The 72,089-nt window shown below is 43.9% G+C and overlaps 1 protein-coding gene across 1 annotated transcript; it reads right to left on the reverse strand.

Annotated features, from left to right (window-relative positions):
• Positions 1 to 7,609: 7,609 nt before the first annotated feature.
• LOC118502427 lies at positions 7,610 to 35,121 on the reverse strand. The gene is made up of 5 exons (XM_036034655.1): positions 34,627 to 35,121; positions 33,845 to 34,401; positions 32,664 to 33,757; positions 31,598 to 32,396; positions 7,610 to 7,655 (listed from the first exon to the last, which is right to left on the reverse strand). Exons 1-5 carry the CDS (start codon positions 35,119 to 35,121, stop codon positions 7,610 to 7,612), a joined length of 2,991 nt encoding a protein of 996 aa, XP_035890548.1.
• Positions 35,122 to 72,089: the final 36,968 nt, after the last annotated feature.

The raw sequence follows: 72,089 nt of genomic DNA on the forward strand, positions 1-72,089 counted from the left end.
CACTCACAGCTCGTGCAGCCACCAACCGGAGCGCGGATATTGATGGGCCGAAAATCAGAGCTGGCAGCTTTACTTCTCGCACTTCACAAGCACCTCTCGATTCTACCGCGCGTATTCGAGAGTTGCATCCGGCTGCATACCAACAGCTGCAGCGTTGAATTTCATTCGGCAAATATTCCGGTGGTAAAGCCGAACCGGGAAGCCCTGCCACTGCTTCAGTGCCGGAAGCTGGCTGGCTGGGTGCGTAATGCATTCCCGTAGTTAAGCTTCTGGCAGGTCTATCCCCATCTGGAAGGACCCCACAGGAATGGTGTGTGGCTTTCCACGGGCGCGCGCCGGGCTAAAGCGTGAACATTATAATAAGGTTAACAACACAACCAATTAGCGTTGGATTTTATTTACGGCGTGTGTGTTTTATTTGACCACTTCTTCCACCATTTCAGCAGTTGTCGTTTTTTTTTCTTCTCTCTGTGTGTCGTATCACACCCATACATTGGAGGGTAGTGTTTTTTTGTTGCATTTTTCCCACCCCCAGACCCGTATCGGTATGGTTTCGTTGCTAAACGAGTGTACACACTTCAACAATTCTGCCCGAAACAGTGATTTTATGCAGAAAAAACGGGCGGACACTCACACACACACACGTGCACGCGGTGCTACAACCGCACAAAATGGTAGCCCACGTTTTCAACATGGACAGGGCGCGCGCAAACAACACCATTGTGCAGATCCATTGAACCAGACCGGGCAGGGTGCTGTTCGCTTTGAAATAAAAGTGACACATACACAGACGGCGAAGAAGCAAAAAAAACCGCTTCAAGCACCACACATACCGAGCGAAAACTGCGTTTGTTTGTTACGGGGTGCCGGTTGTTAGCGAAATCGGGGGAAGAAGAGGCGCAGCACAGAAACCACAGTCCTGTCGACGGTGATGCTACTGTGCTATTTACCTGTGTGGAGCAAACCATCCGGAATGCCGGGCGTATACCATTTCCATCGCTAACGAAAACCTCAATTTAAAGGGTGCAAATGGTTTCCAGCTGCATCGGCAAGCATCGGGTTGATGGTGATGGGGTGCTCGGTAGATATCGTGCTTGCGAATGAATTGATTTATGGAAAGAAGTTAATACACTTTTGCATTAAGCTACGTACGGCCAATATGGAAGGTTTCTCGCATTCGTTTATATTTGAGACAAGCTAATGTGATATCAATTTAAAAAAGAGAATCGAAGTAGAATATTTGCGTTTTGTAAATATTTGAAAAGTTTAAATTATTAAATTAATTAACGAATTAATCAAGAGGAGGAATTAGAAAACGGTAGAAAGTAACAAGCAAGGAAATACGGACAAGAGTAACAATAAACACTAAATGATTATAACATCAGTCACCCATTTTATATATTTTGATTGTGTACGATGGAAAACAACAAAAAATTATTTTTTAATTTATTAATTAACCGAAAAAACATGTTCTAAAAAAATCATGAAAAGCTTGAGGCAAAATACGAATAAAATTGAAACCTTAAAATGTAGCTCTTGTTTGCTATCATATTACTTCAATACATTCCACTTTTCGGTTTCCAATCATTAACAGCATTGCACATTGGGCAATTAGCACGATAAAAACCAGACAGAATCTTCGAAACTGAAGAAAGAAAACAATAAAATTTATTTATTACACGATATTCCAATTATATTTTTGACCTTTGATTCACGGCTGTTCGTCTCAAGCTTTTTTAACGTTCCACAAATAGTTTTCATTTCGTATTAATATTTGTCGAAACAAGTTTGTTATGTTTGAATATAAAAAACAAAATTTAAGGAGTTGGCCAACACTGATGATCAGGCAAATGGACAGTAATATAATTTCCAATAATGTTATTAGTTTTGCATACTTTTAAACATACAGACTTTATTTTTCAATCAAGCCGAAAATTCATGCATCTGAGTTAAAGTCAAATGAACATTCGGGATTAAACTGCTTTGGTTTGGCAAAGATAATTGTTTAAAATTGTTACAGAAAATTCAAGGGAATGCTTCAATAAGGCAATAAAGATTTCCGACGCTATCACGCAACCATGAGATCGCGTAAAAATGTACCATTGAAGATCGATAAAGAAAAGGTCAGCTTCATCAAAACAATTGGATTGTTGGAATCATAGGCATTGGAAGAATGCTTGGATTGTACAAACACAATTTACAACGACAAAATCCATTCGATATCTCCAACATATCCCCTCCTTCATCATCGTTTTGCATCAAGAAATTTTCAGCTTCTAAATGCCTTATTGAAATTCACACAATGTTTAATTTGTCCAGACCAGACCATATAACTCCCGTACTCAGGATTGATTATGAAGCCAGGGGTAAAAGCAAGTCACATTAAGCCAGGTAGTTCAAGAACTCTCCAGGTTGTTGTGCAAAATGAGCAAGGGAAAAGCTAATGTGTATCAGGAACACATTCATTTTGGTAAAAGATAGTTCAATTTTCCCATTCGTAGGACAGACTAGGCATCCATGGGAAAAATTAAGTCAGAAAAATCCAGTTATTGCAATTTGAGACCGTACGAGAAAGTAGTAAAAATAAAATAAAAATTTATCAACAATGTATGTTATAAAGGTAAATAAACTCATAAAAGCAGTTTGCATTGGTGTTACGCACTGTAATATCCACTATGGCAACTATTCAACACATCTATTGATATTGATTCAGTTTCGTAAAAATGATTCAAAATGCATCATTTGATGAACCCTGAGATAAGTAGTTTTATCCCGCAATTTGTTCCGATAAAGCCCACGTTGCATTGTTGCAAACACCCATAACCTGCGCTAACCTTGCGCTAGTTGAGCGATTCTAGTCCACTCCATTGTGTAAATAGTATGCTCACAAAGCCTCCCTTCCTTAACCCCCTCTTCACCCCCTTTGTAAAACACGAAACGAACGATTTCGCTTTGAAGCAACCCAATCACTGGTCATTCGCAAAATTGCCATGGACATTTGGGTTCGCCAGGAATCCATTTTCAAACAACAGCCGCACGGACGCAATCTGCACTTTCGGTATTATTTGCCACCCGTGCCTGGGTTTTTTTATTTGGCGTTTTTGGGACGTGGGCCATCCCACGTTTACGGTACACCTTTTTTCGTACCACCGCTCAGCCTAATTATATGCGGGGATTAGCAAGAATTATATGATTATACGGCCAGGTTTTGTGGGTCGGATTCGCGTGATCCGGAGCTTTTTCGAGTGCTGTGTTTTTTTGTTTTGTTCTGTTTGCGGTCAGTAAGCCGTACGTCGGAAACGAACACACACAAAACACCGTGCGGAATCTGTGCCGTGCGGGTTAATTTTAAGCGGGTTTTGCGAATAAAGGAAGTGCAATGTTCACGGGTGACAGTTTACAGCGCCATAGCATAGGGGACGGCAGCCGACCAAGTGGGCAACGGTGGGTAGGTAGATACAAAGGTAGGTCGAAAACCACGCAAAACCCGCACCCGTGATGGGCTGCTGATAATGAACTTCGTTGCGAACGGTTCGGTTGGCTGCCAGGCCGGAGAATAAGGGGGGCACCCAGTCGGTGTTGTTTACTTTTTTTCCTGGTGCAGCATTGTGGTGTAAAACACCGGTGATGATTATCTGCGATTTGTGAAGTGAACAACACGGATGCACCGAGTTTATCATGGATGATGCATTTGTAGTCAAGTGCATTGTTTAGCTTTCGCCCCCCGGTGATGGTGTGTGGTGTGAGTGTCGAAAATGGTTCAGTATTCGTATGTACAGAACGATGTGTATATCGATTTAATAGCTGACACGATCCATATCAGGGTCCATAATTAACTCATTAGTTTGAGTTATTTGCTCATCTCCTCGTATGGGTTACAGCTGCTGTTTCCTAGCGACCATTTACCCTTATTCTTTACTTGATCCTCCTGCAAAAAAACAACCCCCGGAAATCTTTCTTCCTAGTGCGAAATCTACGTCAACATGTCGGATGTATTTCCATCTCTGTTCCAGTGCCAAGGATTAGAGTCATCGTTTGACATGCATGTGACTTTCCCGACCCGAGCTGTCGTCAGCATTCATTCGCTCTCCCGATCATCTCATGCGCATCAAATGCCACCAAACATACCGGTCAACTGTGTGTTTGTATGCCGTCAAAATTAGGACCGCTTTCACCCTACGCACAACGCATATGCCGATAACCATGCCCGATGTACAACAGGGCTACACCAAGCTCGGCACCATCTATCCGGGACTTAAACGGGAAGATTTAAAGGAATTATTTCAACCGACCTTCGACACGACAACACGCGTGAAGGCCTCACTCACCATTTTGCCGTGAGACACGAGCATCCCTACGGGGGATCTATCCCTCGTGTGGATCCAGATTAGTGCAGTCGGGTGTGCAGTTCCAGAGTTCACAGTTCGCCGGCCGTTATAGCCAAAAAACCTCCGGCAAGACCAAGCACCCGCATCAAAAGTGTCCCCACGTCCTCGGAACGGTCACCGATGATGGCACATAAATTCATCTTTATCGAGCCGCTATGTGCCGCACCGTCATCGATTGGCCACGTTGATGCGCCATACACACACACACACACACACACACACACACGTGGACACAAACATTGACGTGTGAAGGTGCGTTACCTGCAAACGCATAAATATTTAGCGCGCACCAAATCCATAAATAATTTATGGCGTCTGAGAGCAATTTTCATTGATGCCGCTCCGAGCGTTCCGGATGCTTCGCACCGGGCCCGATTAATACCGGCCAGTGAGTTCCGAGAACTGGACGCGATTGGTTCTCAAAAAACTGGACGTTGTCAAGCTACAGCAGGCTAATCGTCAGGTTCGGGGGTTATGAAGACAAATCACGCAGTCGGCGTGACGGGTACGGCACGTAGCAGCGATAAACGGTCGATCGAACGATGGACGACTGTTCGAGGGAAATTTGGTCCCAAACTGTGATATGCTGTATCGTTAGCTGTTGTTCAGGGATACAATCACGATCGAAAAACGATCACCATGATGACCGAAAATACGAATATGTTTTTATTTGTTTGGAATGCATATTTTGGGCGGGGATTAATTAATAGTCATCGAATATTCTAGTAAATATTGTACTGACTTCAACACGTATTTTTCTCTTTGCTTTTACATCGAAATATTGAATCCGGCATTCAAGATGCAATCCGATTCGAATCCTCCTAGGAATTGGACCTTCGATTCTTCCATGTCCCGAATCTCCCAACATTACTGGACATACGACAGACACACAAAGCGTTACAAAACATTTCAAATTATCCCAATTCACCCCACTAAATCCCCCTTTGTCTCATTGAATTTGAATGCTCTTTGTTTTACGAACTGAAGTAATCCACCCCCGCCAGTGTCGCATTGTCCGAACCCTAACCCCTAGCTAATACACCCGGTTACCAAACTTACTAAAAGCTCTTATCGCAAATAACCAATAAATCATTGGAATGTTGTGTATATCCGCTTGCTAACGACAACGACGTCGACGATGGTTGCATACCAGTAGTGACACCAATTGGCCACCAAAAGTTTCCCCCCCTGCTCCAGTACTTCAAACCGCTCCAAGTATTCCAATGACTAAGCGAACCTGGGAACCCATCGGATACTGAGGAGCGAGGTGATGACTCTACACACTTCATCATACAACTGCGAGTGCGACGGCATTTTTGTGTTGTGGTCTGCCAGTACCTGCGTCTGAAGTAAAGCGTACCAGAACCTTTACCATACCGTGTGCTGGCTTGAAGGTGTCCTTCGGGTCATCTCCCTTTTTTTAGCTGCCACTCCCTTCTCTATTAACGTACTAGTAGAAGGCTTGCTTTCTTCTCCTTTTTTGTTGCTCCACAACTCCATTCTCCATTCCATCTCTTGGTTCGTGGAACAAAGCTGAAGCTACCAGGCACCAGGCTACACCACCACTTCGGACAGAAAAAAAAATGGAAAAGTGCCAAAGGATAACACAGAAATATCCTTCGTCCGATGACTTTCGACCAGTGGCCGGTGGATTTAGACACACCGGTATTTTCGCAAGCCTCTCATGCGAACTATTTTTCATTCCAGGCCAGTGGGCATTAGAAACCGGTCCCGGTTGTTTCCACCAGGACCACCGGTCGATCCACACCAACACCCCCAAAAACCCCAGTGCCCGCTGTCTGCTGTTGTATGTCGAATCACCACCACAGTACCACAGAGATAAGCTCTATATCATTGCAAAACCCTGGACCAGGTATATGTATGTGAGTGTAAGTGTGTGTGTATTTTCGGCTTTCGATCGACTGTTTGCAATACAATATAAACACCAAATCCATTCGAAACCGAAGCGTCTTAACGGTCCTACCAGACCCGGCAGGAACAATTGGCAAACCGGGGACAGGTAGCTATACCGCCCATTTTATGGCTAAAAATATCATATCACTGAGAGAGCGAGAGCGAGAGAGAGAGAGAGAGAGAGAGAGAGAGAGAGAGAGAGAAAGAAACACAGAGTCCTCACCGGACTGACCGTACCATTCATCTTAATCCTTCGGAAATTAAAACTTACTGCATGGAGTAAATATCTGAACGATAGTGATTTTACGTCCGAAAAAGGGATCGAGAGTAGGTCCTGGGCATTATAATGCGGTACCGAGTTTTTTCCAGGGGTCCCTTGTCTTATTAGAAAAACTGCTCCTCCTCGAAAACTGGGCCGGGACTATAAGGGTGGCAGGACTTAATCGACGATAAGCCGAAAATGATTCACTTTTGCCGGAGCTCAGCTGACAAGGATATGCGGCCGATAGTCAATAGTTTTAATATCTTTGATGTTCACGCACGGTTTATCTTGGAATATTGGACACAATTTCTATACATCTTGGAATTGTGATAATTGCTCCATTTCGAACGATAACGAGCTCATTTGCTTCATATTACATGCATACCTTCCCAAGAAACATCCCTTTATAGCTTCAGATTCATCTCCATGATTTCCAGCGCTCGAAGTTTTATTACTTTGACAACACACAGTCACAACCATATCCCTCTTTCTATTGATAACAACAGCTACAAAATGAGCTACTTACCTGCAGACAAATCCCCCCCATTCTCCTAAACACCACTTCCGTGGAGATAACACAACCGAACGACTGAAACTGTGTCCACTACACAAATCTTGTTCCGAATGACCTCCATAACCGTACTTCCGACCGGGTCTGATCAACTTGAACCACAATCCAATTTACCACCAACAGCACCAGGCGTCCGGCTTTTGAGGTGGAAGATTTTTCGCGGAAAACCCATCCCAACGAGGAATCCACCCCATTGTTCAGAACGGGGGCTGTACGCTGCTTGTCTTCAATGTCACCATTTTATCGTGAGTTTTTTTTTTTTGTTAGATTTTATAACACTCGGGCGATTGTAGCCGGACATGCATTCAGCCCCGCCGAGTTTCGGTGTCGATGGTAGGAAAAAGTGTTCCAAGACTTCCGGCTTCTTCAAACCCCCCCATACACAGTCTGATAAGCCGCCGTGACGGCTTATCCTTTCGCACTGTGGAATCGACGAAACGGCGAATCAAATCACAAGCAGCAGCAAACCAAAATTTAATCTTTTTTGCTCTTGAAATCTTTGTCCCGTCGATGGTGCCGCCTGGTGGATGAGGAAGAAAAATCGAAACAAAATAACCAGATCGTTACGCTATTGTGCTATTTATGTCGCCTGGAAACTGGAAGCGAATGGCGGTCCCCGCACGAAAAAAAAGCCCCCCAATCCCCGGCTGTCCGGCAATGATCAACTGTGTATAATCGTCCGAGCCGACTGTACGCCGGCCAATATCGCGGCACAAAACCGTCGTCGTCGGCCAAAACTAAATTATGAAGGAGGAAAAAATTCGTAATAAAAGCAACACAAAAAGAAGCGGCAGTGCAAAGAATCGTCTAGCTATCTTTTGCGATGCGATTTTCGCTTTACGCTCTCGCCATCCATCTCAGACCCAAGCGTGCCGAGCGCTAAACCCCTTAGTGTGGCAGGAGTGGAACGGTTTTTTTTTTTCTTTTGCTGCGGCGATGACATTGTGGATTACATTGTGTGTTCATCATGGACGCTTAAGAAATACAATCGGTGACCGCGTCCGCGACCGATTTCCCGGTTGGCTCCACTTCAAACGTTGGTTGGCGGAGGTTCTGTCAACATTGTCGTCGTCTGCGTCTTTGTGCCTCGCTTCGCGTTCGCGTGCCCACTATCAAGATCGGTGCCGCGGCTACCGCTGGAACGAGGCTGCAGAGCGCTTCTATTTCTATCTTTATTGCACTGTTTAATGTTTCAGTTATTGTTATAGATATGACCTGATTATGACGGCTTGAATGCTTGTAAGGGCTCACCCGGCGTCCACGGCGCTGGGAAGCAGGAAGTAGCGATGAAGGATTGCTTGTCCGCAGGCAAACGATTGTCTTCTCTGCGTCCGGCCAAGTGTTCTGACTCTTTAAAGACTTTGAGTGCTTTTAAAGGAACAAAACCTCTATAAATTACTAGCAAAAATCGAATATCTGCTTTAACCTTTCAATTACGCAAATCCCTACGCGATCAGATCGTAAGTTTCGCTACCTGTAACTGCATGCAGCTAAATGACACAACCATAAACAATTCATGAATCAATTTGTCTATGAAAACAACGTATAAATTTCCCATTCGCATTACGCTCGACCAATTCTTCCGGGAGTGAGCACCATGAACAACGTGCCCAACAGGCGAGGCCTATTTGCTTCCTAATATAGACATCATTTTCCGAACTGAAGCTTACCGATAGCTTCCCCGTCGAGATGGAACCAAGAACGAGAAGCCAGCCTAGCTCGTTCACACTCGCAACCATTTAGCTATCTCGACTGCCCACCCCAAACCAGCTGGGGCGCTGGAAGACACTGGTGATTTCCATTAGCAAGGAAAAACTTCCCTGCCCTGACTTGGCTGCAAAATCCGGGGGCCAGTGGAGAGATATAACTTCTCAAGCATTACGGTCCATCGAATTGGCCGATCGGCCCGTAACGCCCGACGTCTCTGTCCCAGTCCCAGTAATCCTGGGGCCAAGGAGCTTGATTTGCGCTCACGGAGCGCACGCCAAGCGTTTGGCCGATTGGAAAACGATGAGTCATGGGTAACGGGATGGAAAATCGTACCGAGCTCGCTGGGACACATCGAACGAGGAGGACTGAGGAAGTTATTGGAAGCAAGAAGAAGGAAAAAAATTCCCATTATCCCTGTCCATCCGGCAAAGCAAACGCTTCCCGGAGACGTGTGCACTCAGATAAAATGATTTTCTTGAGAATATCTAAATCCGTCGGGTATTTTATCTTGGCCCCATTTTCCTGGACGAGCTCGATCGCACGCTCGGCTGACCGTTCGTGTCCGGCGTGGCAGCTGGGCAGAGGGAAGCACATGTTTCATACTCGGACCACCGTACGGACCGAGAGCTGGCGACAGTTGTTTCATGCTTTGATGTGATAAATGTGACTTTACGGATTCTTGCCCGTCCGTGTTCCCGTTGTGCAGACGGGAACATCGGGATGGGACACACCCTGATCGGACCCCGGTCAAGGTTGCACGCTTTTCGCTTCGTTTGCTTTTCATAACGGTAAGACGCCATCGACGAGCTCAAGACGCTGGACGACTCGGTACGGTACGGTGGACTTAAGGAAGAACACGTTAAGCGAGAGACTAGCACTTTGATCGACAATGGAGTAAAAATTGATGAACATCCATGCACAGCTTCGACCGGTCGGCAGGAACTTCACATCGGCATATTCTACCTCGTACGGTTTGATCAACCGATACCGGTTGAGGTTCCCGGGATGATTTCCTTTCCCAAGATGATGCGAAGGAGAAAAGAAAGCTCTTCATTTTATCCCATCGAAGCATTGACATAAGCGTCAAGTGATAGCTCCAGTTGCTCCGGTTGCTTCGATTGTTAAGCGTGGAAGTTGATTCATTGTTGCACGAACACACACTGCCGAGCCACAAAGCCAAGAGCTACCACTACCAGATATAGCACTCATCCCTTGAAAGCTCCCTTTAAATGAGCGCGTTACACGTTCGCTACCCTTGTAATGGTTCAGGTGGTTTCAATCGGTGGATAGAGTATCATGTTATACGCGTTTCGTGGCAGAGGCTTCAACTAGTGATGGGTTCTCTGGAACGCACGCACGGTTCCACACCGCAGCCGACCGGGGTGACTCCGATTCCGATTCCGAAGGAACGAAATTGTTGATATCGCCTGGAACCGTGAGGAATCGTCTGGAACCTTCGAGAACCGTTGAAACAGTTGGGAACCGTTCTGAACCGTAGGAACCCCTGGAACCGTTAGAACCGTTCAAACTGTCAGGATCGTCGGGACTGTGCGAAATATATAACACTGGAACCGTTGGAACTGTTCTTAACCGTAAGAACCGCTGGCATCGTCGGAAGTGTTCAGAATCGTCGTAACTGGGGAAACCATCAGGAACCGTGAGAACCGTCCAGAATTGTAGTCGTCCAGTATTGAGTGAGAAGTAGTTCTTCTTTGGTAAACGGGTCATCTATTACTATTGTGTCTATGGATCGATGATTTATTTGACGCTTGCCGTTGAAGTTACGGGTGATGCAGGACTATGTTTCTTAAGCAACGCATTTGTTTGCTTCTAAAAGCGTCTCCAGTTCCGACTGTTCCAGCGGTTCCGAGAGTTCAGACGGTACCTACAGTTCCAACGGTTCCAACGCTTCCAACAGCTCCGACGCTCCTGACAGTTCTGACGGTTTTGATGAATCTAGCGGTTCCGGACAATTCATTTGCATCCACCTTCTCATTGCTTTTTTTTGGGATCTTCCGGAACTAGTTGCATTTTTTCTACGATTTTACCCATCGCTAGTTCCAACCAGAAAATGGATCCCGAGTGGAACATTTTACAAATATGCTTGTCAAACCCCCGTAGGCCATATTTTCGCCTATCCGTCGACACACGACTAAGATGGAAGAGAGCCACGATTTACATCCCACGCACCATGATGACACACGGCGCACACGAAGAAGCGCACCGGGACCGGAACCCTTTTTCGTTCATTTCACTGCTAATAAGACATCACCTCGAAACGTTTCATCCGACCGGCCGAGGATGGCACAATCTCAATCTCAATCTGTACCTCTACGACATCATCATGCGAACCCCACAGTAGTAGGAGCTTCCCGCTGACCAGCTTTATGCGCCCGTCAATAGGCATGGTCAACAACAAGCAACAACAGCAACAAGCCATCATGGACATGCATGAATGGGCAAAGTTTTCTCTTTAACTTTTCCTTTTGCCAGCTCCACCCCACTACCCCCACCTTGCCTTGCCCACCGTGAGGATTATGTTGCTTCCGGAAGAGGGATACCATTGAATTTGATGTCGTTCGAGCGCCGCAGGAAAAAAAAGAAGAAACGAAGCTCCCAACGAGAAACGTGGCCGAAACTTTATATGCTTTTAGTATATTTTATCTTTGCTTCGCTACAGTGAAACTTGACACACTTGGGTGGGCCACGAAAAACTTTAATGCGGTAGAGGAAGCTAGGAGGCAGGCGTAGGGATGGAAAGGACGGGTACGGTTTAAGATCTGCTTTTAAGACCCTACGGAATATGAAAGAACGGTGGATCTTATTGAAACTTTGCCTTCCAATTATGGACGCAATTTTTTTGCAAAAACACACACATATTTTAACCCAACCCAATTTTCTTTTCTCCTTCAATCCCGAAATCGGATAGTGGAAAACTCGTTTTGTAACTCATTATGCAGCAAACGACAACAAAACAGAATCCTTCATCAAAAGGACACATTTTACACATGCTCGGTGTCTGTGAGTGTCCCCCCAAAATCGGTATATTAAAATGAGCGCAAAAAGAGTGCAAAATGAAATAAGGGGAAAACGGCTTGCTGATCCCGAAACAGGGCAAAGTTTCCCGCACAGAAAGCCCGTATTCATGAAATATGTCCATATATTGCTACTAGATTCCGCCTGTCCTAAGTCTGGCCGGTCGATGGTACATGGTGCAAAGCATCGAGTACACCATCGGCACAGGACACATTTAACGACCAAACGGACGAAGAGTATCATCCAATCTGTTTTTTTTTTTTTGTGAGTCCATCCTTTTCCATAGCCTCAAGGTTTCTATCGGCCTCGTTTTTACTGCGCTAGCCTATACGTGGCCAGCTTTGCCAACTACATCGGAAGCAGGTCTTTGTGTGGAAAAGGAAGCTAAAAACCGCTTCCAGGCTTAAATCTCGACTCATCTTTCAGCGAACCTCAGCGAGAACGGTTACACTCATGTGTGGGTGTGTGTGCGATGACTAGAATTCTTTCACGATTGCTTCTTCACCACCAGTTAACGGATGGGCAAGAGAATGAAGCATGAGAGCAACAACAAAAAAAAAAAAAGGTTGGCCTGTCCATCGCAACCAACCACAAGGCCCTTTCGTTCGTTCCGTGACTACAGTTGGCAAATTTGTCTAAGATGTATGATAATCAATTTTTCAATGCCTAACAATCAAAGCCCATCGAGGTGAGTGTGGCCAACGGTTAAAAAAAAAGCCGAACGAAAAGGTTGATTCACCACTCTCGAACGTCATTGTTTACCCTTATCAACCGTATCCTCTTTCATTGCTAGCGTTGCCTTCGATGGTTGGTGCTGGAATTCGCTCCCATTTTTTTTTCTTCTTCTTCTTGGTGCTCAGCGACCGGTTCAACCACTAAACGGGCGTCTTATGCGGTTGTGGATAATGGATTCAATTACGTGGAAAATGTTTGCACAAACAGTCTGCCGTCTCACCTTTTTAGCGCTGCCTGGCTGATTGTTTAGGCAGGGCTTGAAAAGGGGAAGGGGAGAGGGGAGAGGGGAATGGGAGGGGAGGGGAAATTGTAAATGGACTAATGGACTTTTGCAAGCGCAATTTCTCACCGTTCTGTTGCATGCAGGTGGTACGAAAAATTAAACATTTTACGATCAATTCCATATGCAGGATGGCGAATGGGTAAAGATTAGAGATGGACAAAATTAACAAAACGGTGAAGATGTTTCTGGACGATCACAATAAAATTCAGAACGATTTCTAGAAGGTAGGTGTAAACGAGCCTTTCAGAACCCTCAGAACTTTCAGAACTGCTGGAACCGCCCGTAACCATCGGAATCCGACGAAATCGGTAGAACCGGCAGCAATGTTGGAATCATCTAGAATCGTAATCGACTAGTATTTGTGAGTTTGAGCTAAACAAAGACAAAATGAGCAACACGGTGGAACAGGTTTCGGACAAATTTTGGAATTCCAGAACATGTGATGGAAACGAACTGTGAGAAACTGTCGGAATTGTTGAATCTTCGAAATCTTCTGGAAGCGATGAAACTGCCGAAGCTGTCAGAATCGGTGCAACCGTCAGGAACAATTCAAAATATTTGAATCGTAGTTGACAAGTACTGGTTCAAGACGATTACAACAATTACAAAAACCAGTTCCACTAAATAGGTACAATGTCTGGAATCGCTCGAAATTGTCGGAACTTCTGGAACCGACCGGAACTGTCGGAATCTTTCGGAACCGTCGGAACTGCTGGAACCATCGGTATCGACGGAACCGTTGGAAACGTTGGAACCGTGTGGATTCGAAGTCGGCAAATATAAGTGGAACCAGCGATTCCATTTTCTTGGAATCGGAAACGTAATCAAACCAGTTCTGGAGTGGATCAGTTATACCCACTTCCAGACAATCCATCACCAGTACTCATTTGAAAGCATGGTAAGCTGGTACGTTGTCTTAGCAATGAAAAAAACACATTTAAACAAAAGCTATTGTTGACTTGCCAAACGAATTCCAGCATCACCAACATAAGCTCTACCTTATGAGCGTTTTTACAATAAAAGTAAAACCACTAGTGGGAAGGAAAATTATTTTTATACAATTTTCATCATCTTGACAATCCCACATCGCACACACCAAAAAACAGCAGAATGGTGCTGAATTTGATGGGTGCTATAAACATAAGTTTATGCGAACCCGAAATGCCGAGTGGTTAAAGAAAAACGACACCGTCTGCCAACTATATGACAAGCCGTCAATGCGTGACTTGCCAAAACGGTGAAACTACGAGAAAACAAAAACCCAACCCCCCAACAAAAACAAAGCAAGAGAAACATCTTTGTCTTGCACACTTTTCACCTCATTCAGCCCCCTTTTTCTCCAGAAACCTCCCGCTTCAGTCTTATGCTATATTTTCTTGCGAATTGCACCCATTGTAGAGCGCAGTAAAAACTCATATCATTGGTGCTGCATACCGCCGTTTGTCTGTCTGGTAACGTTTGCTTTGTTATTCCGTCAAAATGAATAAACACTAGCGAAAAGTTTCGTGCACCGGTGGACTTTGCTTCAAACACCCATGATTATTTGCTTCTCCCGCATCCAGCCTCCTTTACGTCAAGGCTAGCGGGGAAATTTACGGGCCCAACCGGCGGAGAATTTTAAAAGGCCAAACTAAGAAACCACTTCCGATCGGTACCGACAGGGGGTAAAGCACGATGAGCTTGCAGAAAACCAGCTCGAGTTCGACAAAGTTTCCTCTACCGAGCGGACCAATCTGCAGTCAGGCAATTTAACTGACAACTGGGATGCCAGACTGCACGCGAAGAAAGCAAAGTTTGAACAATGCTGGTAAGTCATGGTTTTTTATGGGTTTTCGGCAAAATAAAACCAGTTGTAAAATCACCCCTCAATCGTCTCAACCCCTTGTGCTGGGGAACAACTGTAGTGAATTTAGGACGAAAAACTTTTTTTTCTTACTGGTCGAATCACTCAAGAATCGTGGAAAAGAAATTAACACGAATAATTTACATCGGTGCAAATAGCAGTTAGTTTGTGTGCTTTACTGCTGCTATCGTCATACGCGATGTGGCGATGATGATGATGTGAAGAAAAGGTAAACATTTCTTTAGAAGCTTTAATTGCAAAACAGTCTGGAATAATATCACAGCTAATTTATGTTTGAATTATATATAATTTAATTCATAATTTAAACATCTTTGCGTATTAGTCACGTTGGTCTCCTCACGAAAAAAAACTGGGGTTCAAATCCCAGGCCTTCATCCTTCATCAACTCGAGAGCCACCGGCCGAAAGGGTCGAAATCTTAATCATCGATGCATCATTTACACCATCCGACTCGCTATGCCAACCCTATAATGTATGCAAAATTTGGCCTATAAATTTTACAGCACATCGATCAGAGTAAATTAAAATGCGTACACGGTCTACAACCCAGCGTGAGACAGAGAGAGAGAGAGAGAGAGAGAGAGAGAAAGAGCGAGAGCACCTTATTCGAATTATGCGTGCAAGATACCAACCCATAATTAAAAGCACCGACTCAGAACAGTGAAGAGGGTTACTGTTGTGAAATGTGTTTTCCCCCAGTATTCCCCCTTCGTATTACAAGACTTCTGGAGAAAGAACCCCGGCCCCGACCGAAACTAGGGATGGCGCACACAGCTTGCTTACCGGCACGATCAAGGACTATCGCATCGCTGCTCTGCTATCGCAAAATGGATCGAGCAGTTACGACCGGTGTGGGGTTGGGAAATTATTAATGTTTGCACTATCTGATGAAACCATCCACCAAAGTTTGATTAATTCGGTAATAAAGATAAATAATTTATAACTGCCTACCGCACACCCGGTACCGGCTGTTCCGATACATGTCTTGCACCGGCACCGGTTCGGCACAGGTGTTTCGCCTATGTACTGCTCGGCTGCCCATATGTTTGCAGACAAATGCCGTGTTGTGTGCGCTGTACGCTGATTCGATTATCGTGTTTGCAACAACCGCTGTAGCTAGTGTGCTATATCTCGGGGTGCCAGACGAACACTTGATATGGGGATGGATAACCTGTGGGGTGCATGAAGCGGCACGGAAACATCATCATTAAACATCGAATCGTCTGTTTTCGCATGAAATTATCACAACATACTGATCTAAGGACTACCGATCTGCCCATAATCGATGAACTATGTGCCATCGATAAAACTAATAACGTTTAGGAAAGAACACGGAACAGAGACCACGGCACAATTATGTTCTTAGTAAGATCTTTTGAAGAAAATAGGGATTTGATCATATTTCAATTATGCATTTTGGAAGCATCTTCAAGCAGGACTTATTTTCTCGCTACACTGAAACGATCCTGTATCGACACTTTTGCTGCAAAGCTGATAAATAGAATAAAAAATAATTGAAATAAATATAAATAAACGATAAATATTTATTTGATCGCCTCGATGGAGGCGCCTGGTACTTTATGCTTCTTAGCTGTTTATTATGTGTTAGAGTATTTTCCACTGAAGGCTAGGGAGCAGCTGATTAAACCATTACTTTTAAAGCAATGTTTAATAAAATAATATAATAAATATTGGAAAAAGTCGAAATTTTATCTTATTTAAATTAGACCATTCGGAAGCATCTTTAAGCAGGACACATTTAGCTGTAAAGCTAATGAATAAATTATGCTTCAATAAGCTGTTACCAATGCTGCGTTTAACACTGTATTACGTAGACAAGGCACTCACCACAATCGCGCCGATGGTGGCGCTACATTATCCAGCCACACGGCTCAGGTCCAGAAATTCCCTTGAGACACAGTTTATAATTAAATAGATAATAACATAAGCGAACATAATCTCATGCAAATGTGCGCGGTTTTCGGGCTTGCTCCAAATTCACCGTGCACCGTGTGTGCAAGTTCAATCCAACCAATACCCGAGTCAAGGTTAAACAAGAGCCACGAAATTGGAAACCAAAACGGAAGCAGTGCCGAAGGGTAAATTGAATGTTTTCACTTCGTGCACTCAGCTAAAGCAACAGACCGGAGCGCGTAGGTCTACCAGCTGTTCCCCCCTTCACACACATGCACACACGGCGAGGCTTCACTTGCTCAACGATAAGATCACAGCATGCCACCACGGATTGGATACCGCTACCGACGCAAACATGACTCCACCCGGCATTGATTAAATCCGTCCAAATGCCCGTTCATCCCGTACAGTTTCAAGCGCGAAAGATCCTCGCAAGCTGATTATCGGCCGAGTGGGAGCGAGAGTTATTGGTACCGCCCGTTTCCGACCATCGTCCCGCAACACACAGCGCCACCTCACCGTCCCGTTTGTTTTTCCCGACCCCGTTTCCAACCAACTTTCACCGATGTGCACTGACTAAACGATCGAAAACTAATTGGAGAATTTAATATCATTCATTAACATTCAACGGCTCCCGTGCCAGCGTCAGCAGAACCCTCACGCACGTACTCTCACACCCACCGACACCCGGAAGGTAGGTAGGCGAAGTTTTGTTTTTGTTTGTGCACCGCCATGAGTATGTTTGCGGCAGGCTGATTGTTTCAGCACACTTTGTTTAATCCATCCGGGCATTGATCTTGCCTGGCCATGCGAGCAGTACTATTCGCACGCAAGGCCGGTAGGCCGGCTCGCGGACCAGTAAACAAAACAATGTACAAAAACAATGGCAGTGTAAAGCGAGGTGGCGTTGGCCGGTGCGATAGAGAATGGGCAGACTCGGGCAAACTAGTTGCAGCGAATGAACATGTGCGTGTGATATTCGAAGTTGAAGCTCATGAACATCGAATATCTTGTATCATGCCAAAATCAAGAAGCCTTTTCAAGTTCGTTGTAAATATACATTGAAAGGAAAATTATTAAAGCTTATCTACAAAATCAACCACGAGAAATCTATCGATTGGGTGTTGGAATCAAATTGTTTTTCTTTTACCATGAATGCTAGTTCAAGCAAGTATTTAGATGATTTCGACAAGATTCAGATTTTCCAACTTAGAAGAGCGTCTAAATAAATGAATTAAAAAAATAAAATTAAATCGCTGATGGAGACGCCTGGTGCTTTATGGTCCGTAGTTGAAATACGATTGTCAAAACTTACTCACTTAAAAACAGAAAGCATAATTCAAACAACTGCTTGAATAACAATTTTAATAAAACTTCATTTTTAACAATAAATGTATAAAAAAATCAAATATTTTTAATATTTTTTTATTTTTTTTTACTGTTTAAAACAATGATTAAACTCTTCTTGTTTCTTTATTCACTCCAATACTATCTCAATTTGCTGAGTTTCATCACCTTGTTTCAACATTTTAAATATTAAATAATGCAAATTGATAAGTATCTTAAAACAAAAATATAAATAGCTATAAGCAAATATAAACGAAAGCGAACAATCAAAACCGTCACACTAATGACAAGCTTTATCTGTTATGTTCCTTTCCATACAAAAACATACCTAATCGCTGCAGAACTCAAACGCAACAACAAAAAAACGCCCAACACAACACCACGTGCAAATCCGTCCAGCTATTACGTCGTAATGTTTGAGCACGTGAAAATGCACCCGGTTTTTCTTCTGCACAAGAGACTATTTTCTCTCTAAACTCTCCACTGGCTTGCATAACCCAGCCAGGTGTTTCACAACACAATCCACAGTAGTTCTTTCACCACATGACAAACGGACGTAATGCTCGGCAGGTTTCACCATGCCTACCCTGTGCGTCCATAAGCTTCTTACCGCGCGCAAAAAGTTCGCAAAAAAAACCCACGCCATGTATGTTTTGTATCATTTCCACTGAAAACATCCCTACAAATCCTAATTTTAATGCATTAATCATCCACCGCCATTTCCTAAGCGCAAACTCCCCAAACAGACACACTATTACCCAGCCCAGTCAGCCGGCTACCAGGTACGAAGGATAGCTTCACGTTATTGTCGTATGTTTTCGGTTTGTTTTCGCTACACTTTCGCTACAAAGCGGTGGCAAGTTTTGTCTCGCCGGTAATGTTTTCCCTGATTATCTTTGACACTTTTTAATTTCTTTACCCAACTAGTAACAAGCCACCGGTGCCAGAAATTAGTAGCGAGCAATGCGGGCACAAGCAGGAGCAAAACCCTCCCCGAAACAACGCGCGTTGTTTCAAATTAGATCCCATGTTTCCTTAATCAACCCGTCCACTCCAGATCAGGTGGTTGGGATCCGGTCCGTTCGTACGGTTCATCCTACCATCCCATTCCACCAGCAGCGAACAAGCCAGTGCAAGCTAAATACCATCTCTGGCCTCGGGAAAACAACGGACAAACGGGGTGGAAAAGGATGAAAAATACTTGTTTTCAGTTGCAACCGTGGGCAAATGGTAAGACAAATTTTAGAGATTAACAGCAAGCCTGAAGGATTCGGGCGGACCGGAGCAGCCTCGATGGAATTAAACTTTTACTTAATCACACCCATATCTAAACTACACGCGCTTTCGGCCAACTACCTCTAAATACACACACGTAGACACACATGCTTATCAGCCAACGGCAGAGAGGATTTAGTGAGGTGCAGCAGGTTGGTCGGGTGGTTAAAGGTGTGCAGCGTCTTACGAACGCAGGCGAAGAACAAGTTGCGCGTCACCGAAAACCCAACTCCCATCGCCAATAAATCATCCAATAAGCGTAGGCTTTAGGCTTCAGCCATGTGGTCGTGAATGTGTGTCCAACTTTCGCAAAACTCCCTCGGAAACACTTCACATGAAATTAGTTTCGGCAGTTCGGCCACTGGCCATTTTTGGTCCGGTCACACGATCCCAGCTGCCCCTTACGGCTAGCTCGCGGTGACGAATTCCCGACCATCCAGCCGGCACACATACGCCCTATTCCGAAAGTTTTGCCCCGAAAGTGTCGATAAGAAACCGTAAATCCCGGAACCCGAACCCCGGAACCTCCAATCCCTTCCAATGCGTTCCGGCGTTCGGGACAATCTTTTATTCATGAAAAAAGGATAACTATATAAAACTGAACAATCGAAGGTTGGAAATGAATAAATCTGAATACTAATGAACGCCACTGCCGGCCATTCCGGGGGCGGGGGAAGAAGGGGGGGGGGGGGTCCGGGACTGACGACGAAGTGCAATGAAAATGACGTCTTCAGGACGCACTCTCTGGACACTTTCGGGAGGCCGATGGTGGACCACGGTTGGACGGAAATGTTGGAAAAAGTTGTGTAAGATCGATGTTCCATTGAATTATTTATAAATGGTGTTAAACTGATGATGATGAAATTCGGCAACTTTTCCCCCCCAGCAAACGGTCTCCAGTACGGAGGACACGCTCGTTGCGTTGTTCTGCCCGGGACGCACTTGGTCTGTGCTGCCCCAACATGAACAACCGCACAACCGTAGCTAGAAACTTAATCGATTTGTGTTGCCTAATTGGAAACGAATAAATCGGACAAGGCGATCTGGAGGGTTTCCTCCCGGGATGAGCTTCGGTCTCGAAACTCGAAAGTTGGACTGATTCGATTCGAGTACATGATGAGGAGCATGGACGTAATGAATGTCTCATTTGTGGTAGGGTTGGTGATTTTATTGTTCGCTTAAATATGGTCATGTTTTAACATTCATATGACTTCATGCTACGCCTAGTCAGCAAGTGATGTGTTCTGAACAATAAGCCTACAATTGCTATATTTATTCTTATACGACCATTTCCATGAACACATTACGTACACTTTATGTTTAATAATTTGATTGTAATTGATCATTTCACACTCCCGCCTACCATTGGATACGCTAAAAAGCGCCTAAAATACCCACCAATCCTAACCACAAACTGCACTAAGGCTTCACTTTAAACAGACGCCAAATGGAGCGCGGTCGGACCGACCTACGTTCGCGCACAAGATGAATAAAACACAGCCCGCTCATCCATTGGATGCCGGTTGGCGTTTGCGAAATAAAACCTTAAACCCATGGACTGACGATATGTTTATGCAATTTTGTTTCATTATGCTCGGCCATGAATTATTCATCCACCTTGCCAAGATTAAACAATGCTCGGAAAATTCCGCCAGCTTTCGCGCATCACAGCCGCCGTCGCTTCGCTCGCTCTTCCCACCAACCGAACCGGGCACAACACGGGCTGGTACGTAGGTACGTCTTGTCCAAGCATTTCCGGTCCGGTGCAAAAATCGCACCGATAAACGGTGACTCGTTTGTGCTTCGGCTTCTCCCTCTTGTTTTCCCTGTTTCCCGCCGGCCATTTGTGCCTATCAAAGAGCGTACTAGATCGTACCCGTACCGAGCAGCGCGGTCGCTTGGCCAGCAGAAAGTCTAGACGAGGGAAATTAAAGATAATCCAACGATGATGACGATGATGGCAATGCTGATGGCAACCGATTACCATCGCCCTCTAAGCCAAGGGCGTCGGTGTGATAGAGTGGACGTGTCGGAGGATGTCTGTGTGCGTGTGTGTCTGTAGGTGCATTGCACTACTTTTCCACCGAGGTCGGTACATAGCCGCGGCCAGCACCGTTCCACGCCCTAATCGATCGACGGTTTAAAATTGGGTTTCATTGGGCAAATTGAGCATGAGCGGTACTCGGGAGACGGCGCGTTAAGCTCACCTATCAAGGAACACCCGACCAAAGCACCGGCACTAACGCTTATTCACGGATTCGCGATGAAATCTCTGCACGGTCAAGCAGATATGCAAAACAGTCTTGCACGCTTCACTCGCACGGCCATTCATTTTTCCCACCCTTCCCCAGTAATGGTTAATTAAAATCAAACTTAACAAGCGGCAAATACCGGGAGCTTCCACCGCGCTACTCTCGAACCGAAGGCCAACACAGTCGACGCCGGGATCTGGCCGACACGGCACGATACCAGAAGATGCAAACCGTCGGAAAGACAGGACAATCGCACGCGAACGTACGCTCCCATCGAAAAGAAAAACACTTTTCCAGCTCGGGCACTCGTTGATCGTTTAGCGCCGGACACAATTTTCTGCCTGGTCTCTCCAGTCTTCTCCAGTGAGATTCACCACGCTTCAAGATGGTTTTTTGCCCGCCCGTGTGGGCAGCAACGCCACGAAACCGCCTCCGAATGCGGTAATAATTAACGATAATGGTTGTCGTTTTGCTGGGTGATGAAGATGTCGGGACTAGGATAACAGGGCCCGTAATGGTCGGACCGGATGATGCCGGCGGTTCAATGGTCCGTGTGACCTATCCCTAGGATAATGCACGGAGTTTGCTCCAGTGCGACAGAAAATGAACGAAAAAAGCGCCGAAGAAGAAAAAATCACAAGGAACGCCCGTTAAACGGCTATCATCTAAAAGATATGGATAATATCGAAGGGATCCGAAATCAGGGCTCGGGACATCTGGTCAATGTAGATGGTCGAATCACGCTAGTGCAGCTCATTTTCCTTTAACAACCCACTGCTCGGCTCTGTATTTATGTACCCGAATAGAAACATTCAGCGAGTGCTGTACTCTGCTGCACCATTACCATCCACTAAATGAGTTCGGAATCGGAAACAAAGCTCGTTTCGTGTAACCTTTGCTGTTTGAAGCGAAGAATACCATATTTTACATAGGTTCAGCAGTTTCGCATGCTTACAAAAAGAGTTGAAGGGGATGGGAGCTTTTGTGCTATTAACACGACTTGTGAGTTTTAGTCCAAGCTTAACGAGCACGCTAGCAGATATAGAAACATGGAAGCTCCAGGCTATTCATATTCATCTCCTCGCATGTATCCATATTTCTAAAGGGTACTATACATACTTAGGCTAACCATCAGCAGATAAGACAACGCAGATAAAACACCCAGTTCAAGTTAAATATTACTTATCGAACGTACATCAAAATCAACCTTAGTTTCAGTCTTCCAAAACTCTTCTTTACATGTGGGCTTCTTAAAGCTATCTTTGGAGTGGCATTTTCGTTACATGCAAAGCCTTCAGTAAAGTACTTGACAGCCCCCGTATTGGCTTACTGGGCTTATTGATATCACGGTAAAGGTTTAACTTGACCAGTTGTATTCGATGTAAGATGCTAAAATCATTGTACAGCTCGTGCAAACCGTTATGATAGTGGCTTCGTCAATGTCCGTCCATTTATTTGAGATTATCTTTTGAACATCTTTCTCTCTAACGCGTCTTACAGGGTTTTTTGGGGCTGAATCTATGTCTCAGAGGTGTATTACTCAGAAGTGGAGTACTAAAACTGTACATTTCTTTTTGAGCTGCTCTTAACTTATTGATACACAGGACAAGAGTTGTGTCAATTAGATATTGACTAAAATGTAAACGAAAGTGCCTGCCGCAAACTCCGCACTCACTTAAGGTGAAGAGCTTAGGGAGTTCGAAGAACTACCTCATGAAGTCAAAGAGCTACGTCGAGAGAGCGAGATTCTAGAATAGAATTAAGAGCAACCTCGTGAGAGCAAAGCGCTCGTAGAATGTGAAAACGACCTCATGAGGTCCAAGTCCTACCATGTGAGTGCGAAAAACTACTTTATGAGGTCAAAGAGCTATCTTGTGAGGCGGTTATCTAGAAGAGTATGAAGAACTACCTCACGAGGATAAAGATCTACCTCTTAAGGACGAAGAGCTTGAAGAGTGAGAAGAACGACCTCATGAGGTCCATGTCCTACCTCGTGGGGGTGAAAAGCTATCTCATGAGGTCAAAGGGTTACCTCGTGAAAACGAGGATCTAGAAGAGACAAACTGCATCATGTGGGCAAAGAGCTCAAATAGTGCGAAAAGCTACCTCGTGAAGGTCAAGAGCTCGTGCCGACATAGAGCTATTTAGTGAGGTTAGTGCTTCATAGTGAGAACAGAGTTTAATGGTGAAAACATCCTCTCCCACTTATTGACATGAGCCTCTTCCTCATTGTTTCACCCACGTTGAAATGGTCTGTGAAGATGACGCGATTTTGCTAGTGAAAGAGAATAGAATCTAAACGATTTTTGAAGAACAATGAAAGAATTATCAGGATTCACTATAAAGAATAAACGTCTGACCTTCCAGAAAATATAAGTCCCTTTAAACTATCGGCCAATATCGCTAAAAACTAAGCTTTGAGAATAAATAAATAAAATAAAATGACCAATTGAGCCTTAAAATATAACTTGAAATAAAAAAAAACATGTCTTAAATAATAATTCTTAATAATAAGAATAAGAATAAGAGGTAATAAGAAATTTAGATGATAAATCTCTCACTACTGTTACGCGATTTTACAGTTGGTGAAAACATTCTTTGGGTGAGTTTCTTTTATTCCTAACCTAACTCATACAACATTAATAACTTCGACTGGCAGGATATGATACATTAGGGCAAATTCTTGGGCCCCCCATCAAGCACAATCTTTCGCTCCCAACACACATTTACAGCAAGAAAGAAAAGGAAAAATATTGTTTCACAATTTTCCGTACACCATTTTGGTTTTTTTTTCGTTTCGCAAACATATTTGCCTTTTGTCAAGCGGCAGAACCTTTTTTTAATTAAAAAAATTAACCATGCACAAGCGCCCGCACCCCCGTGTAGGCCGTCCTGCTCCGAAGGATGCAAAATGGACGTACAGCAAACGCACACACACACACCCCAAACCGGGGAGAAAAACTTTAATCGTTCACTTTTCTAGTGGACGAAAGTTTGCGTTTTAGTTTCCACTCCGGAGGGTTCGGAGTGGCCTTTTTTTTACTACTTGCCCATTTTACCTTCAATCAGTGGCCGGACCTGTGTACGTCCGGTTGTTGAAGGAGAAGCAGGGGAGTAAAAAAAAGGGCCACTTATTTGTTCTTTTCCCAGTTTACAATCGCCACACAATCGGTTTCAAACGCCTGGACCCATGCCAGTTTAGGTTAGGTTGGGATAGAAGCGAGAGAGAGAGGGAGAGAGAGAAGGAGAGAGAAAGTCCATACAACTGCTCCATTATGAGCTATGCTCTGGGGATTGTCCATTCGGTGGAGGGAAATGGTGATGGGTGGAGTTTGTTTGCCTTCAACGTCAACATCAGTAGTAGTAGGCATCGAAATCCGGCCTAACCAAACATCCGGGAAAACCCCCACGAAACTTCTCGCGTTCAACCGCTTATCTTCACTTCCAACTCCACCAGTTCGGCACTCCCTAGTACGGGCCGGGTCGGTATCTTTGCGGACAAGAAATCCCTGCTCAGCGGACACCCCAAATTGCGTGGAGTTGGGCCGAAAGAAAAAAGGTACCGAACAACATCAACACCCCAAAAAAAAAAGGGATCATCCAGCAATGGAGAAAGTAAGAAATTACCACTGTTCGAGGATTATTATAACTTTTTCTAACACCTTCTGCCACCCGTCCACTGCCACCAACTGGCGGGCCATTTTAACTTCCAAAGCATGGTTTACTTTTTCCTCGTTCGGAACCCAACCGAAGCAGCGGAGTTGGTGTAAGACGTGGGATATTTTGTTTTGGGGTTCTCTTTGTCGCTTGCACTCCCTTATTGAAGGTCGTTCACTTGTTTAAACAAAACGGATAGAGTAAAACAACGTTAGATTAAGCCGAACGTTGTCTAGAACAGCAGAGCGAGAGCGAGAGAGACAGCATAATATCATCCTATCAATAGCTTAAAAATGGGACCCAATTTCTTTCGCTGACTCGCACACACACAGAAAAAACAACACCAATCCTCGTTACGGGTTGGTAGAAAGGAGGAAGGACACATTGAAAGATTGTTCCGCGATTTAGAGCACCCGACATCAACCCCAGCATGAGCAATGGAGAGGAAAAGGCTTGCGGAAAATTTGTCAATATTTCTTCACCCGGCTTGTTTTTGCCTGCACCCGGGGCCATTTCGTTTGACGTCGATCAAAGTGTCTTCCCGATTCTTCCCGTTTTTTTACTGGTCTTCAGAAAAGCTCCGAAAAACGCTAACATCACGGATCTTTCTACTGCCGATCCCGTGCGTGTTTTCCCATGTAATTCACACTCATTTTTATCTTGCCAATGAAATTTCGATTCCACATCAGCAGTGAAAGGTTTGCTGCAGAAGTATAATATTACTACTAGTGGTAGCGGTGGTCGTCGTCACCATCAACGTCACCACTGCTCGTTGTTTCTTGCTCGCTGGAAAAAGCGCCATAAAAACTTACACGGAAATAGCCACGGGATGAAAGACTTGTCGAGAAAAAGGCCCGGCAGCTAAAACTTCTCGAACGCCCTCAGCTACCGAACGGCCGTACGACTGAAGGGCAAAACTTTCAACATTTTCCCATCCTCTATAAGTTCCGCTTCTTCCCACCAGCCTCCTCTCCATCACGAAACCCGAGGCGCAGGTTTCACCGAAGTGGCAAGAATCATTTCACGTTCGAGTTTTCTTTGGCCCGCGCAATTTGCCAAAGTGCTCGATAATGTTGAAAAATTCAAGACACCATCGGCTTCGATATTCACCCCATTTTTTTTCTGTTGCTGCCTGCTTTCCCACCCAATGCCTCCCAAATGCCCTGGCAAACGATTGGATTGTTGCGCTATCGATGGATGATAAAACTTTCCAAATTGGTTGCAGGGGTTTTTCTTGGCCTCCGACCGCTTGGCGGACCGCGAAACCGTGGCCCCGTTGCGCGTACGGGACAACTTTCTCCACTCGGTCGGTACTCGCAAAGTTATGAAGTATTAAATTGGAAAGGGTCAAAATGGGTGACACAAAATGGGCAGCTGCCACCCCTCCCGTCCACGGTTGATGACCGCACCAGCGGAGAAGCGCCCGTCGTCAGGATTTTTAAGTTCTCTGGGTTCCCTTTGGCCCGTGGAAAGGATGCTGCTCGGTGATGATGATGGTCCTCGAAAACGATGAGATGATGAAGTTGCAAACGAACAATCAACTACTGCGACTGCCAACCGGGGAACGCACCGGAATGGGGAACCCGCCGTGAATATTGTAATGAATTTTACTAGTTTCGAAATTAGTTGCAGCACCGTGCAATAAGGGAAAGTGTCGAAACGATAAGGAGAGACATTTTAATTATGGCGTCGTTGTTGTTGTTGGCAGCAAATGCACCGTCGATTTCAGGGTTCGTTTTGTTTTTGCAACTGAAAGGTAATTGTTTTCGGAGAGGGGGATGGCAAATTATGCAAAACTGTATCAAGGGGGTTGATGAGTTAATCAAAACGAACATAAGGTGTTTTGTTAACTTTCCATCAAACAGTTGAATGTTCTGGCTAAGATTGTTATGTAAAGTAAAAAATTAATAACTTTTCAATTTAATTGTCAAACCTGTCATCGATACTCTTAATTTACTTCTATTTTTTTCTAAGCTTTTCAAACTTTCTAAATAAATTTTGATTTTGTGCTAATTTTAACTTTGATATGTTGGTAGTTTTGATAATTTGAAATAGAATGCTGTTTCTCTGCCATATAAACATAAATTACAAATAAAGCAACTCAAACAACTTTGTCTCAGGAAAAGCTTAATAAAACAATATGTAAATAAAACCATGAACAAGATGTATGAAACAAAATTTTAGCTCACAAAAATGGGGCAAACAAGGAACAACCAAATAGTAGAAAAAAAAATTTATTTCAAACTCTAATGGAAAATAAGTAAAACAAAGTGACCCTTATTTCAATCTGACGCCTTATTTTTATTTATAATTTATTTATATTATCTGCCGCCACTTATTGTTTATTAACTGGCATATCAGTACTTATCTTCTTCTTGCCTTCTTGGCTTCTGTAGAAAAGCAGCACATTCGACCGCTACCAAAGAAGAAGGTCTTCTTGTTCTTCATCATCTTACGTGGCTCTACAGTCTCGAGAGGCCTCGAGCTACCATTTCAGGTTTCCTGTGATGTGATTTTATCCATAGTTGGATAGTTACTGCATTCGGGGAGAAGTTCTAAGTGGGATTAGAGCCCCTGGCCAGCCGTCGGCCACCTGATCGCCCCAATCGGCTATTACCTTCAAATCCGATATCTCCATCGCAGTTTATATCAACCATGTCTCTTCTATCCAGGTAGTCAACCAGAAAGGAATTGAAGGATTTGGTCGTCCGGTGCCATTTTCATGATATGACACACGCATCGGACTCTGGCTGGATCAGAGTGCAGCTTGTCCCACACATATGGAGCTAAAAATTCTTAAGAGAATCTTCCTCTCGAACTTGACCAAGAGTATTTCGACAGTTTTCTACAGAGTCCCTGTCTCAGAGGCATTAGTTAGAATAGAAACTACACAGCACCAGCTTCTCCCTTCTGACAAGTGTTTTGTGTAATAAAATTTCCTTAAACTTTAATATGACCGATTGGCGACCAACACTCTTGAACGTAGCTCGTTATCTATAGTGATGTATTGGCCCAAGATGTGTGAAGCTTTAGACGACTTCAAATTTGTAATCTATTCCTTCAAATCCCTGCGTCGCATTGTTTAAACGAGGCACATTACTAGGAAAATCGGTTTGGATTGCATCACGTGTTTCAAATATAAATAATTTTTACCACGGTCAACATCACGAAGCATCATATTCAAATCGAAAAAGCTTGAAGGAAGGGATTTTCTTCTTAGTTTAACAACCTTCGGTGTAAAGAAAATAATCTGCTGGCTTACTTAATCTAATGATATGACTGATATTTGGAAAATCAGCTCACACTACAGAGGATCGGTTGGAATGGGATTTCATCTCCGGTTAAGGTTAGCTCAGCGTCGCTCTTGCTTTGGCAACAGACGATCCCCTATAGAAAAGAGAGGCATTGATAAAAAAAGCTACAATATCATGTCCACTTCCTAATTTATTAACCCTTATAAAACCAAAAAAAAAATTCAAAACCCTCCCATTATTAGCTTTTATTCGGAATTCAATGCAGTAGTCTTCAAATATTAAAAAGCGCTTTAATATCCACTCTTCCTCAGTAAGAAGTACCCAGCAAAAAAAAACGCTCCATAAACCTTACCTTACTGAAAACCGAAAAATCCTGCTCATTTTATGCAAATGTGCCCATTAATGCCATCACTAAAGCATAACTAATCTTAGCCTGAACCGCTCCCTTCTGTTCCTTCCCCCGCCTCAGTTCTTTATCATCTGTTTAACAATCCCATGCACCCCTTTTTCAATTCGCTCGCTGCAGGCCATAATCGTTAAGTGTGACTTATAGTGCCTTTACAGCTTGTCCTGTACAGATTGAAAAGCATCACATAAACAAACAGACAGAGAGAGAGAGAGAGAGAGAGAGAGAGAGAGAGAGATGGTGAAAAACCACCCATCACGTCTGCCACCCCCCTTTTACAAGCCACCCATTACCACCCGTCTAAGAAAACAATCGCCCAAAAAGCTTATTTGATGGCATGTTAAGCTGCCGGTACAAAGCGGTGCACTTAAAGCGGTGCGGAAAGTTTTTGGTTTATGGGCGTGATGTCACCACCGTCCACTTGGCAGGGACCGGAGCACAGGAAAAATAGAGGGCCTTTGGCATAACTTCGCCTCGATGCATCTATGCTTCCTTTCACGTTCGTTCAATTAATCGCTCCACTTTCTGGCTGCACCACACACACCTACCCATGGTGCTCTCCGATCGTCCGATCGAGCCCGCGCAACTTGATCCATAAAACCGTTCCGCGACAAACAATGAACCGCTATCGCTAATTTAATTCACATCATCGCCCACCCGCGACGGCTGGTGGGCCGGCGATGCAGAATCGTTTCAATTCATCGCAAACAATATTCGCGCCCTGCAGAAAAGCTTTTAAAACATAATCATATTTTACGTCCGCGCCCGCGGAAGCTATAACCAGACGACCGGTTCCCGCGAGACCAAGCTCGAGACCGGCTAGCGTCCGTGTAGTACACTTGCAATCGGCTAGATTTTCCTTCCCACCGAACCATGCGAATTGCCACAAATAACTGTCTCTCACTCTCTCTCTATCTCTTTCCTTCTCTCTCACTCGTTTCGAGAGCCCTTTCTTCAGCAATCAAACACACAAGAGTTACTCCTTACTTGTAGAACGATCTTATGAAAACTAATTCATGGTATTTGAATAGAATATTATCACTGGTTGGGAGTGATTTTTGTGATATCAGACGGACGTTAAAGAGTTGTAGTGTTGCGCGCTCGACTTACAATTTCATACTGTTTATTCACTGGTCCGGTTACAAGTTCATCCTATTCGATTACATAGTTCATCCATTGGTCAAGTCACTTTCCCCTTAATTCACTTCTAAGTTCGTTCGTGTGCGTCAATTTATACTATCTGCTTATAGTGTTGTTCCTTTACCATATTTCGTGTAATAATTAATATTTCATGCATTTTCTACATTCCGGCCACCAAAAGAGAATTCTTTTCAATTTCTGCAAATTCGTTGTTTTTCTTCATGTAACATGCTAACCAGTATCCTATTCGCTAATATATACGTAATTGACGTTTCGCTTGGGTCGGTATCAGTGTTTGTTTACATTATTAGTGCACCATGTGGTTACACAAATCCCTCGTTTGTATCGATTGGTCGTGGTAACAAAGCTAAACGATTAGCTGCTCTAACAATTTGTTTCCCCCCTGCCGTACGTAGCGTAACTACACGCACGACACCATCCTTGCCCGGGTGCAGCGCCGTAATGCGCCCCATTGGCCAAACAGTCGGGTGAAGATTATCTTCCTTGATTATAACCAGCTGATTGATCTCCAGCTTAACCGGTGCGTTGTTAATGTGTTTGGCTCGGGCTTGGAGTTGTTGGATGTATTCCGGATACCATCGGGACCAGATCGTTTGCACGTGCCTCTGCACGAGTTGGTACTCCTTGAGTCGGTTGGTCGGAAGGTGTCGTATGTCAACATCCGGGATTGCTTGCATGTTGCTGCCGATTAGAAAATGACTTGGGGTTAATGGTTCTAAATCGCAAGGATCATCGGATAAAGGGGTCAAAGGACGGGAATTTAAACATTGCTCCACCTGAGCAATAAGTGTAAGCATACTTTCTTGGGCGATACTTGTTATACTTATCGTGCGTAAAATGTGTTTTTTAGCCGACTTGACTGCCGCTTCCCATAATCCGCCGAAGTGAGGGGCCCTTGGGGGAATGAACTTCCATTCCATTTCGTTGGACGAACACCAATTGATGATAGACCGGCGATCGTCATCGTTCTTCTTCAGCATTTCGTACACGCGATGCAGCTCGTGGGCAGCTCCCTTAAACGTTGTCGCGTTGTCGGAGTGTAACTCGCACACCTTGCCTCGGCGTGCCACAAAACGACGTAGTGCTGCCAGAAATGCCGTAGTAGTTAAATCACTCACTAGCTCGATGTGTACGGCTCTAGTCGCGAAGCAAACAAAGATTGCGATGTACGCCTTCGTCGGACTCCGATTGCGGACGGGTGATTTCAGCATAAACGGCCCGCAGTAGTCCACTCCACTGATCGAGAAAGGTCTGGTCGGTGATACTCTCGACGTTGGTAGGTCAGCAACACTTTGTTTCACGAGAGTCGGCTTGTTTTTGAAACAAACGTGACACCGGTGGTAAACAGCCTTAACGAGATTCCTCCCACCAATCAACCAGAATCTTTGACGAAGTGTTGCTAATAACAGTTGCGGTCCAGCATGCAACAGTTGAAGATGATACGCCACTGCCAATAACACCGATAGTGGGTGCTTCGCCGAGAGAATCGCTGGATGTCGTCCTTCTTCTGGAAGATCAGCATTTCCGAGCCGGCCACCGACGCGTAACACACCAGTATGGTCGATGTACGGTGACAACCACTTCAGCTTCGATTTGTCGGAAACATGCTTCTCTTGAGCTAAGACCTTTAGCTCCTCCGCGAACGAATCCCTTTGGGCTAACTGGCATAACTTCAGTTCGGCCCGACGTAGTTCCGTGGCTGTAAGCGGTGGAACACTCTTCTCCTCGATGTCTGGCGCATCCTTGCAGCTTACTCTCGATGATTTGTTGGCTCCCTTGATGCACTCCATGAAGCGTAAACAATAAGCTGCAACTCGTCTCAGCCTGTAGTATGATGAGTATCGCTCGAACAGTTTGTCACGGAACTCACACCTCGTAGAAACTGTGACAATCCGTGACGCCGTCGCCCGTTCTTCGATGACACCGTCATTCTCCTTCACTGCTGGTGGATGATTTGGCCATGCATCATGACTGTAAGCCAACCAACGAGGCCCATGCCACCAACGTTCACAATTACGCAGCTCCTCCGGCTTCAGACCCCGTGATATGTCGTCTGCTGGATTATCACAACCAGGAACGTGACGCCACTCAGCTATCCGCGTTTCTTCCTGTATCTGCGCCACTCGGTTGGCGACAAATGGTTTCCATCGACGTGGTGGAGAATCCAGCCAATACATTACCGTCATTGAATCGGTCCAACAAAAGGCCATCGTAGATGCCGGTAACGTTCGACTCACCTTCTGGAACAGTTGGGTTGCTAATCGTGCGGCGCACAATTCCAACCTGGCGATCGAGTGCGTATTCGCCAATGAAACCACTTTCGACTTCGCTGCTAACAATTGCACCGTCACAATGTTGTCCGTCGATTCTGCGCGTACATAACAGCAAGCACCATATGCACTTTGTGACGCATCAGCGAAGACGTGCAATTGCAAGCTGACCGTTGTAGGTTGGGAGATAAAACGTGGCACTCTTAATTCGCGTAGCGAATATAACGTTGAATGAAAGCTTCTCCACTCTTGTTGAAGCTCACCGGGCAGTGCACGTTCCCAATCCCAAGCCTTTCCATTCTCCTTCAAACTCCACAAACGTTGTAGAAAGACTTTCGCGATGATGATTGTCGGACCCAACAAACCAAGTGGGTCGACTATGCTTGCCGTGTACGACAAGATCAAGCTTCTCGTTAATACTTCAGCTGGTTGTGGAAGGCCAACCTTGAAGGAAAACGAATCGTTGGCGGGTTCCCAAACCAGCCCCAGCGTCGAAACAGCTTGACCATCCTTCCACTCGTGCATTGATTGAATCGCAAGATCTTCACATGGGACATCTAGAAGCGATTCTGGAACGTTAGATGCCCACTTTTTCAATGCGAAACCAGCTGAATCGAGCATTGCGGTGATTTGCTTTCGCACTTCTACTGCTTCGTTAAGGTCAGTCGCTCCTGTTAGTAGATCGTCGACGTAAAAATCACGTAACACGGGATCAACTGCCTTCGGGAATTGATCTTTGTGGTCATGCGCAACCTGCTGGAGCGTTCTAGTGGCGAGGAATGGAGCTGACGCCGTGCCGTAAGTAACGGTATTCAGCTCGTAGGTCGATATCGGATCCAGGGGGCTCTTTCGGTACCTGATACGTAGCAGATTCCGATCGATGATGTTGTGGAGAATTTGCCGGTACATTTTTTCCACATCGGCCACTAATGCGATTGCGTAGGACCTGAATCGCAATATAATCGTTAGTAGATCTTCCTGGACAATTGGGCCAACTAGTAACGTATCGTTTAAGGAGTATCCCGAGCTCGTTTTACAGGACGCGTCAAACACGACCCGTACTTTTGTGGATGTACTCGATTCCTTCACCACCGCATGGTGAGGAATATAACAATGCGGAACACTATCATCCACTGGTTCGGTAAGTTTTCGCATGTGACCAAGTTCCTCGTACTCTTGCATGAAACGCTTATATTCCATCTCCATTTCAGGGTTGATCTTCAATCGCCGCTCCACAGCCATCAGTCGTCGATCCGCAATCTCCTTTGATGAACCCAATACTATATCTGCTCTGGGATTACGAGGCAGACAAACGATGTAACGACCATGGTGATCACGCGTTGTAGTGGCAGCATAATGCTTCTCACAAGCATCTTCCTCAAGCGAGAGAGCGGGTCCCTCTAGATTGGTCTCGTTCTCCCAAAACCGTTGCAGCAATGTATCGAGAGACTCATGGCTCCTAATTGAGTGGCACGAAACAGGACTAGCGACTGAAATGTGGGAAGTATTCCCAGCAACTGTCCACCCAAACGGAGTCTCAACCAACCAAGGACCGCCTTTGACCAGTAACTGCTTCTTTCCGGTATGCCATTCCCAATATGCGTCACTCCCAATGATCACATCAACTCTTGAAGGAAGGTTAAAGGCAGGATCAGCCAACGGAACGTCAGGGAATTTCCAACCAGCAACATCGATTGGGGCAGTCGGTATCTCAGCACAAGGGGAGTTCACTATCAGGAACTCAAGTGGCGACGAAAATGGCGCTGACTTTGACTGCACCGTTGCGATGATCGAACCCTTGGCTTGCTGAACACCCTCACCGATACCTGTCAATGCAACGTTGATCTTTGTACGACGTGTCAGCAGCTTCCGCGCTAGGGATTCGGACACGATATTGCACATGGATCCTGAATCCAACAACGCTCGTGCTTCATGCCGAATGCCATGGTCATCGACTAACCAGAGAACCACCGTTTCGAGAACCACAATTTCATTGCTCGAACCTACGTTCATGGTTACCTGTGGCGGTGAATCGTCGTGCAACATGCTGTGATGACGTGCGTTGCACTTGTTGCAACGGAAGACGGAATTGCACGACCGTACCTGATGATTCGGGTTCAAACAGTTGAAGCATAGTTTATGCTTCGCAATCACTTCACGCCGGAACTTTACGTCTCCTTTGCAGAACTTCGGGCAGCTTCGTAGATGGTGTGGCTCTGCACACTCTAATGGACAGGATGCGTAGAATGTGCTGCTAGCTGGCTTCCGCGTTGACACTGAATTGCTCACGTATCTAACCTTTCCTCCCATTCTTCTTTCTCCACAGGCCACCGGCGTTTGTTTCGATTCAGATATCTTCGCTAACGTTTGGGACGAACGAAGGATTCGGATTCTATCCTGCAGGAAATCGATTAGATCTGAATACTTATCCTTGGGGCTGGCCGATGAATGCTTTTCCCAAGCTAGGATGGTTGATGAATCCAATTTGAAGAACAGCAATGTGGTGAGGGGAGTGTCCCAGTTGTCAACCGGTTCCTTCAGCTTTCTTAAACCGTTCACGTGCCGCGTGAACTCGTCCACAAGCTGCGCCAATTCATCCACAGATCCTTCATGCATCGCGGGAAGGTGATGCAATGTTCGATAATAATCACGGACTAACATGCGCGGGTTATCATACCGTTTCAGCAGCGCGGCCCAGGTGGTCGCATAGTTGTCCGCGGTCAATGTGGTATGCTCGAACAGCAGCGCCGCCTCACTCTTCAATGATGACAACAGATACTGAAGTTTCAGTATCGAAGGTATATCTGCTGACGAATCGATCATTGCCACGAAGCGATCACGAAACGTGAGCCACTTCGTCGTATCACCGTCGAACGTGGGGAGATCGATTTTCGGTAACCGCACATTAATTGATCCGAAATTACCCGTTGAGTTCAGGCTAGAATTGGCTTGCAAAATCGACGCGTTGAGAGGATTGGCTTCACACGGTTGCTTTTGCAACAAAAATCCTTTCACCTTTCGGTACACACTGTCCATTTCACATCGCTCTTGCAGCAAAGCTTCTAACGCTTCGGGAGATTCTTCCAATTCCTCCAGTTTTGCTACCGCGTTCAAATAATCTTGAACATGCCGTTCTAGCTGATCCAAGCACACTGGTATTTCACCCACATCACTTTCACTATAATCGTTTTTAAATTGTTCAATGTTCTTCACAAGCATTTGCGCTTGGCGCTTTTTTAATTGCGCGGCTTTGATTTTCTTCTCCATTTTCTACGTTGCTTCACTAACACACACGTAAAATGAACAAAGTTCAATGTTCTGCACTTCACTAACACTTAATACAGACGATGTAACGTTCACTTTGAATTTGATTCGAAATTGTTCACAACCTGCTGCGTTGCATGCAAGTTTCGTTAGAATACGATAGGAGTGATGGCCGTTAAAATGGAACCACGCTTCGCAATGGCGTAGATTTCCGATGAAGCTAAGCTACGCGGGACGCTAAGCTTTGCCTGTTGCCTTAAGTTGATGCGTAACAACAACTTTCACTCCAGTAAGTCGATTTGAATAAATCGCAACACAACTCACGAGAAAACAAACGAACATACAAGGGTTCACGTGCACGTAATGACCTTTCACAGCAATTCGCGCCAATATGCGGAGCAAGACAGCGAACTGTTCGTTTCCTCACAAACACAGAGATGATTCACGTCACTGTGTACGGTAATTAACGTAGTGAATTTTTTCCGAAATCACTAAACCGACTTCACCAGATCCGGTTCGAAGGACCAAAATGAATAGAATATTATCACTGGTTGGGAGTGATTTTTGTGATATCAGACGGACGTTAAAGAGTTGTAGTGTTGCGCGCTCGACTTACAATTTCATACTGTTTATTCACTGGTCCGGTTACAAGTTCATCCTATTCGATTACATAGTTCATCCATTGGTCAAGTCACTTTCCCCTTAATTCACTTCTAAGTTCGTTCGTGTGCGTCAATTTATACTATCTGCTTATAGTGTTGTTCCTTTACCATATTTCGTGTAATAATTAATATTTCATGCATTTTCTACAGTATTGCTTTCACTCATTGCTGTAATCGTTGAAGTTCGGCGTAACCTTTAGCTTTACAATTCGAAGAATCGACAGCAAACTCGACATCAGCGCTTGCAGCTTTCCTGGAACGACAATCTTGTGCAGAATCAAAAATTTATGCAGATTCCTTTGAACACACCTACGCAGCAAAGGTCACTCAATTCGGAACTGCCAACTTTAACTAACCATCCCACCGTCACCATCGTTCACGTGACCAGCGAAGCGAAATTTCGCAAACCGAACGCCGAATTTTCTGTTGACTTTCGAAAACCTCGTTCGACCACATGCTGCCAAACCCAGCCCGGCGTTCCAAGCAGCACCAGCTCGACGTACCCCACGGTTGAATTGTTTCCATTTCCGGTTTCTTGGACTTTTTCCTGGCGCACACAGTTTCCCAGCAACGTTTCCTGGCCAAGATTTTTCATCTTTAGCTGTCTTCGCGCACTCGCAATGCCAGCCCCGCTGAATTCGCACAACCCAAGCAGCACGGGAAAAGAAAGCTACATTTCTCCTCCCGGGGTTTCTACGGTGGTTCCCTGCACACCGCCTGCCCCAGATACTGCACACCGCTTCCATAAAAGCAATTAATTTATAGCTTTCAGAAAACAATAAATATTATTTTATGGAAACTGTTTGCACTGATGGTTTTCCTAGTCCGTGGCTGTGAGGGATGGTAGCGGACCAAGAGGAAGGATGGAACCGGAGGGGGACCACGAAAACAGAGAAAAGGAATGGAAGCTTCCCTTGCTACGAATATATCCCAGTTAATAGCCGGGAAATCGCGTTATCCTTGCTGGGAAGACGCAACCGGGAAAACCGGCATACCGAAACGTTCGGCAAGACGTCACCAGACCAGTCCCGCGAAAAACACGGTGAGCTTAAGTACGCGAACAGTGCCTTAGGTGTTAGCTGCTTTCTTTTTTCCTCTTTTCTTGTGAAGTATAAGTAAGGAACCACAACGACGTAAGAAAAAAAATCAATACACTTTCCGGTATGCAATCGCACCAACAGGTATGATGCCGCTTGCAACGTGGAAAACATACGGCAAGAAGTGGAAATGGTTACGGTTTGATTTATTAAAATACTAATTATTAGTTGTGCATTCGGGTCCGGTTGTGGTTAGAGTGGCGTTTGCAACGGCCACTGCTTCCAATAATAGCGGCAACAATGTCACGTTGCGGTTTTTTATGTCATTAAATCTGTACTGGAATGAAATGATATTTATTTTCCTTTTTGCTTATGGAAAGAATGATGATTTTGCTAGTGAATAAAACGCTCAAGAAATGCCACAGTATGTTTGGAAGCTTTCTATGTTATCAATTAGCTTTTTTTTGCACAATGAGATCGATTTATCATTAAGCAAAGCGAAAAGATGGCACATATCGGACATACACTTCTTTACTTGGGTATAGAAAATCGATAACCTACTGTAAAAATAAACCAGTCCGTTTTTCAGAAAGGTTGAATGTAACACAGTGTTTGAAAAAATATAACAAAATTTTTCCCACTGCCCAATTCGGCGAGGAACACTACTTGACAAACAGCTGATGATAAGGGATGATAAGATAATAAGGAGATGAGTTCAGGGAATGAATAAAGTTGTTAGTAGAAGAAAAAAAACTGAAACGAGCAGATCACATGTCAGATCAAAGAGCAATTTTTAATATCACAAATCAAAGTGTCATGAGGTGAGACAAGTGACTTTTGGGTGAGACGTTACCTGTTGCAAGCAGACACCGTATGTTCATTTAGCGAAGGAGCCTTCCCGGTGACGTCAATCATGCTTAAGAGTTGATCATTTCGAGTGGGTGAGATTCATAGGGGCGTTAGATGAAAGGATTTTAAGCTAAACATCGCATCATTATGGATTTTTACGCCATCTGTCCATCATGTCCACTATGTCTAACCAGTTCGAGGTAACGGTCAGTTCAAATCGTCATCCTCCGGCGACATAGATCAGCACTTATTTTGGAAGCTGTCGGTTGGTAAAAGTTTCTGGAGCGTCTAATAGACACGATTCCCAAGAACAATACGCCTTTCTATATTACTACTAAGGGTTTTTCGCGCTGTAATGATCGAGCTGGGGAACCTCAATTGCCCTTATACCCATTTTGCTTCCAAAGGGGTCCGCTGTGTTTTCAACGCTGCAAACTGTTGATAATTGCGAGGTTCGCAATTGATCCCGACAAAAATTGTCTTTGAATCCATCTAGCAAACTAATCTTTGTCTATCTGAAATCTTAACTCCTTCTTTTATGTTTCGGCCAATCTAGTCTTACAGTTCCTGTTTTTTTTGTGGCGTTCTCCGGTAAGCGTTAGTCCTTCTCCTTTCTTCTCCTTTAACAGACAGAGTCTGAAGCTAGTAGAAGCTTCGTCTATACTGCGCTGATCGAATCCATACTATCAGGCTTCCCTCCTATTGTTTTAGTACTTGTACAACAAACCTTATTCCGTACACCAAAATACAAGACAGAGTCAATGGTTAATGATCAACCCTTCAAACAAAATTCTGAAATCTATCCATCGATGCCATCAAGCTTCCTGCGTCATTGCTCCGTTTTCTGAAAACTACATCCAATAATCATTTGCAGTATTAAAAATCGTATGAAATCACTTTCAAAACAAATTCCCTTTTAAAGAATCGCCATGAAAACAACGAATGGTCATTTCCAGCAATGCATCCATCCTTTGCCCATACTCCATCAGAAAATCCCCAAATACAATATTGTTGCACACGAATTCAATGTACCCTGCTCGGGAAAATTTTGTTGCAACACACACACGCGCGTACATTTCGATCGGCTTATTTTTACCATTGCTCTGGCAATGAAGCCCCATAAGCCCCGTTCACAAACTTCCAAGCAGCATGCGTGAGATAGAATGTTGCAGGTAGGTCTGGCATGAGAAAAAAAAAGGCCATCCCAGCCTACCCATCATCGTCCTACCCTGCTTTCGAAGTAAATGCGGCATTATGTGTCATTGGTGTGCCATTTTTTTGTGAAAGACGGGAAACTGAAAACCCTCTCCCAAAAGCACCATCCCTCGATATGGATACGTGTGTCGCGACACATGAATTGCAACAATTTCAAATATTCAGATTTCGACAGGCTACGTGGCGCACACAACGTCGTTTGGCGCTTTCCAAAAAAAAAACATGGCCCCGGGAAGCCTCGCGAGAGCATTTTTCACCGTACGGGAATGTGTTTAGTATGTGACTGAAATAAACTGTTTATGGGGTGCGCTGTGTATGCTGTTGTTGTAAGCAATCGCTCGTAATTTATTTTGCTCCACCGAGAAAAAAAAACGGCCCGAACAGAACACGAACCAATATGCCGGAGCATCACGCGATTATTTCTCGCGTTTTCCCCCCACGCGTTTGTTGATAATTCTTTCTGCGACTCAATTTCGTTTCAGTTTTCAGCGCCTTCGTTTTCCTTATTCGATCACCCTCCGGCCTTTCGTGGGGAAATACGAGCCATCCGGGCGTTACGAAAGATGACTCGTTGGATTTTTTGTGTGTCTCTCGGATTTTGTGTCCTGTTTTTCTTTTTTGCTGCTGTTGAATACCTTTGTTTTCTATTTTCGAAAACCATCCCCAAGTGAAACACTTCTTAAGTTGTGCGGTTAAGAAAACGGTGTGCCAAGTGCAAATCCGACCAACCGAAAAGCCGCACAGAGTACAAGCTAAAGCCCTCTTCTCTATGACGCGGCGCAGGGCTTGTCCAAAACGATTATGCTACGGCCTATCTTACCCCCCAAAGGGGGAAAGAAAATCACCAACCCCTTTCTGGCCTTTTTTTTGTGTTGGAAACCCCATCGCTCCAAATCCCAAAACTCCCGGTCGAAATTTAAGATATTCTCTAACAAACGGCCTCCAGAGAGGCGAACCGCGCGCTGATCGTGCCCAGGGACAGGGTTTAATCTTTTTTTTTTTGGCAGCACATGGAAGAAAAAAAATCTTCCCCAATACCACAACCAAGGGAACCGACTTGAATGTTAACGTATGAAGTTGGAGCAACAAAAAAAAACAGAAAAGGGAAAACAATTTTCCAACCCCTGCAACTCGAGAGAGAAAAAAACAGCGACCAACGGCTCACCCGAACACGTTCAAAAAACCGCCCGGGAAAAAAGGCGATACTCAGGCGTACATTCCGATGTGAGCCTGGCCGACGACGACCCATTATGCGAGTTTATTTAATTTTTCATGCTAGATTAGTTTTTTCGGATATCGTTTTACCTGTAATCAAAAGTAATTTCTTTCCCCGCTACGCCCCAAGCCCGAATCGTATCCGTTTCGGACCTGATGCTGATACATGAGCGGTACGGCTCGTTAAACATTCATTTTGTGCTTGACTGCATGGATTGCGTACACACGCGGTGCCGAAATCAACCATTCCGACCGGATTCATTCCGGAGTTAAAATGTTTGAATAAGATCGCTTTTTTGGGCTGTTTTTTTTTCGTTTGTCTCTCGCTCAAGCTTCAGTCAACCCCTGTGTTTTGCCAGAGTTTCATTCATTTGGACTAGAACATCATTGACGGAGCACTCGTTATCACGTCATCCGAGGGAGTCATGGTTGTAGCTAGAAGGAGGACGTCGTTCTGTGAATCACATACATACATAAATATTACCGTAATGGACAAATTTTTCTACCAGTCACCGAACCAGTTTCACATTCATGCAGCGTAATCATAAGGGAGCGAGATGGCGTTGCGCTGTAAACGTCACTGCCTTACATCCCGGCTAGCACTGTTCCACACCGTCATCATGCAATCTATCGCTACCGTGACATTAAACAGCAAGGTGGAATTTTTAATTTCCACAGGTTTGCCTGCACCCCAAGCATCAGTGTTTCCCAGCTTGTGTATGTGTGTGTTTGTGTGTAACCGATCGACAAGCATCCACCGACGACGACAAAATGCTAAGAAATGCTCAGCGAAAGACAATATTTATTTCCAGCGTTTTTTGTTTGTTTCTGCGAAAATGTTTTAACGAGCGCACAGCCAAATGCTCTGCATCCTTCCGGTTCGGTTGCACTTTTAGCATCCGATTGCACCAGGTTTCCGGTGGTTTTTTTTTTTGTCATCCCGCGGCACTCGTCGTCCATCAGCTAGTAGGGATGTCTATTGGTGCACCAAGTGCATGTTTGCCGTCTCCTGACTCGGAATGAGCTCGAGCATGAAGCACTACATTCGAGGCATTCGAAAGAAGCTGATTTAATATTCCTAGATCGTGAAAAGATATACATTAGTGTTACAGGCGCAATTTCTATGGCTGGATCCACTGCAGCCTTTGCTTTGTGTAATGTACATATAGAAAGTAATTCGACGAATGTAGTATGTCAGCGCCTGCACATGCATATTCAACAGTTTGTATTGAATGTCAAGAACGTGCTTAGCGGAGATAAAGTAAGACTTAAAAGCATGCAACCAGTTGAAGAATATTAATTTATTACTCTCAACTCAGAAGGGACGAAGAAGATACAGATGAAGAAATTTGATTTTATTTTTAAATAGTATAACTCTGATGCTTTGATACTAATAGCCACATACACTACATATACGATGATGAAGCTTTTCTTGCTAATCCATAACAAATGCTTACCTAGTCCGCCTGCAAGCTACTATGAGTGCACTCCAGTGTGCAAACATAGGATTGCTGCTTGGGGAGAAGTTGCACTTCCACGATGGACTATAACGCCCAGAGGCTGATTGTTTCTGGACATCTGGACAAAAGGATCGCCCAAGCTACTCTCCAGTCTCAACACATACGAACGCCAAGATCGCTCCGTGCTCGAAGTAGAGGTTTATCAGACCAGATTCAGCGCCTCTGAACCTTTTATACTTAAGGGCCGTGAATTCAACGCTGTTTGTGATTGTTACCAAGTAATATTCCTTTTATACTCCTTATCTATATTTATAAAGAATGATGTGGCAACACTGATCTTCACACGCCAGAACCGGGGTCGGCATCTCATCCGAACCGACCCTCCGTAGCAAGGTATGACATGGTATTAAAAAGTATATTAAGCCTTTAAATGGATTGCCTTTTAATGGTACGAGGGTCGTTGCTGCTCTTCGACACATTCATTCACTCCAAGTCGGCAATGAAGTAAGCGTGGCAAACATGACAATTTCAATTTTAAATTTCAAATAGGCAAGGTGCCCTAATCGAAGGACTCATTCCATTAGCGATATATCCGGATTTATACTGTAAGTGTAGCCAGTACTCCTTTCAAAGATCATGATATTGTTGGAGACAGTAGACCATCGTTAGATGCTGGAAATGTCTCATTTGCTTTTTCCTTAGCCAGCGTTTATTGTAAAGCTAGGACGCCTGACTTTACGTACCAATAAGTCATAGAACTCTGCAGAGATGTTACCTACGGGAATTTCTAAAGCAAAACCCTGGTAACCTGGAAATGTCCTGCGAAGGCTCATCAAAGTACCCATGGGATGGTTTCCTCGTGAGTCTCTATGTGCAGATTAACTCCATAAAAAAGCCATTAGATGGCCGACTTGACCTTGCAGATCGTTAGGCCAAGTACCAGAAGCTTTCATTGTGTTTTCTGGGTAAATCGGTTGAAAACCCCTGCAAGTGCCTTTATAAGACAATTTTTAACAATTTCCTTTCACTCAACCACAAAACATTCACCAACAAAAAAAATCAAATCCAGTATGAGCTCACAATACTGCTGCTCAACAAGTACCCTCGATTCTAGCGCCTTCAAACAGACCAAAAGAAGACAACCTTCGCAAAAAAGCGGTTCCCATCTAGTCACGGCCCAACGTCTCCCGCGGCTTTGAACTGGCTCAATTTACTTTGGCTCCCCGCCCGCCTGATACCATCTGAAGATTTCACTGTCGCTGCTGATAATTGAATCGACTTCTTGGAACGCGAAGTGGTTGCGCGAGCTGGTTTAAACTGCTATCAGGTTTTGCTTTTGCGCTCCCTTCAAACCGCACTCCTGGGCTGGTTTGCTGGGTGGAGGATTACCATTCTAATGTAGCTCCGGTTGCCACGCTCGTGTCTGATTGATTTGCCATTTCAATCGTCCAGATTTCCCGGGAGTTCACTTACACCCGCAGCCCTGACCCTCGGTTTCCTTAGCAACCCGGGGTCGGGTTTTGTAAAATCGAGGCCTCCCGAATCGATCGGGATTGTTGGTGGTTATCACTAATCTTTTTGTCGAGAAACAGCGATCCACTCAAACCACTGCGTCCACCTGCTGCTGATCGCAGGGGAGGCACAGGGGAGAGAGAGAGAGAGAGAGAGAGAGAAAGAGAGAGCTCGTGATGCTTCCACCAAGTCATCAATCAAGCTTTCCGGAGGCATCACCGGGGAAACCCGACATTACAACCGTCAGCCATTAATTGAACACGGAAATCGCGATTTCCATTTCGCAACTCCCGAAACAGTGAATCGATTTGGTATGAAATTCCTCTTTTTTTTTGGTTCCTTTGGTGAGGTTAAAGCAAGCATGGGGAAAAACCGATAGACAGGCCGGGAAGTTAATCGTTAGCCTCATCACCGAAGCACAATGGCGATCCTTCGTTTACCGGTGCCCCATTGAAGGTTGGCAGTTTGAAGGAGCTAGCCCACGGGCTCCTTCTTACATGTTTCCAGTGACCGGGCAACCTTTGAACGAACGCTCTGCCTCTTTTCAGTCTATTTAGCGCCACTTTATCACTGTCAGATCACGATGAGCAATCACGCTAGCCAATGGAACGGTGGAGTGGATTTATTTGGGGAGAATCTTGAAAAAAAAACATCCCCGGAACACACAGAGGTAAACACGTTTCCAAGCAAATACCTTCGTATTTTTAACTTAGCCGTAAAAGGGTCTTAGACAAGAAGACCGGCTGGGGCTTAGCTATGGTTCCATATTTGCGCCGGGAAAGCTCAGCGTACGTGCAAACGCAACGAGTTACTCAGAGGTGTTTGCTCCAGATGAAACAAACCCATCCTTTCCGGTGCAAGAATAGAGGATATTACTTCGCTAAGAACAGGACGGTCTACTTCCTTTACCTGCTCAGAGCTTATGCCAAGGTACAAGCAGACAAGGTGCCTTTGGTGTTGCGTTCGCTGCAACTCGTGCGATTTGTTTGCTGCATATAGCACAGGTACAACTGCACTTTACAAGTTCAGCAATGGACGTACCTCACCCGTTCACCCCATTCACTACCAAAAACCTCACGCATTGACCGGTGGCGGGAGGGAAAGTCAATAGAACCGAAATCCGACAGATTGCATCTAAACAACACAATAAAAACGCAAATAAAAAAGAAATCTCAATCCACGGAGAGCCGTGACTACGGAACGATTGGTAGTGAAAGCATTTACAAAGCGCAAATTCAGCTTCCGAGCTCCATCAGAACCTCCAACGAACGCTCCCTTTTGTGCAGCAATGAAATGAACAGACACGTGTCAGCTTAAGACACGGCACCAGGGATGTGTGTGTGTGTGTTTTTGATGTTTCGAGCAAGCATGTACTCTGGAAACATCCGCCAGGATTAGGCACACACACACACACACGTGCGCCGAGTCTCCGGAGGAATCGATCGATAGATTAGTGAGCGACGCCGTAACGAAACACTCCAAACAACGGGCTCACGTTTACTCGCCGAAAAACATCACCACCATGCATCTGATATGCAATTCGACATAGTCCCAGGGGGGAGGTGGAATCGGTTGCTTATCGGTTTTCCCTGAAAGATTCGAAGCAGCGTAGTAAATGCAGTCCTGAGTGCTTTCCGCACCGTATTGCTAAACAGGTATGCAATTCAGATTGCCGGTTGCCACAGCTTCAAGCGTCCTCGATACGTCGATTGAATAATGGGCCGGCGATTACGAGTTCGTTGCGAAACGTGCTGTTTCGTGGTCCAAAATCCGTTTGGAATTATTTACATTGCAATGTACCCGCTTAGCACACTAATGAGCTTGGGTTTGGGTTTTTGGGGATGTACAGGTGTGGACTTACTACATTAAAAAGCTTATGTTGTATTATCATGACGAGCGTGGTGATTAACATCTTTGCAAAGCATTGTAATGGAAAAATTGGTTCAAATCTATGTTACAGAGCTGTGGGAACCTGAACTTGAAGAAACCTTTCAGAGTACTTGTTGCCGTTCTCTTGAATCGATGCCTAAATAAATAATTCGTTACAACGACTTTTTAATTCCTTTGTCGGTTTGATGTCTCAAAAGATCTACTTTATGCTCGATTAGCGTCCGATTATTGCATGCGATCGTTAGCGTTCCTTTGAAATAACGATGAATCTAGATTTTTCTCGACATGGTCTTCCAAGGCAAAACTCGAGCTTCAGTTGAAATCAAGTCACAGGAAGCCAGAAATGTCAGGACGAGACCTTCCAAGGCTGTAATGTCAATGAAGAGAATACTACTTATGACAGCTTTTGCTTGACACATAAAAAAATTGCCACATAATTAAAACAAAAATCAATAAAATGGAAATTAACGTTGTGAAACTGTTCTGGTTGAATTTTGAATTTTGAATTTTGAATGAATTTTGCAATCAAATTTTCCATTATTTCGTTGCCGCGCTAAATTTGTTTCTGTCATCCAATTTTCTCTTATGTCTTTGTTTGACTGAACCAACAATTATAAAAAAGGCTTAATTATTAAAAATTCTGATTTAAAATTTCCCAGAAAACTGTCGCGCATAATCTAAATTCACCGGTATCGCTTACTCGGTTTGGAAAATCCTTTATAAATTGATGGCTATTTTCGAACCCAAAATTCTACGAAATGCTCGCCAACAATTTCTACTGCCATTTTCTATTTGTTTATTGTTTTCAAAAGAACTGGACTTTTTTGTTTTTGCTTCTGTACTATTTATTAATTAAAGCTTCACGTTGGCTATATTTTAAGCTTTTAATTGCTCTGCAAAATTGCTTACGTTAAGCAGAATATTATGAACAAATTCGGGTCGCTCTGGTAATGAAAATTGTTTATAAATTTATGGTTCCAAAAATTGGACAAACTATAATTAAAATAAACAGTTTAAAATGTGTGATACACTCTGCTTAAACTATCGCACACTCGCAAAGCTCGGAATATATTTCAACCTTATACTCAAATAATACACAATTTATTTTTGAGAACAAAATTTCTAATCTTTTATTATTTAATAATATTTTTACAAATGTTGGTACGTACCACAACACATTCATCGATTTAAGGCAAGGGTTTACTCTGTGGTTTTATATCCTATAATTCCACTGGTAGTGGTCAGTCGAGTGCGTAACTCGGAGGTGATCAGACGTATCTTCTCGGTGACCCAACATCAGAATTATAGTGACAGTGATTAAAATACACGAGTGAAAAAGACAACTACAGTGTGACAGTGGCAAAAGGAAAGAGACAGATCTACCTTTTGCGAAGACCGCATGGTCTAACACGGGCACGCATAGACGGATTCAAGAGGAATTTCAAAATTTAACTTATCTTTATATTGAGACTGTAAGTACACTACACTTTACTGCTTAAGAGCTCGCCTCCCTTACAAACATGGGAGGGCCAGGCCCAGCCTGGGGGAGTAATCCCAACGCTCCACCTAATATAAGGGACAGGCAGGCTCCAATTTGGATGGATTTAGATGGTAAGCGAGGAGAACTGCTGTTTTTGGTCATGAGTCCAAAAGTAGGGTTTGTTCTACCAAAAAACCCTTTCATAATCCAAAAAAGTCTAGTAAACCATGCAGGAGATATCGACCCTTGCACGCCGGTCGATAAAGGTTCTAAACTCTTGCTGAAAACTAGAAGCCGTGCACAATTCGAGAAACTCCAAAATCTCACAAAACTGATTAACGGTACAGAGGTGAACATTACATCACACCCATACCTTAACAGTGTGCAATGCGTGATCGTCAGTGATAGTCTTGATGGCCTTTCAGACGATGAAATTCTAGATGAAATGAAAGAGCAAAAGGTAATCTCGGTCAAACGGTTCATGAGAAAAGAGAATGGACAGCTTAAGCCAACTAGTTGTCTCCTTCTAAAAATTGACTCTGTAGTAGTCCCAAACGAAGTGCGTGTAGGTTGCCTGATAGTAAAAACCCGCACTTACTATCCTAGACCAATGATCTGCACAAATTGTCTAATTATTGGACACACGAAGAACAGGTGCACACAACCCAACAAGTGCTCAAATTGCGGAGAGACAGAGCACGGAGATTGCTCTTTTCCTCCCAAATGCAAAAATTGCCTAGGCAGTCACACATCTCTCAACCGATCATGTCCATCATACTTGGAAGAGCAAAAGATTATCAAGCTCAAAATCGATAACGGCATCTCTCACGCACAAGCCAAAGCTTTGCTCAACAACCCAAATACAACACAACGTAACACAAACTCAGTAAACGAAAGATTACAGATCGCGCAAAATGACATGGACAAGGACGAAATTATCACAGAACTGAAAAAAACAGTAGCTTTGCTACAGGACAAACTTAACGAACTCACTCACACAACCGAAAATTTGCAAAAAGAGCGTGACAATCTGAAATATATGATTATCAATACACTGAAGCCGCAGAATATTCCACACACTACACCGAAAAACACCGAAAACTCCGATATTGAAAACAATACAACATTTACAACAAACACTCAAACAATTAGCCAAAAACAACAGAACACAGATCTCATGGACAGCGACAAAGATGAACAAATGAGTAAACAAAAACGCAAAGCAGACTCATCCTCCTCCACGGAAGAGTTATTCGAAAATGAGACAAAGAAAACCAACAATGACGATACTACGGACACTGGCACCAGTAAACCAAGAAGAAAACGATCGAAAAATCGGAACAGAAACTAAAAATTAACCCATACTCCGATTTGGCCTCTGCATAAATAAAATTTTGACTTTACGTTTAACAATTGTGTCGAATTCAAATAATAATACGAACCCTACTCCATACATTCTTTCCTGGAATATCAGGGGCATGAACAAGAATATTGATGAACTCAAACTATTAATTAACAAATACAACCCGGCTTTAATTGCTCTACAGGAAATAAACCACAGCCCGAAAAATATTCATCACAACACATTAAACAATTACACTTGGAAATTTAATCACAAATCTACATTACAACATAGCGTCTGTCTAGGCATCAGAAAAGAAATCCCGTTCACTGACTTAAATATCTCCTCAGAACTTCCTCTTATTGGCGTGACCATAAATCTACCTTTCGAAATTAATGTTATTAGTACATATTTTCCAAACAAAATGCATCCAACCAATGAATTATCCATTTTCCTGTCCCAAACACTGCATCAAATTTCCAACCCCATTATCCTTGTGGGTGACCTGAATGCTTCCAACAAGACATGGAACAACTCGAGAACCGACAACAGGGGAAAAGTTCTCCAAAATTTGTTTAGTTTAAATAACTTAGCTGTTCTAAACAACACTCGTCCCACTCGCATATCACCTAGTGATGGTACAGGATCTATTATCGATCATTGTTTTGTATCGACTTGTTCCTCTGCACAGTTTACAATCTCAGTAGAAGAAGATTTACACGGAAGTGATCACTTTCCTATTCTTATAAATTACAAGTCAACCACAGACCGGCCTCAGCTGCGACCTAGATGGAAATATGAAAAAGCCGATTGGTGCAGCTATCGTTTTCTTGTCGACAACGCGATAACAGTACCAACATTGCTATCAGTTGATACCTTCTGTAAAATAGTAATCAAGGCAGCGGAGTCAAGTATCCCACGTACAAATGGAAAAATTTCAAAAAAATCAGTTCCCTGGTGGAATGAGTCTGTTAGGATGGCAATTGCTGCAAGAAGGAAAGCTCTGAGGAAATTCAGAAAGGCTAGTAACATCAAGGACAACCCCAATATCGAATATTTAGCATCGAAATACAGAGAAGCTAATCAAAAAGCTAAAGCCGAAGTAGAAATAGCAAAAAAGCAAAGCTGGGATAACTTTGTCACAAGCATCAACCCGTCACAGTCCTGTAAAGAAATATGGAGAAAGATCAAGTGTCTCGCAGGGAAAAGGGAATTTATATTTCCAACGCTTGTGAAAAACAAAGACCCAATCGCTTCACCTTCCGAAGTAGCGGAAACTTTTGCACAACATTTCTATAATGCCTCTGCAACCGATAAATATTCTCCTTACTTCAAAAAACTGAAGAATCCTCAAAAACCATCTCCTATTTCCTTCCCCAATAAACGCTTTGAATCCTACAATAAACCATTCTCCTTAGATGAACTACGCTGGGCATTACAAAAATGCAAAGGAAATTCAGCCGGGCCAGATAACATTGGTTATCCTCTTCTCAAGCAGCTTCCTGAAGTAGCAATGCATTGCCTTCTTAACATATTCAACAACATCTGGAACACAGGAGAGATCCCTACAAAATGGAAATCTAGTTACATCATTCCCATTCCTAAAACAGAAACAACAAACTTTAATGCTGAGAATTATAGACCCATCTCCTTACTGTCCTGTTTGAGTAAAGTTCTAGAAAGATTGGTAAACCGAAGACTTGTACAGGCACTAGAAGAGAGAAGCTTACTAAGCACACAACAGCACGCTTACAGAAGCGGTCTCGGCACAGAATCATACTTCGCAGCTTTTGGGAATGTTATCGCTGAAGCTAGAAGCAGGCAACACCATATCGACTGCGCAGTGGTTGACCTGTCAAAAGCGTTCGATCGCGTTTGGCGTCCGAGTATCCTAGAGCAATTAAAAAAATGGAATTTTGGTGGACAGCTCTCAAAATTCATCCAGAATTTTTTAACAGAACGCACTTTCCAGGTCTTGATTGGGAACTGCGTATCACAATCTAAAGTTCTGGAAAACGGAGTACCCCAAGGGGCAATCTTGTCACCCACACTTTTCCTTATTAGTATGGAATCCTTACTCCTATCTATCCCACCTAACATCCTCAAGTTTATATATGCCGATGACATAACGCTAATATCATCAGACACATCACAAAAAAGAAACAGAAACAAATTACAATTAGCCTTAGTTAAAGTCTATAAATGGTGTGATGAAAATGGTCAAAACTTATCCACCACCAAAACAAAAATACTACACATATGCAACAAAACACATAAATCCCCCTTGAAACATTTAAAAATCAAATCCAACACTGTTCCAAACACAAAATGTACAAAAATTCTAGGAATTTTCATCGATACCCGGTTGAAATTCCGACAACACTACCTCCACATCAGAAAAGCAATAAAAAGAAGATTGAACCTTCTACATTTATTAGGGTGCGGAAAAACACGTTCATCAAGAAATAGCCTACTCACGATCTTTAACAGTTGGTTTGTCCCAAAACTGTTATATGGAATTGAGTTTATATCCATGCTAAACAGCAACTTTGGTTGTAGGCTCACTCCAACCTACAATTCCGCACTTAAAAAAATAACTGGAGCCTTTATTACGAGTCCAAATAACACTGTTTTGTGCGAAAGTGGTCAGCTACCACTGAAATATGTCATAGCACTAAAGATAGTCAATGCAGCTTTAAGACTCGAAGAAAAAGGACTTCTAATGAAACAGCAGCTAGAGCATGTTAACAGTCAGTTTGATCAACTGACAGGTTACACCATTCCAAAAGTCGCCAAACTCGTGACCCTCACAAGTAGACCTTGGTACTACAAGAAACCATCTATTGACTGGACTCTCCTTAATATGACTAAAACAGGTTGCAATCAACAAGAAATGCAGCAATATTTCCATAATTTGATAGCCAGCCAATATAGAATTCATCACAAAATTTACACAGATGGGTCAGTAGAGGATAGCTCCGCTGGCTGTGGTATTTCTTCCTCAAACGCTAGCTGTAGTATAAAGCTTCCAGATAACACCACCATCTTCTCAGCAGAAGCTATTGCCATCTACTTAGCAGCAGAAGAAACCACAGTTGACGACAGACCTAACGTTATCTTCACAGATAGCGCTAGTGTACTGAAAGCTTTGGAGAAAGGTTCCATGCGTAACCCCCACATACAAGCCATTGATTCCATCATAAATGACAGAGAGCTCGTACTATGTTGGATACCAGCTCACATGGGAATAACGGGAAACGAGGAAGCTGACCGTCTTGCAAATGAAGGTAGACGCATATTAGACAAAATAGATGGTACCATCTCCAGGGCCGACTCATCCGTGTGGCTCAAAGCAGTGGTACAGCAGTGTTGGCAAAACGAGTGGAATATATCGCCTTTGAGTCATCTCAAAAAGATCAAACAGACGGTTGCCTCTTGGACCGATCCTTTGAATCAATGCGATCAAAGAGTTATAACAAGATTAAGAATTGGACATACGCGACTAACCCACACACACCGTTTGAAAAAGGAGTCACCATTGATATGCCAGTACTGTGGCCTGGATGTCACAGTACAGCATATACTAACCGAATGCCCTGGGTACTCCTTTGACAGAGAGAAACACAAACTGAGTGAACATCTGGATGTGGTGCTCTCAAATAGCATCAATGAGAATAAAAAACTTATATTATTTTTAAAAGATGTTAAATTATATGCAGAAATCTAATGCAATCTTTACATAGCAAGGATATAACTCCGAAATCAAAACCTATATGATGGCTGAAGGAGAGGCGAATGCTAAAAAGCCTCGTAAAAAAAACAAAACAACAACAACAACTGGTAGTGGAGGGCCAACTAAGCTGCCTTTTTTTATTCATAAAGAACGGCCTGGAACTAAGCTGCCTTTACGAAAGGATTGATCCTTTACATTTTTTTGTCTATTTTAATCTATCGAACATTTCTTATCTTATTTGTTTAATTTTTGAACAGATTTCTGATCATTCTAAAATCGGATTTGCGAAATTTTGAATTAAGATTCTGCACCTTGTCCCTAATGAGCAGTACTAATACCTTGGCCAAGATCATCTTAAGAATCTTATTCTGAATCCACTGGACAACAAGCATTCTCTTGATAGAAGAAGGCCTCCAGATGCTGAATCCATATAAGATATCTGAGAGTATGACCTGCTTTTACAGGATAGATTTAGGCTGGTGCCATTGCTCGGTCGCATGTGACTAGTCGCACAGGATTTGTATGAGATTTGATAGCCTAGGTTTCGTGCCACCAAACCTCATCTGTCAAATCCTGTGCGACAGGTCGCATGCGACCGAGCAATAAGCATTCGCTATTTGAGTTAATATAGGCTAAGTAGGAGGCCGCATGTTATAAACGTATGGTTTTCATCGTGAGTTCTTAATGTCTAATGTAACGCCAAGATACCGTACGGGAAACAGGATTGTTGATGTCCAATTATTCTTCTTCTTCTGTGGCATTACAACCTCGAGAGGTCTCGGCCTGCCATTTCTAGCTTTCTGTGACTTATTTTTACCCGTAAAAAAGTAGTCAGCCTTTCGTACGGGGAGGCGGTCTGGATGGGATTTGACCCCGGCCCTGCCGTGTGAAGACCGGCGCCGCTGTCGCCTCGTCCACCGGACCGCCATGTCCAATTATTAGCCATGGTAAAAATGGGCTGTACAAAATTGTAGTGTCATTATCGCAGAGCGACAGATGAGTGCGTTGTTCAAAGTTAGCTTTTTCAATAGTGTTACAGTTGCTCAAGGGAGGTCCAAGGACTCTCTTGAGGAACACCTGAAGTGTTAGTGTAATACTTTGAGCGAGCGAGTTAGTTTTTATAATTTTAACTATATGCAGACAAAGGTCTTGTCGATGTTTAGTCTAGTCTAGACATTGCAGTCCACCAACTACGGGTTTGGTTCTGATTTATCAAGTAAACCATTAGATGCAATTGGTGAGCGGTAGAATGTCTTACTCCGAATCCGAATTGAACCTCGGTAAGAGTATTGTTTTCTAGGCAATGGTATTCCATTCTCTAGAATTTCGCTGATGAAGCACGATGCAGGGATAACCTTAACATGTTTCTATCGGGGTTGGTAAATATCCTTCTTTAAGGCACCTGTTGAAGGTGTTGGCGAGCAGGACCAGGGATTTAGATCCAAGTTATTTTAGGCAGATGTCCAAAAAAAACCACGTCTGACCCTGATACCGTAAACGAGGTGCTGTTTACGACTAAACCAGTGAAATTGATTGACTGAAAGCTAATTTGAAGATAAAACTCAGATTGAGGTCGCCTTTCACATGAGGAATTAGTTTTAAATAATTCACTAGCTCATCTGTATCAATATCGCTTGCCATTGGAATAAAATTAAGCAATTCCGAGCGATTCTGATACCACCGTTTCACCGCATCAAAATGAGATCAGCGATTTAAGCACACAAGCACACATTTATGGCAGCTTATTCTAATAACCACAAAGCAGCACCATCCCCATCAACGGCATCCGCTTAAAGTTGCATCTGCTTAAGGTAAACACACCATTCCCTCAAGACACGTTACTGATCATCAGCGCAAACACCATCTCATCGTCAGCATGTCATCCCATCAAACAGATAATTTTCACATAACGCACCCATGTCACACCGTGCCGCTACTGTATGGCGAGGTTGTTTACGCAAAAACCAACCAACGACCTTTAAAGCCTTGCCCGTGACAGGGGAAACTTTATGCAAACGACACCAACAATCTCTCATCCCCTTCTGATGCATAGCCTTATTGATGGTGATACTGTGGCTTTTCCGGGCCTGGTTCACCGCCATCCGCGCGAAAGATTAGGCTCGTCCAAGAAGCGAGCGGCTCGTTGAGATTCAGGTGAACATGTTGTGCACGCACCGTTTGTTGTTGTTTATCACCGAAAAACACGTCAGCACTAAACGGCCTTCCCAGAGCCTCCCCCCCTCGGGATGCCATCCTACTCTCGGGATGCATATCGATTAGGGGCTAGATCAGGCGGTTGCGTGGCGGCCCACGTCGATGTGATTGGTTTACCGGAAACTGCTCGCCCTTCGCCTTTCGCCCCATATACTGTACAGATACCCCCACTCAACTGAACCGAAAATGATCAATGCGCCCTTCCCTTTTTTGGAGCAATACTCCCTTCGGGGGAAGCACACACACACACACAAAAAATGCTTTGTACGTGCGCCGAATGGCTTGTGCGTGGGAAAACTCACACACGCACTGTGGGTCGGGTTTGAATTACCGAGCTTGTGAAAATGCTCCAACTTCACCCTCTTGAGAAGGTGATGGAACAGTTTTCCACACCTCTCGACAGACGCGAAGCTCGGGAACCCCCTTGGAGAACATTAAAGTCCTACGCTGGCCAACAAAAGAACCGGATCGGATCACTGGGCAGGAATAAAAGAAAAGGGCCATCAACGACACCTTTTCTCAGGCACGCAGGGAGCGGGCACTGTGTTCCCCGAGCACACTTAAAGCAACGCCGAAACGACTTTATAAAATTAAATGTGAAATCCTAAACAAACAGTAGGCAACCCCAGCCCCTCCCCCAAACCCACGCCACCCAGATGGATCGAAAAACCGGTCGGCCGACCATGTGTCAGCCAGCGAGCGGTTCCATCGGGAGGGTCGATTTTGATTTTCTCCACCGTTCAACCGTCTTGTGGCTGTGTTTTCTCGAGGCCGGAACACCGAGGAAAGCACATCGCTGATTTACATATCGTTAAGATTGAATCAATATTCCTCCGGTGTAAACAGCGCAAGCACGCCCGTCAATATCCGGCAGCCCGTCCGTCGACAACATTTCGGGGGTCTTCGGATGAGTTTTCGCATCCGGGGGTTTGCGAGAGTGTTGCCGTGGTTGTCCGTTTATCTTCCACGGGCGCTGCTGTCAATACTCACAAACGCTGTACATGACCACACACACACACACACAGGCAGACAGGCAGGAAAGTGAACAGCCAGCTTCAACAGCCGGAGGGTTTCCCGAGCCCCGAAACTCCGGGAATAGCCAGCAAACAAAAAAAGGGGATATACCCGATTAAGGATGTCCCCGTTCTCGTCCCCGTTCTCGTACTCGATCTGGACGGTGCGATCGACCGATTGTGTTATACTTTATCATTAGCAACCAGATCCCCCAACCCTATTGTTCCGGTGAGTTCCGTGAAGTGTGTACCCTGAACTGAAGTTTAAATAGGACGCGTATTTACCAGGAACAATGGTGAGAGCTTTGAGCGGACAGCGAAAGCCATCCGTCGGGCAGGAAAGAATGCATGTTCACCATTTTCCTGCCGTACAATGGGTACAATGGGTACCCCGATGGGCGGGGGAAAATCTTTTGTGCTACCAAACGCTACCTACAGACTTTTCGGCGCAAGCGGTGAAGAATGTTTTGCGTAATTGAATTTCACCCAACATTCCGTTGCGTTCCAAAGGAATGGAAGGATTTGGTGTTGCTGCCAGGGCGACAGCCACTGCCTGCCGGTACATGGTCCGGCTGGCCCAGGAGAGCACATACACGGAGACACAACTGTGGGCCTAATACAGTGAGTTCTTTGAAGATGCGTGATGATGCGTTGGTTCAAACATGTGGTTAACCTTTTTTTGTGTGTCCAAAAGTATGCGAGGAGGCTAGGTAAGCTGGTCTGTAAGCAAGAGAACAACATAATACTAATGTTTAATTAATAACTTATACTTCAATTGTGTTATTGAAATCGGAATCGCTTATGCTTTAAGGGTTTAGTTGCCTATTATTAACAAGATTTTGATCTACTTGTTGGAACTGGAATGGAGTGGAATGTTTCAAATTGAAAGAGGAATATTGCAAGTGCTTTGTAAAGCTTTGAAATCAAATAATTGAACGTTGCCTGCAATGAGGGATGATTTGAAACGCGAGTATGGATAGATTCGTTGAGTTAGCTAGAATGGTCTGAAGCCCTTCCGCAGAAATATGATCGGCAAAGGTAAGAGCAATTCAACTAAAGCTCATTCGTTATGCGATTGGCTATTCCCTTGGAGGTATGAAGATTTGCATTCATTTTACGAAGCTAGGTATTTGTTAATAAAACTCCAATCACTGTAAGTTTGTCATAAAATAACCCAATGTCCTCACATACTCAGATTTATAAATATTCCTTGCCGTGATTTTGACGACCCTAGGTGCCTTAAATCCTTATTTTGAGCCCTGCACAAATCACAGTTGAAACCCTACTCAGTTATCTTTTCCCTTACCGATAGGATCCACATTGATAGCATCGAGCGAGTTCAAAGGTTCTTCACTCGATTTGACTTGCCTGGATACGAGGATAGATGTCTTGTCTCATTGTCTGCAGTCGTCAGAAACTCGCCGATCCTATTAAAAGTCCTCCTTTGTTTCAGCGATTCTGTTATATGTAATCGATGCACCTGTCTTACGGTCTTCAATTCCCCTGTTTGTTACTTCGCGCTCACCCCGATCTCGTCCCCCTGTCAGTTGGACCTTCTTGGCCTACCATTTCTGGGTTTTCTTGGCGTGATTATACTCGTAGTTGGTACCTTGATCCTGTTGTGTGAAGCCCTGCTCATCTATCGCTTCGGCTGCACCCAGCTGAGAGTTTTCTACCGAGCCTTTGGTCAAACTCTGTCAAATTGTCTTCAGTTATTTTGCAAAATCGAATGCAGTCCAACCATTTTGTTTCTTATTAAAAGAGCGTTACAACATAAATGTAAAATAAAAGCAAACACATCAATCATCTTTCCGCTGCCATAACTCAATCAACGTCTAGCTCCATCTCAAACCCACATTTACAAAACTAGTCCATAGCACTGAATCAATCCAACAGGCTGTGTGATCCATCATCTGCATCAAGAATATTTATTGACACATTTAAACAGCATCGAGCCAAGAAAAGCTGTTTACAAAAAGAAAACCAAAACACGCTCGCTCACCAAAATTCCACCACCATAAAAATACAAACTAAAACCGAAAAACTAAACAGCAACACCAAAGTTGGCCCGGTTGCCGATGTTGACAGTTATTCGAAGCGTATAATGAGTCACTTCATTTCCGGGGTGCCGTGACTCCCATGTGACACTCATCTGGCGGAACCGATGGCGACCGATGGAGATGGAAGCTGTCACCGGGCGTGGGCCACGGTCTTGTAAAAATTGTGACAAAAATCAACAGAGCCCGTGTACCGTGCGGCACAAAACGAGTGCCGGATGAAGCGTGACAGCAAAGTTAATCCTGTGCCGCTTGTGACACACGCTTGGCGTGCGAATGGAGCATCGGGCGGAAACAGTTTACGTGTCACCGAGCGACCCGAGAGCAGCAGCGAGGGAGCGAGTTGCACCGGGCTCAGAATTTAATGAACTTCACGTTGGGCTATAATGAAGCGGAAAAAGTTTGCTATAAAACAAAAACAGCGGACAGGCTAACAAAAAAAAACAACGAAGTTCAAATCAACGCCATCACGACCGGAAGGACACTCTTCCTTGCCTGGCGACATTCGAGCAAAACACGCCACGGATAAAACGCCACGGAAAGTTGTCTTTTAACTGCAAAACAACTCTGGCAACCGGTCCCTCGGGGGATAGAAGACTTTCGGATGAGTGAAAAAATAAAATCACAACGTACAACAAATCATGACAAGCTTGCCTGTGTGTGTGTGTGTGTGTGCCGAGCGAGCAAAAAAAGGAAGAAAAAACCCGAGAGAACCTAAAACGAAACTTAAACCAAACAAAGTGTCACGCAGCAAAGTCATCGAGGGAAAACTTCGAAACAAGCTCGAGAAAAAAAGTGTATGTTAGTGTGTGTGTGTGTGGGATGGAAAATCTTAGCACAAATTCAGTACAAAATGTATAGCTGAAAATCGAAATCCTCCCAGCTAGCTCCAAATGCATCACACGCTTCCCGAGTGTAACGCTCCCCGTTCGGTAACAACTCAATTTCTTTAGAAAGCACTAGTAGCGTCCAGTTGCTAAATGTTGACACACAAACTCGTGCTTCGACTCGTGCTTGTTTCGACGAGGGAAGCGAAGCGAACTATTCATGAGAAATATGACATTTATGTTGAAGAACAGATTGTACTAGCTGCTATAGCGAGGATGTTTTTCTGTAGCAGTAAAAAAACAATTATGTCACCAATATTCAGTTAAGAGGCGATCGTAAACGAGGTACGAGCAAGGAAAACTCCTTTTAACATTTTTATTCGCAGCTTAAAACCTCAAGATTGAACAGATAATGTTTGTGTAAATGTGATAAAGGTAAGGATCAAGGAGGTGTATCATACTAATAAGGATCTTATTATCTTTAACTATAATATCTCCTGATTTGGTCGCTATTTTCTCAAAAAGCAATACAATTTAAATGGTTCCTTTAAATGGAACATAAAGGCACTTTAGCACAGGAGTTCTCTACGGGCACACTTGCACTAGGCCGACAGTAGACGTCAATACACTGGCCTGGGAAAATCTTTGATGGTGATGACGGTCAGAACGTGTGAAATAAGAGTTTTAATCACGAGCTGAGTGAGCGAGAATCGAGAGAAAAACGAGGGCGAGTTAAAAGAGAATCAAAAGAAAAATGACAGAGAATCGAAAGAAATGCCAACAAGAATGGAGAAAGAAATGAGAGAAAATTAAGAGAAAAATGAAAGATTATTGAGAGAAAAATGAGGCAGAATCGAGAAAGAAATGAGAGAGAATCAAAAGAGCACCGAGAAAAAACATAAATAGAGAAAATCGAGAGATAATTGAGAAATAATCGGAAGAGAAATGACAGAGAATTTGAAGAGAATCTAGAGATAATCTAGACATAAATGAAAGAGAACTATTGAGAGATAATCGAACGAGAAATAAGAGAGAATCTGTTATTTTTCTCTCGATTTTCTCTCATTTTTCTCTCATTTCTCCTTATTTCATCTCAAATTTCTCTCTCATTTCTCTTTCGATTCTCTAGATTAGCTCTCGTTTCTATCGGTTCACTCTTATTTGTCTCTTGAGTCTCTCTTTCTCATTTCACTCACTTCTCTCTCATTTCTTTCTTGATTTGTTGTAATTTTTTCTCAATTCTCTTTCAATTTTCTCCCGCTTCTCTTTTATGTCTGTCCCATTGCACTGACAATTCTCTCGCATTTCTCTCTCATTTCTCTCTCGCTTTTTTCTCGGTTCTCTGGCATACCTCTTTTCTCTGTTTCCTCTCTCATTTCATTTCAAATATCGACTTTTATGCGTTACTGTCAATTATCTACATAAGTTTATTTCACACAGACTGTTACCGTACCGTCAATACATGCCAATTATATAATTCACTTCACAATAAACTCCTGAACTTCTCAGCCCAACAGTTTTTCGCAGTACGCAATAAGGCCTCTCCCATCTTTGCGTGAGTTGCAAAGTTCATCAAACTTCAACCGACAAACAAATACAGGCGCCTAGGAAATCCAACCGAACCGTGGGGTGCACTTTACTCATCTTTTCTACGCGCGCACTAGCTTTTATTTACTTAACTTGCGTTTCTCTTTATTGTTGATTCGAAATTAGTTTTTTCGGTTCACTTCCGGCTGCTTCCAACACTGATTTCGGAAGCTTTCCCATCACTTCCAACACGTCTTATTGCACGTCCGCATCCGTTTGCACGCTTGCTGGCAACTAGCGTACGGAACGACAAAACACATTTCAAGCACAAAGCCCAGCCAACAACAGAAGCGAGCGCAACAAAACTCCAACGGAAAAAGGAAGGAGAAAAACGAATGGAAAACTGATGGTAAACGAAACGTACCCGGAATACAGTCCGAAAAAGACTTTTAATGTTCCTAACACAGTCGATGGAAGGTGCAACGACGAGCTTCTGGTTGCTTTTTTTTTTTGCCTCTCCCCTTTTCATCCTTCAAAACTTTTATCTGCTTGGAACGCGCAACGGTGCTCCTGACGCTATCCTATTTTCCCATCAAATTTATTTGTATCATCGTATTTGTTATGCTTCGTGCTATCGCCATTGCCTTTCTGTTTGCCAATTTGCTACTTTTTCAATCACAAACCACTCGGCGAGGGAGAGCAATTGGGTGAGTAGATGGAGCCGGAAACAGTACTAATCGATTCGATTAGATTTTATATACAATGGGGTTTCCGCTAGTGGGTTTTGTGTCCAGCGCGTTGCATCCCGATGCATTGCCAATGTGAGAATCACAAATGAAATGAAACGTGACAAGCGATGTAAACGAAATGTGAAACAATGTTTCTTTTTTTAAATATTCCTTTTTTGGGTGGAAAGCTGGTTGAATAGAGGATAAAAAAATGGAGTAATGGGCAATGTGAATCATTACGGTGCGTGGTCAAGCTCTGGATGCTCAACTTCAGCTTTGGAAGGATTTTTCTCTGCAATTTTCGATTGCTATTTGGTTTATTTAGTTTTCATTTATTTTTGAATTTTAAATTGATTAATTTACGCATTTAATTATATTTTTATTTTTTTATTTATTTAGACACGCGGTGTTGTCAATACGGCGTCAAGCCGTCTAAATCGAAATATAAATAAATATTTATTTATTTAGTTATTTATTAATTTTATTATTAATTTATTTACTGTTCTCAATTTTTATTTATTTATTTACATAATTCTATCTTTGCTTACTTATTTTGATATTGAGTTACATGTGTACAGCCCTGAACCTTTAATTCCCTGGGCATCTCAGCTCCAAGTAGCCCCTCAAAAATCCCGCAAACCAAAGCAGAATAGTACCAAGATTGCTTAAAGTTTCTTATCTCCCTCCAACTTCGCCGTGCAGATAATAGCTCGTTGCCCACGTAGCGCCGCAGTTAAAACAGATTGTAATTTACTTAAATTGCTATCAACCAACCTTTGCTGTGGTACCGCGACGACGACACTCACTTTGTGCCGTGATTTATCATTTGCGCACCGTTTCGGTGAAACTGATCGGATTCATCCATCACTCCACCCGCCACCTCAGTTCATTCCTCACGCAAAGATTTTGTTTCAAAGGTGTATTTTGCTTGCTTGAAAAATGACCACGGTTTGCTTGTTTGCCCCCGGTTAGCCCTACGGTTTAGGGGGTTCGACGCCACACTGCACACTAGCGGATTAGTGGCGGAATTGTACGAAAGTTAAATTACACGACGAAATTTAATTTCCAAAACTTCGCTTCTCACCCTACCGAAAATCGATGAGCACGCGATTAACTTTTGCGTGCCTAACTTTAAAATAATCCATCTTCGTCGACTGGCAGCAACACCAGAACCACTCTTGTCCTCCCATAGGAGTTTGGTAGGTTTTTGAAGGAAAACCCGCCGCTTTTTGGATGATTAAAACTATAGTTCATAAATTGGCATTTTTTGCTATGCAAATAGGTAGGTGAGCGATAATAGATCTGTCAATTGTGGGAAAAGTGTCTTTGGGTGAGCTATTCTAGTCTCACTTCGACGTGAAGCTGTCGCGTTCGAACTCATTTCCTTTTGAAGAACTGACATCAGAAATGCACCACTTGCAATAAATTACACCACAAACAGCTTATGTATCCTTTACCATCTTAAAAATCCTATAAAAGGCTTAAATGGGAAGTCTGTCAAAACTTTCTCACTATTATTAACCTCATGACATGACATTCACTTGTTTGCTGCTATTTGCCGGCACTCAAAATCTTCAATGAGCTAGTAAGAGAACTTTCTTGCGAATATTCAAAGTCACCTTTGAACGGCTACTCATCAATCGATAGTCTCATTGACCACAAACTAGATGAGCTGCTTGGCGGCACAGACAACCTGGCACCGGTCAAAGCCAGCAGAACTCGAAGGCTGGCGAGGTGGTGTCAGCCGTAGTTTAGAATGCAGCTCTGGACCTAGTTTCCTCGAAACGGATTGACGACCTGGTCAAGCCTCATACGCTCGTTCAACCTTGAACAGACCAAGAAGAAGAAATCCCCCCAACCAAAAACAGCCGAAACATGTGAAAGAGTCTCTTCTAAAATCATCATGATCGCCAGGACGAATGTTTAAGGAAAGGAACTGATTTGTTCTACGTGATATTGACCATCATTTTGAGTGAAATGATCCTGGATGCTTGTCAATTATACATCGAAAAAATCTGTTTATAATTTCTTTGTTACCATTATCTCTAGATGTCTTGACCTGCAATTTCTAGCATCTTTGATCTAATATACCCATTGCTTAATAGTCCTAACATCCGGTCCAGGCGTGTGAAGACTAGCGCTTCTACGGCCTAGACCACAGGACCGCTCCAGGGAGTTACACCTTGAGAGAATGCATGCTACTGTAAGAAAACTTGCCAAGAGTAGAAGTTAACAACATTTAACATTTTGACGAATAAGATCTTCCAAGGGAGAAAACTCAAAGCGAAACGGATTCGACAGGGCCCAGGAGATCTATCTTTAGAAGAATTCTAACCCTATCATCAATAACAACCTGAATGCGTTGGAGTTTGCATATATGATTGAAAAGAAATTGATTCATCAAGCCATGAACTTTCACTTCGTTCACCGGCGAATTGTAAAACTTAAATAAACAATCTAAACATCCAAAAGCAGTAACAGCATTATAAATGCTCACGTCTAGTCAGAATCAATCTGCGAGAAAGAGGCATTTCGGGCCAATATTTATCTTTCCACCATTCATGATCACTCAACACGAAACTTTTGTTCCCTTTGCTTCAATCAACCTTCCTCTGATGATGATAATAATTTAACTCTACCCAGTACACTAGCCGGGCAGCATCCTTCACCATCCATCTCGCCACACCTCGGTATCGTTCGGTAATTTGTTTCCGTTTTCCCGGGAAAAGCCGTGATACGCGAAGGTATTTTTATCCGGTGTGAAAGAATTCATGAAACACCAATCTTCAAACAAAAGGGTAGCTGGCCTTGCGCACAAAGTAGAATTTATCAAATTACCAAAATAAATTTCTTCTCCCAGATAAAAATCAACCAGAACCGACAAACCCTACCAGAGCGAGGAAAGCATGCAGCAAAAGCGATTGGTAAAGAGTAGTTGCGAATGAAAGGAACGGTTAAGAGTTCGTCGCCCTTTCGTATACAAACTATTAAACAAAATCGAACCTTAGTTCTTTTTTTTTTTTTGGGCACCATGCGCTGCTCCGAATCCGATACTACCGAAAAGAGGAGGGAAAAACGCCTAACACCATTCGCTTCAGCCTGCACATGCACACCTTGCCACGTCGGGTTAGCCTAGTATCGTTCGAAAATCATTTGCCCGTTTTCTAAAAGCTCGAAGGTTTTTAACGATCGCTGCCTGCTGTTTCAACTCTCCCTCCCCACGAAAAGGGATGCCCATTTTTCCACCTAATCACGTTGATTAGCACACGATTTCGCAAATGGCCACCCGGAATCCTACACCGAACGGGTAGGCTAGAGCCGAAAACTAGAACAATCCGTACCGCGCCGGATATAGACCGGCCGGGTTTTTGCAGTAAAGCCCGCCGCTGATAAATGGCAAGTTTCTTAAAGTTTCGCGCGCTACCACTTGCCGAGGCAATCAAGGAAATTGACTAAAGCTTTCCGTTATTGTGCCCGGCACCGAGCGTGGTGGACGAACGGTTCCTTTGCAGAAAAAATCGGCGATTCGTTTGAAATAAAACCTCGCAGAAGTTTAGAAGAAGCAACCAAGAGCGAGAGAGAGTGAGAGAGCGAGAGAGTGGAAAGAAAAATCTTTCCAAACAGCATCCCAACCAAGGTGAATGGAAAACGATTTTCCTAAACTTTTCGCCCACAACATGCGGCACCGTGCGGAAGACCGAGCCCGATACGAGAAACGACGTATTTATCACCTTCAAATGGCTAGACCACCGAGGCCGAGCTCTCGATTTCCTTTTTTTCCCAGGCTCAAATCAACCCGTCGGCTGATCCCGCTGACGCTTCCGGGAAATTGTTGTGCAACCACACCAAGCGCCGGGGTTTTGTTTTTTTTTTTGCACTCCTTTACCATCTTTTTACCCTTCTTTCTTGCTTGCTTTCCTTTTATTCCTTACTCTGGTTTCGTTTTGTTCTTCAAACAAAACTGGTGGCTGTAGAACTTTGTACGCGTACGGATTTGGGAAGCACGGTGCAGGAACAATCCGTATACGGCCACTGGTCGATGTTTGTTTTAGCTGCTTCCACTGTTTTTCCTTACAAATCCAACCACCCAAAGAAGGGTGTGTAGCTGTTTGGCGCGAGTTTCATTCAAGCCCTTTCCTTCACATCCAATGCTGCTGGCTGTCTTACTTTGCTGGCCGGGTGTGTGTGTGCAACGAGCACAACACGCTTACACAAAAGCGCACCTAATTACGCTTCATTAATTATTATTCAAAGCTTTTCGGTTTCTCATTTCCTTCGGAGCAGCATCAGGAGGGTTTGTGTTTTTTTTGCGGATTTTTATGTTGCTTTCTTTTAGACGGCTCAAAGAGTGGGAAGATTGTTGACGGAAATTGAGGGAATGGGGTTCGTCTAAGAGAAGGATTTTATTTTTGCTTTGCTTTAAGGAAGCTAGCGGAACGATGCTTTCTAGGTCGTAAAATGGCAAAAATCAAGTTAACAGCAGGATTTACTTTAATCTGAGCTTGCTTTGTATATGGCAAAAGCGAATGGAGAATTTTCTTCTGCTTGGTGTTTAATTATTTTATAAACACGCGTTAGCTCTCTTCAATCCTCATACGAATGTCTGACATCAATACCATTTAAAATATCATAAAAGTTTCTCGACACAAAAGCAAATATAGTGGAGAGACAATCGTACCAGCAAGAACGTTCGCAAACCGGATGCAAGCTGATACGACCAACTTTCCACCGGCTGCCCCGCCAGCTGTTGTTCATGCGGAAGTACTCGCCGAAACAAAATAAGCTTCCCAACAGCAAACTTACCGCTGGCAAGATTTGCGAGAATAACAACTTTTGGCCCCTTCAATGTTGCACTTCCGCTTTGCGAAGTGCTCACTCGCCTGTGCTTCCTGCTGTTAACTCTGCTGCGCTCCTTCCAAGGGTGCAAGCCCGTTTGAAATCAGTTTTCTGAAATCTCAAATCGAAAATTCGAAATGCACGCCGATACGTTCAAATCGAATTGCATTATCCGATCAGGTCTAGGGACCACCAGTAGGACCACTTGCATGCTCACTGCAAACGACTAGAAAATAAAAACCACAAAACACTGACCAAGGAACGGTGGACACAAAAGGGTTTCGGGGAGGAATTATTTGGCACGAGTTCAACCAAATTATGTTCACAGTATATTGGGGTCGATTATAGTAGAATTGGACCGGTCCCGGAAAGCCTACCGATAGCCTGATAACACGGCTAAACCCTCGAGCCTGCCGGGATCCGGGCATCGGATGACCTGCGGAGAGCTTTGCTTTAGTTGTGAGGTTTTGTTGCCCTTTTTTGTAGTTGCTTCCTGATCATGTTATCATATCGAAATCCTTGCTTATTTGCTTGGTGTCTGATTGCAAACCATTTAATCGTTGATTAATAAAATAATGATCGCTTATTCGGAACGCCAGTCTGCATCATTTAAAATGAAGTATATTAAAGCAAGCAATTGAAGCATTTTTTTCACGTTTCCATATCTTTGCAGTTACATGCTCATAGCATGCATTCAATTTTTCTTACCCATTTGCGACCGGAGTCATAAATTATCGACACTCCATTAAGCGGTATCATTACCATTTGCCGACACACACAACAATACCGGCCACACAAAACGACTCACCTTCCGCCATTTATCATCGTCAGACGGCGGTTTTCTAGCGTATCGCTTCAAGGTCAGGGAAAGAAAGAGTGTTTGGCTTGGTTCTGGCTCATTATTTGACGGCTCTGATACCTATGGCTCTGGTGTGACAATTTTACACTGCTTTATAAAGAAAAACTGTGCCCAGGTGGATGTTTCTTGCTGGGTAACGTTCAATTGTGTGAAAGGAAGATTCCTTGCTTCATGGCACTTAAGGCACTTGATTTAAAAATGTACGTTCACGCGGAAAAATATGTGTTTCAGCAGTAATGAACTCCACTTCTGGAGTAGTAAAGTATAGCTAACTTAGAGAGAACCATCATAATATTAAAGGACCTTTAAGTCTTGACTTAAAAATGTAAGGTTTATTAAAAAGACAATGGTACAATGACAGGCTCTAGAAGCTGTACGTCCCCATTATAAAGAAAAATCTCTTCTGGAAGGCTCTTGTGGGCAGGTCAGGTCATGATAATGCTACCGGACAGCCTCGTATCATCCTTTTGGTAAGTTATCCTCATGGCCCCAGGAGGCTTCCGGCCACATCAAGAACGAAGGACAGTTTCGAGGATTTCTGAGTCAGACTAAGAGCGCGAAGCAGTTATAGCACCTCACAAGTACTTAATGCTTAGTATTTGGGCATGACGCTTCGCTGGTTTATCAAGCATTACGATCGATGCGTTAATCCAATACGATCGTTTGCAGGACAAGGGTACTACAATTGAAACAATATTTGCAATAAACAAATGGCTCCATAAACGTGCCACAGCTTTATTCTAATAACATATGGTAATGAAGCATTAGACTTGGAAGACTTTGGTGAGCAGATCAGGTTATAAAAATGACAACGGGATAACACTACCCGTAAAATCTATTTAAGTAGAGAACATGGAGACGTGCTACGTCCGAGCTGAGGTGAAGTGATGGCCTTGATATTTCCAGTAGAAATATCGACTTATTGCATAGGAAGACGACAGAGCTGGATCGTTAAGTCTTTCATGGATTTTTTAGGAAAACTTAATCCCAACTCTTAGATACCGGATCTCTGACCGAGAATCCCGGCTTCATAATTTTAGATTCTAGATAACTGATAACTGATGATATGGGACCACAGATTCTTGCTTGCGATTAATAAGAAGGGAAATAATAAGCATAGAAGAGGAGGTTTTCAAGACATAGTTTACTCTAGGTTTAGTTGTAGAATGAATTACAGAAAATGAATTTATCAATTAATGTATTAATATTTATAACTATTTTAAGTTTAAAATTTTTGAATTGAAATTTTCATATTTTCTTGATCAGAGTGAGGCCATTTGTCTTAATAGTGAATTTATATACCTCAAACCAATACACTCATATTGTTTATTTTTCGAACGATTTACATTATTTTACATTTCGATAAATATCTGTACTTCATCCGGCCGATTGCTCCTACCGATACGTATAACAGAAACGCCCGTAGAGACGAAAAAAAAGTTCAAAGCTAGGTAAAATTGTACACAAAGAGTAATAAATAAATTTAACACGTGCACGTTCTCGCTCACACAGAATTCAATATCAAAAACTAGAGAACAGACAATTAATCTACCAACTACCAAATCATTCAACCAAACTGCTCCACGTAATTCCTTGTTCCCACGCATCGCCCCCGCGGTAAAACATCTTACACATTTTTCCAAGAAGTCCGACCGAAAACGCGGATCGCTTATACCTGCTTCCAAGACAAATGATCTTCTGACACCGGAACCGGATAACTGTCTATTTTCCACAAAATTAGCTTTACCCAATCCCGGGGTTGCGGGGGCTTCGCAACGGTGTATCCATCACGTAGCAACTTTTCAACGCAACCGGATGTACCAGTTCACCGAATGCACCGTGAGTTGCACAAAACAAAACCAAGACACACCAAGCACAATGCACGAAGCAAAAAGGGAATATATCAAACTGTAACAAAGTTGAAATGTCACCGGATCTACTTATGCACTTTTTGACTTTCCCGGCCCCCGAAGCCGTATCCGAACTGCGGTTACAACCGTACCACGGGCGTGCCAGAGGGTGCATGCATACATCCGCATCGCTTCGGGGTCCCCAAAATGGGTCCAATTGAGTGCGCTGATAATGCGATGACATATTCAGCTCAAAAGCGAATTCAAAACCGTATCCTGTTAGGAACCCGATGAGGTTCGGGCCAGAAAAAAAAATCCCTCTCAAACTCACACACAAGCCATACTATAGAAGAGAGAGAAAAAAAAACCACCCCAACCGGAAACCAAAAAAGCCATAGAACTTTAGAACGAAACGGAACGGTAAAGCATATTAAGAGGGCGAAATGTGCGAAAGAAAAGCGGATTCGAACCTCTCCCTCCCGAAAAACTATGCGGATGTTCATTCTGCAACACGGTTTATTCAATTTCAATCTCCACCACCCGGTCCACGCTCTACTGTTTCACCGCACCGTGTTCTTTTCAATCACTAGAAATATTTCATTCTGGCATTCTGGCCCGCAGGACATCCGTAACATTTGAATGGAACATTCTCCCATGCCATGTGCACATGGTGATGGAATGTTGGGCCTTAAGAAGTGTGGAGGAAGGGAGTAGAAAAGGGGAAGGAAAAAAGGAATTCGTCTTGATCCGTCCGACCAGAACAGACAGTGTGTGGCAGAGATCAACCGTTCCGGCAGCATGATTTTTCGGTCGAAAACGACCAGGCGCCTCCATCGGTGAAGCTCGTCCGTTCGATACTTTAAGCAAACAAAAAAATGCATTGTATGCACATACCATAATGCACATGCTGTTTTGCTGTTGTGTTTCAACCTCCAATGGATTCTTAGAGACAAACGCCTTCACTCCCTGCGTTAGATTCTACCTGCGTGTGTGCGTGTGCTCATCAAACCGCACAGTCACTACCAAACGCAAGCTCAAATTTGCAATGAAAAATAACCATAAAATTCCCCCGTTGCAGCAGTACCGTTTCTGTGCAACAGGGTGTACGCCAGCCATTGTGTGCTGCCGAGGCGAGGCGAGCAACCCCGGTAAGACAGGGGCGCATCCCATTCCTTGGCGGACTCATGCGGAAACGCTGTGCATCAAACGGACCCGGCGGTGGTCCCGCATGATGATGGATGGGATGATGTGCAAGCAAATGGGATGAACCCAGAACTCAAAGCGAGTCTCGCACTGTTGCTATCTCGCATGCAATTGTGCGCATGCAATCGTACGCAGGCATGCCTGTGCATGAAGGACCTCAGCGTTCCCCGCTCGACTCCGGGTTTCTTCACAATGCAATAATAATGAGATTCTATTTGCTTCCTGACACTTTTCTTTTGTCATCGGTCCTGCTTCCTTAAAGCCATTTGGAACGCTCGTCGCTGCCTCCGTTGCAAGACACCCGTCCCGCGGGGTGCTGTGGGAGGGACACTTTAGTCTCTTAAGCGTAGAAGCGGAGAACTAATATGAATTTTGCTTGATGTTCTCACTTTTTGTCTACGGATGGTGAGTGAGGTCTGTACACCGTTTGTGTGTGTGTGTGAAGGTAAAGGTGAATTGTATGTACTCCATTTGCATATCCTTTGTTAGACAGCGTAGAAACTTCTTACCCTGTTCCGGAGTTGCATCTTAAGCCTTTTGCTTAGGCAACTCTCCCGTTCTCTCTCGTTCCATAAAACTAAACATTAATAGATGCTGTTTAATTGATGGCCATGCACTCACTACCACAGTTCAGCATCTTTCCTGCGTCTTTGAACGAACAACATGGTCTAGCAGCTTGTTATCCACTCATTGATTTATTAGCGTCAAGATCAGTAACTTTTCCATACTAATTAATAACTGAACCGGTGGCTCTTGCACCGCTATATACACTACTGTGTATCTCAAATACGCTGTAAACATCAAACAGCTCAATTAAAACTTTTCACTTATCACCTCATTATCGCTTTCGGACAAAATTAATGCTAAACTCCTTTAATGTCAAACGGAAAATGTCACATAAAATGCCACATCAAACGGTACGTTCTATTTATTGTGGCCGTTCCCATTTCCCACCGACATTGGTGAAACTGTGGTCAGAGCCGCTTCTCTATCTTCCATTCAAGTGTTCATTCAAGTGTTCACTAATTGCAAGCAGCCGATAGTGATGTGCCTCTCCCTAAACCCTCCGTAATGATGACCTCCGTTTATGCTAATATGAATTGTGATGCATTAACCAACAACAAAAAAAAAGACCTGACATAATAAACCATCATACGAGACGAAAACCTCCCTCTCGCTCTCTCTCACTGCCGGTCAAAGTCATAATAATAAAGAAGCCACCACCGGTTCACAGTGCCAAGTGTGAGTTGCCTTCTTGACGATGATGCACGGCTTACGGTGTCAGCGATCAGGAATAGTAGGCTGTGTAGCAGGCAGTGTTGCCCGGAAACGGGGTTGAGTGAACGAACTTTACCCAGCTTGTGTCAACGGGACAGAGTGACAAGAGCGGGACAAGATGGATCGGTACCCTGCCAGCCATTAATATTCCATAAGAGTAAGCTGCTCACAAACGTAAATTAAGCTTGCGATTTTATTCTGCCTCTGACAGTGCCCCTGTACGCCATCACAAAACACCGTGGGGCTGAGGAAGCTGGAGAGAGAGAGAGAGAGAGACGGAATTTTGCTGGAGAAAAGTTCACCAAATAGGCATCCTTTCTTCGTTTTGCGTTTAGAAAACGGTGCTCATGGGCCGAGGACGACGCACAACTGGCCCGGTTCGGGCGTTGTTAGCATAGCACTAGCTGCGACTGATTAGAGGAAAAATCAGGACAACACCAGAAGCAGGCTTTATGCAGCGACGAAATCGAATGCCTGTCCGACCCGGGTACGGAACCATCCTTGACGTACAATGAAGCGCACAATGAATAGCAGAACACACTCCGTTGACATGCTCACCTGTGTCCCAGTCCAATCCGGTGCTGGTGGTGATGGTCTAAAAGATCATACAAAATATTCGTCCAACAGTGTTTTTTTCTTCCTTTTTCCCTCTTCTTTTTCAGTCCCGGTTTTTCTTTTGTGTACCTCCCGAAAAGCTCATTCAGGTGTGTTCAGGCTTCACCATGCAAAAGGCGCAAAAGAGTTCGGGCTTCGATGTACGGGGATTAAGGTATGGCCATGGGCTAAGCACAACTGTCGTCGAGGCTGGTAACCATCTCCACCATAATAACCCCGCGGCCATGTTAAGAGGTCGGACAGGCAGCTTTCTTTTCATCCATGCTGCTCCGTGCCCAAAATCCGGACGGAGATGATTCAACTTACCTCAAAATTGACGCTACATAAACTCTTACTCCTTATACCATGCGAGCGCGCCTGGGACTTGCGGCCACGGCAGCAAGTTGTGTAAACTTCATCAAAGAACCTAAATTACTTACATTTACTCCACATACTGCTGCAGCCTGGGCCGCACAGGCTTCAGGGTGGATTTTTGTCAGCTTCGGGATGCCTCGCAGGCAGCTCACGTCCAAACGACTTCATACACTTGTACCGCTTGCAACACGGAAAACGCTTTCTGATACATTCGCAAACTGAATAGGGTTGCACCGTGCACAACAGCAGCAGCAGTGCAAACAATTGCCCACGGCTTCTACTCCCCTTTCGACGGGAGCCCGGCCCATTTACATAATAAACCATGGAAGCATCCTCGGCTTCACCGAACGGCACCGTAACGCGTACGCGCCCGTGCAACGGTCAGAATCATAATATTAATCAAGTATCCCCGAAAACGGCCCACAGAATTGTGCTGCTGCTGCTTTGTTCTCTCGCTCTCTCTCTCTCTCTCTCTCTCTCTCTCTCTTTCTCTCTCTCTCTCTCTCTCTCTCGCTGTGTGCTTGAAGCGGCCGTGTGGTTGATGAAATGTTTTGGGTCGCGTTTTGCAGAACGCTTCAGGTTCAGCTAATGTTTAGTTTCTTCAGGAACGTGTACACTCAGGAGGAAACGTGCTATTCATGTTTCCAAATTGTTACTAGCGGACTCCGGGGTTATAATGGGCGCGGCACAGAGAAAGATTTAATAAAGGGAACAAGTTTTTTGTGCGGCTCAAACATCACTCATGATTATTTATTGCTATTGAAAGCATTT

Source organism: Anopheles stephensi, chromosome 2, assembly GCF_013141755.1.
Source record: "Anopheles stephensi strain Indian chromosome 2, UCI_ANSTEP_V1.0, whole genome shotgun sequence".
In the NCBI taxonomy this organism is placed as follows: domain Eukaryota; kingdom Metazoa; phylum Arthropoda; class Insecta; order Diptera; family Culicidae; genus Anopheles; species Anopheles stephensi.

What these genes read in the sequence shown, in the direction of transcription:
- LOC118502427 (XM_036034655.1), bottom strand. Translation starts at nt 35,121, where the DNA reads ATGATCGATTCGTCAGCAGATATACCTTCGATACTGAAACTTCAGTAT. An exon ending in AAGCATAGTCGACCCACTTG is followed by an intron (nt 32,397 to 32,663) that starts GTTTGTTGGGTC and finishes ATGTACGCGCAG; the next exon opens with AATCGACGGACAACATTGTG. An exon ending in AAGCTGAAGTGGTTGTCACC is followed by an intron (nt 7,656 to 31,597) that starts GTACATCGACCA and finishes CTCATCCACCAG; the next exon opens with GCGGCACCATCGACGGGACA.